This window comes from Macrosteles quadrilineatus, unplaced genomic scaffold (genome assembly GCF_028750875.1).
Source record: "Macrosteles quadrilineatus isolate MER2022 unplaced genomic scaffold, UCM_ALF_1.0 Scaffold_1__1_contigs__length_201487025, whole genome shotgun sequence".
Taxonomy (NCBI): Eukaryota; Metazoa; Arthropoda; class Insecta; order Hemiptera; family Cicadellidae; genus Macrosteles; species Macrosteles quadrilineatus.
Window position 1 is genome coordinate 38,619,184 of NW_026542594.1, and position 60,948 is coordinate 38,680,131.

Here is a 60,948-nt window from a genome sequence, read left to right on the forward strand (position 1 = left end):
CCCATCATCATGCCTGGAACATTTTAGCCTTACAATATATTTTTAAGTCCATTATTTTATCTGTCTGTTTTTGACAGGAGCAGTTTTTTTTACATTTTAAAACCCCAACTAGTCATGTTTCTATCTAAGAAGCAAACATTGACATGCTGTAAGAAATCACCATTAATTTATTGGCCATAGACAAAGGGCTTCTGAGTCTAGAAGGAATAATTTTTCCTCTAGGATCAAACCAGTGATCTTAATTTTTAAGCTATTATTACGACCATTCTGCTGCCCATGCTTATAGGTTGCTATTATGTACAAGGGTCGTCCGTCTTTATTGAGCTAACATCGCAGCCAAAGCAATCTGTTTCAAATCTAAGGCCAATATCATGATCCTTTCATATTCTACTACTTTTCTAGCCGATTCCCACCCCTATGGGACAATTGTATTAGAAAATATTCTGAAATTAATTAAAGTTCTTGGGCATCATCAGTAATAAGATTGTTCAACTAATACGGGACGTCTTTATAAAACTATCAAGGAATATGAAAAACTCTGTAAGTGTAAAACACGCTGATCAGCAACCAAACATTCCTCGATTTTAATCACTCTCTCAATGGAAACTAATGAACATTAAAGCTGAAAGCTCGGTTGTGCAATCGTGTATGGTCTTCTGTAAACTTCATAAGCCACTAATGTACATTTTTCTATGTCAAAACACATTTCTGCATACACATAACCCAACTGGCAACAGTTTTTCCAACATTCATTGGCCCCTGCCCCCCCATTCAGAAAATATAGTATAGAATGCGGTTCTATTTGGCAGAAGTATTAATTTTATTTCACAATGTTTTTGAATAAAATTAAAGGAATAATCGTTCAATAGGATTTGGAACCGGTTAGAATAGTAGAGTTATATAAGTGTTCTAACAAAATTGATCACGTATACAGTAAGAAACACAAATTTAGTTTTAGGTTTGAACTATCTAGCTTGATTGCCACGTAAGCTCAACGGAGACCTTTAATTTACAGACTGTCCTTGTTTCACATACGGTTAGGTGAAATAAGCAGATAACAAAGACATTTTATCTTGATACAAACTTGAAAGTCGTGTAGATGAAGAGTATTATCAGCACAGTTTTGGTTAGGCAGCAAACTAAGATTGCTGGGTGGAGAAGATTGTTAGCAATCCGGGTTAGACGTGCAATATTGTTGTATCTTTCCCTCAGCCTCTGCCAATATTTCTTTGGCATAGTCTGTAACAGTTTGTATTTCCTTGAGGTATTGTAAAATTATAAAACAATTTCAAAGGGTTTTAAACATTTTTTGATTTCTATTAAATGGAAAGTAACAATTAGCAAGATATTGCAGTATGTGATTGTTTAAGTAGAGCTGTTAAGAGCAGAAGTTTGTAATAGTAAAATTATTGAGGGATAAAGAAAGCAATACAATTTGAAATGGCCAGCCCAAAAAATCTGATAGTCGAAGCTGTTGCAGGGTCATTAATTCTCCGAGTGGCCCTAAACTAGCTAGTGTCGCCAACACTAAATACAGCGAAAGACCGCGTACAGTCGGTTGAACGCCCGGCGAGCAGCTATACAGTATGCACATCTCTGGAGTGAAGTGAATAGCTAGGAGTTTGGCGTTTAGGGTGAAATAGCTTCTGGACTCGTACTAGGGCGAATCAATTGAACTCGGGGTGAAAACCCCTGGGTTAACAAATAGATAGATTAAATAAACATTAGGTAGGTGTTAGTAGTGTTATATCTACAATCAACTGCCTGCCTCTGCCAATTGTACATTTGAACTCATGTTGCAGTTATTGTTGTGATCTGTTTAAATATTTCTTTCATTACTTTAAGCGAATTTCCCTACAGGGAAGTAGCTATTCAAATTTGTATATACATATACCGGATTGAGCGAATGGTGTTTTGGGCTCTGGGGACATCAAAATGAAAAAGTCAATCGGTCCCGGGCCTAGGTCTTACCTAAACAAATAAATATATATTGTAATATATTATAATAATATATTACAATATATATATTTATTTTTATTATAATATGATTATATTTATAATAACGATATTTATTATATTATATTTATTATTATATTTATTATAATTATAATATATTAATAAATATTTATACATTACATATATTTATTTATTTATTTATAGTATCCGTGAACGCGATAACTTGTGTTACTTGTGTTATAATGTGTGTACGCGAGTCCTTGAGTAATTATTGTCCGATTTCGATGAAATTTGGTTTGAAGGTGTAAGGTGGGATAAACTGGAATGAGTTCGCGAACCAGCCTGATCGGGCCATTTGATAGGGGTATAAATTATCTGGTAAAAATTGGGTTTTCTAATTTTTGATCCTCAAAACACAAAATTTCTCAATTTCTCTATAGACCTTTTTAAAAAGCTTAAAAAACAAATAATTTAGTTTATCAAAGTGTTTTTGTACGGTTATTGGTAACAGAGAAAATTTAAAAAATTGTAAATTTTAAATGCCATGTTATTCTTATGGGGAATATTTTAAAAATGTTGTAGTTTGCTTGTTTATGGATATATTTTGATCAAACTTGGCAAATTTATTTATTTTATACTACGCTATTAATATTTTACCAAACCCACTTTATTAGTTTCATTGTAGCAGCAAACCTAAGTACTCGTTAAACCTAATATTATTTTAATAGATTTAATTGAAGTCGGCAGGTTTGCTGCAGCGGGGGTATTTTCTGTTCCTTCTCAACCATGTTCAAATAAACTATCAAATGTATCTTATCTTTTTATTGAGTTAAATATATTATCATTATTACCAATCATCATTATTAGTAGGGTATTAGAATCACCATGTAGTAGTTAAAAATGAAAAGAAAATCTCAAAAGTTATGTAATTTACCTGATCTCTGTAATGTTCAAGGGTGGAATTTAAAGCGTCTAGCCTATACTCAAGAGTTCTGGAGACTGTGATAATCAGGAGAGGTCCACAAACCCACTGGAGGTCTATGATCATCTGGTAAGCCAAGGCAACCATGATCCTGACAGCAGATGGGAAGCAGGCGTTGTAGAACAGCAGGCAGTACTTGGTGTAGTAATGAAGGTGGATGGCAGACATCAACGAAGATCTTATACAGCTGCGTTTTGCCACTATACTTGATATGTCTAATAGCAAGTGGTGCGCTGGAAACGTATTACAGGTTATTAATGTACTTGGATAGTTATAGGAATTTATCAAGCATGTATTGAATTAAATTTATGTAGGCCTACACTGCTTTCTAATTCTTCATAGGTTCTTCTGACGGACTACATATTTAAGAGGTTTTTTTTATTATTATATGAGTTTGGGCAGCTTTCAAAATGTGTTTGTATACCTTCTCCTCTGTACCTTTTTGAAAAATCCCTTAGAAGGCCTAGACAATAACCAACTAAATTATATAGTTAGCAAACATATATTGAAAATAGATGCTTTGCTCACAAGTTGAATGCAATAAAAGAAATATACTATGCTCAAAGAGTGTTTATTCCCGATAAGCTTAAACGATTAATTTCATTATCCAATTAAATATAAAAATATATATATTTAATTTGAGACTTTTTTCTCCACTAATTTTAGAGAACGGCTGGTGGTAGAAACGTGGTAAAGGTATCTAAGAAAGATCTTGGTCTGTGGATGTGCTATCAAAAGAGAAATCAGGTCATTTCCATTGGAGCTCTGTCCCAGTGTAAAAATGTGTAAGAGGGGATAAACTTGAATGAGTTCGCGAACCAGCATAATCGGACCATGGGAACGGGGGTTTATGGGTTAAAAATAGGGTTTTCTCTTTTTTGACCCTCAAAACATACAATTTCCCTATACTGTGCCTCTAAACCTACCCAATTCCCTTTTCCTATTTCCCTAAACCTTTTTAAAGAACTAAAAAAAACAAATAATTTAGTATATCAAATAGTTTTTGTACGGTTATTAGTAACGGAGAAAATTCAAAAAAATTTAAATTTAAAATTCCCGTGTTATTCATATGGAGAATACATGTTGTAGTTTGCTTGTTTATGGATATATTTTTATCATACTTGGCAAATTTATTTATTTTATTCTAAGCTGTTAATATTTTATTAAAAAAAAACACTTTATTAGTTTATTCAAACACAGCAGGTACTAGTTAAACCTAATGTTATACAGGGTGTCACAAAAAAGTGTGATGGGCTATACAGGACCTAATTCTACATGCAAAAATAAGTCAAAAATTAAGAAAAAATTTTTTTGGATTTCGGCTTAGTTTAGCCGTAATCCGCTATTTTGTTTTTTGGGGAAAATATTTATTATTTCAAAATCCCTTTAATATATTTTTACGAAATTTGGCAAAATTGTTTACACTATAGTAAGTAACATTTATAAAAAAAATTATTATTTTAACTTTCCAAATTTCAAAATGGCGGCCGTTTGAATTTTTTAATGCCAAATTTCATGAAAACCGGTACCTAAATCAACATTTTGTAAAGGACAAAAGTTTTAGTATTTATTATGACAAATCCAACAAAATAAAAATGAATAAAATCGGTTCATAAATAAAGAAGCTGTGTTTATTTTAGTAATTTAGACTGAAATTACATAATACATTACATTACATTTAATACATTTTAATATTAATAATTTCAGTCTAAATTACTAAAATAAACACAGCTTCTTTATTTATGAACCGATTTCATTCATTTTTGTTTTGTTGGATTTGTCATAATAAATACAAAAACTTTTGTCTCTTGCTAAACTAAGCCGAAATCCAAAAAATTTTATTCTTCATTTTTGACTTATTTTTGCATGTAGAATTAGGTCCTGTATAGCCCATCACACTTTTTTGTGACACCCTTATAAATAGATTTATTAGAAAATCAATTCAGACAAATGGAAATTCGCTTATTCTGCAGGTTTGCTGTGACTGTGGTATTTAAGCTTTACATAATGGTTGCAATACAAATTGGGAATTTCCATGTATTTTGGGTAAAACTTTGAAAAACCCCATCTTTCGAAAAAGTTGTAAACTTTATAACCCGGTTTCCATGACCCAATGCTGGTTCACGAACTTAATCACGTTTATTCCTCTTTTAAAATTCATTCAAAATTGGGGTACATCAAAATCTGACCAAAATTAATTTAATGTTGTAGGCTATGTAATTTTGCTACGTTTAATATAATTCTTCCCTTAAAATGAATTGGCCCTCGAATAATAACAGTATGGTCCTCTTCACTAGAACTACTAGATTCTTCCATTGTATGTTATCTTGCTATGAAATTTCACTTTTAAACAGAAGTCTGTTTCATAAATAATTTGTTCTGTAAAATAATTAACAGACAATTCTCCTGTATTACAATTAAATAATACAGGACATGTTCAGTGTAGTGTCTCATAAAGAGCAACTCCTGTAATACAGGACCTGTAAATTGGTGAATATTTTATCATTCTCTAAGCCACCATAAAGGTTTTACAAGTAGCAAGTAGTGATAGGTACCGTACATTTAGAAGTGAAGTTTCGTAGTAAGATAACACACAATGGATAAATCTAGTAGTTCTAGTGAAGAGAACGATATTCTTATGATTTGGAGGACAAGAAATTTTTAGGAAAGAATTATATAGAAGACATTAAAAAATTACATAGCCTACAACATTAAATTAATTTTTGGATGGAGACATATTTTTATGTACTCCGATTTGGAATGAATTTTAAAAGAGGAATAAATGTGATTTAGTTCTCGACCAGCATTATTGGGTGATGGAAACGGGGTTATAAGTTAAAGTTTAAAACTTTTTTCGAAAATTGAGGATTTTCAAAGTTTTACTCAAATACATGGAAATTGCCAATTTTTATTGGAACTATAATGTAGAGCTTAAAAATACAAACAATTCCGTATAGTAAACATTGTTTTACAATTACTGAAAAAATGTATATTACAAATTCAAGTGCTTGGTCTTGCTATATTTTGATCAAATTGTTATTTCATATATATACTATATTGTTATTTTATTCTATATATAATTCCGTTTTAAAAATCTTTGTACAACTAAATCTAGAGTTCTACTGGATCAATTGTATTAATTAATGGGTCGTTGGAAAGCTTAAATCATGTAGATCTGCAAATAATTATGAAAGTTTGTTTTTGTTATGATTTATGGTAAAAAATTAAAAAAAACATGTTTTCTATAAGAAATACATTGAAAACGGTGTTTTTCACACTTTTTATTTGGGTGCGACTTTTGGCTGCGTGTATTTTGAGTATTAGAAGTGCATGGTATCAATTTGTAGGAAATTGTATTCTCTTTCAGAACTTCACCTTCCACTTTGGTCGATTTTCTCACCATTTAAAAGTTAATTGCAAATAAGCTAAGCAACCTCCGAATTTATAGTAATGAGAAAATATTGAGTATGGGATATTTTTGTCAAACTTTGTACAACTAAATCTAGACTTCTACAGGACCGATTTTGTTAATTAATGGGTCATTAGAAAGCCTTACTCATGTAGATTTGCAAATAATTATGAAAGTGTGATTTTATTGAATTTTTGTGGTGAAAAGTAAAAATAAAAACTACTTTTTTAAGTTTCTGTTTTCAAGATTATATTTGTAGCCAGTTTTAACTGTCTTTGTTAAGTATTTTCAAGAAATGCATAGTTGTTACTTGTAGTACATTTTATTCCCTTTCAGAATATCACATCTACTTTGGTCGATTTTCCCTCCATTTAAAAGTTATTGGCAATAAGATAAGTGATCTCCAAATTTTAGTGGTGAGAAAATTCTGAGTTCGATATATATTTGTTAGACTTTGTACAACTAAATCTAGACTTCTACCGGACCGATTTTGTTACTTAATGGGTCGTCGGAAAGCCTAATTTGTGTAGATTTGCAAATAATTATGAAAGTTAGATATTATTACATATTTGAGGTGAACAAATAAAAATAAACAATAATGCATTTAAAACTCCTTTTTTCCAAGTTTATGAAATGAAATGAAATGAGGAAAAAGTCTACATAGGCAGGGCCTGTGCGTAGACTCGAGTTGCGAAAAGATTAATTTAAATGGGAAGTAAAAAATATATAGGATAAAAAAATCGTATAATTTAAACTTTTTTTATTTGTCTTGCTTGAAGCTGAATTTTTAGTGTTCTGGAATAAATTGACGGTAAAAAAAACTCTTTGTGCAAACGGAGGTAATTTATAAAACTCTGGTGAAGATTGAAGAGGAGAGGTGGAGTGTGGTGTATTATAGGTCTCGCCACCGAGGCAGCCCAAACTGACCGGGAGGGTCGTTACCGGCTGTTCCCGCACGACCTTTTATAATTAGCGACACTTCCGTGAACGCTCTAGTTCAATAATTATCATTAACAAATTTTAAATCTGATGTATAAATTTAGTAATTTGCATTAATGACTTTGATTTAATACACATTTCCGTTTTCGTCCCATCAAAAACGGACAATGTTTACGGTTTGTGAGCTATAAACAAAAACACTACTTGGTTTTTTGTTTATAGCTCACAAACCGTAAACATTATCCGTTTTTGATGGAACAAAAACGGAAAAGTTTGTTAAATCAAAGTTATTAATGTAAATGACTAAATTTATACATCAGATTTAAATTTTGTTAATGATAATTATTAAACTAGAGCGTTCACGGAAGTGTCGCTAATCGGATTATAAAGGGTCGTGCGGGACCAGCCGGTAATGACCCTCCCGGTCAGTTTGGCCACATACAGATTGGCCAATGGTTTAAGGGTCGTTTCTAACATACAGATTGACCAAAGGGCCTAATGAACAGGGACAAAAAATGGGGGAGGAGCTTACAGCAGCGATGTCCCGTGTGGGGGAGGAGCTTGTCCATTCAAGCACAGTATGTTTTCTGTGATTCAAGTCAAGTATTGGTTAACTTTTTATAATCTTACCAGTCACAGAGGTGGCCAAACTCAAGAGACGAATTTTACTTTTTAAAACACTAAGTTTTATGTAAGCTGTTAAGTAAACAAATAAGGTTTTTACATTAAACTGTAGCTTAAACTAAACAGTGCGGTATTCAAATGCAAATAATAGGCTATAAAATCTAACTAATTGCTTATAAACTCAATATCAATTTCTTGTCAAGTACACAAAGTACTTTTTTTTAGATAATTTTACACTCACCTGCAGCTCGAGCGTAAACATTGCTCTCGTGTGCAGCAAAGTGCCACTATGCTCACTTGTTACACAAATAACAATTTCGTAGGCATATTGGATCTAATTTAAAGCTCTTATCCTCTAGATGTGCCTTTTGCGAGTTTGTATAATATCGCGTGAAAGCATATAAGCTCGTCATATTAGCTTTTAAAATTGCATAGTTTGTGCTGAATTCTGTTGTCAATCATCTGAACTTTTACAAGTTTACAATAAAATTTTGTTTACATAAAAAAAAAAGTCCATAGTACAATTTTGTTTACATCCATACGAAAGTGGTGTTATCTGTAAGTCGGTGATGTTTAAGTTAAATCAAGAAAATGTTGTATTATTTTGTATGAAATGTAAAGAAGAAAATGGTTTACGTTAGATTTTGTGTTATCATAGTATGTGTCATTAGTATTATTAATCTTTCTAAGTTACCTTGAAGAGATCGCGCACGCAATGAAAACAATTGAGGGGAGCGAGCGAAGCTCTTATACGTCGACTCTTATGCATTTCGTAATACGCAAACTCCTCCTAGACGGCTGAATCAATCGTTTTCAAATTTTGCATGGTGATAAAGACCATATCGGTGAGTGCCAACATCTATATGGCGTTGAAAAAGTCTTTCAGGAATCCGCCCCACTGGGTCTCAAAGTTTCAATGTAATCCTTATGGAATCAGTATTTGACACATAAACAAAGACATATGATCAGCTGTTGACGTTTGAATGCAGTACATAAAGAAATAGCTGATAGCATTATTCCACAGATATTAGAACAGAAACGGTATGGATCATAAATATAATCAAATGACGACACTAGCTTGAGGTCCGTGACGTAGGAAGTAATGAAGGAAGTAGTAAAGGTGAGCAGTCTGGAGTGTGGAAACTGTTTATGACGATTAGATTTAGGTATCTGCATTCCCAAAATTCTATAGGAAGGGAAGAAAACGGGTCCGTGACGTAGGAAGTGGTGAAGGAAGTAGTCAAGGCGAGCTGTCCAGCGTTTGGGAACTGTTTATGACGATTAGATTAAGGTATCTGCAATCCTAATATGCTATGGGAAGGGAGGGAAACAGGTCCGCGACGTAGGAAGTGGTGAAGGAAGTAGTAAATGTGAGCAGTCCGGAGTGTGGAAACTGTTTATGACGATCAGATTAAGGTATCTGCAATCCTAATATACTATGGGAAGAGAGGGAAACAGGTCCGTGACGTAGGAAGTGGTGAAGGAAGTAGAAAAGGTGAGCAGTCTGGAGTGTAGGAACTATTTATGACTATCAGATTTAGGTATCTGAATTCCTAAAATTCTATGGGAAGAGAGGGAAACGGGTCCGCGACATAGGAAGTGGTGAAGGAAGTAGTCAAGGCGAGCTTCCCGGAGTGTGGGAACTGTTTATGACGATTAGATTAAGGTATCTGCATTCCTAAAATTCTATTGGAATGGAGGAAAACGGGTCCGCGATGTAGGAAATGGTAAAGGAATTAGTCAAGGCGAGCTGTCCGGAGTGTGGAAACGGTTTATGACTATTATATTTAGGTATATAGAATGCCATGGAAATGGAGGGAAACAGGCCCGTGACGTAGGAAGTGGTGAAGGAAGTAGTAAAGGCGAGTTATCCGGAGTGTGGGGTCTGTTTATGACCAATAGATTGAGGTATTTATAATCCAATAATGCTAATGGAAGGGATGGAAACAGGTCCGAGACGTAGGAAGTGGCGAAGGAAGTAGTAAAGGCGAGTTGTTCGGAGTATGGGATTTGTTTATGACCAATAGAAAGGTATTTGCAATCCAATAATGCTAATGGAAGGGAGGGAAACAGGTCCGAGACGTAGGAAGTGGTGAAGGAAATAGTAAAGTATGAGCATAGTGTGAGAACCGTCTGTGTCAGTTAGATTTATGTATCCTCAACCTGAAAATGCTATGAGAAGGGAAGGAAACAGGCCCCACGAAGTGGGAAGTGGTGAAGGAAGTAGTAAAGGCTGGCAGTGCAGAGTCTGGGAACCGTTTGGGCAGTTAGATAAATGTATCTAAACTACTTAAATGCTATGAGATGGGAAGGAAACAGGTCTATGACGTAGTTAAATGGTGAAGGAAGTAGTAAGGCTTGCAGTGCAGAGTGTGGGAAATGTCTTTGGCAATTACATTAATGTATCTGCAATCCTAAAATGCTATGGAAAGAGAGGGAAACAGATCCACGACGTAGGGGGTGGTGAAGGAAGTAGTAAAGGTGAGCAGTGTTGAGTGTGGGAATAGATTAATGTATCTACAATGCTGAAATGCTATAGGAAGAGACTGTAGACTGTAGGTTAAAATGATTACGAAGCACGAATCGATACATATTTCGATACATGCAATCGTTTACAATAGAAATTTACAACTGAGTTCTCAACAGCCGATTTTTACTCAATAGAGGCAAAAAACGATTTTTACTCCCTAAAGTGTAAAAAAGCTACTTTAGACCCGCAACGCACGCATTAAAACAACTGTTTTCACTGCAGTATGACAAAAACAATATAATGTGAACCCTTGATGACTCCGCTCAATTTTGTGGATGCCTCTGCGAACGCCACCTAGTATAGATATGATGAGACATCATGTTTTCACCTTTATCAACTACAATTTATCATAATACTAATATTGTGAAATTTTGTGAGTTTGTTTATTTGTTTGTTTGTTTTGTTTGATATCCAATCACGCATTAACTACTGGTCGGATCGGGTTGAAATTTGGTAAGAAGATAGCTCACATTCCCGATTAACATATCTAGACATATTCTTATCCCAAAAATCATTTCGGGCTCTGCCCCAATAGCTCCTTAGTTTCCCATGTTAACCTTATGAGTATTCATATGTAAAATGAATTAAAGAATTTTGTCAGCTGTTTCAACTACACAAGTTGTTGGTTCTATGATATTCAATAGCATTAAAGAGGCTACCTCTGTGTCTGGCAAGATTAGAACACGTTAACAAACACTGTACTTAAAGACTAGTAGTACGCTTATTCTGCGCGTAACGGGATGAGTGAACGTGAGCGCAACAGTTGAAGAGTCCACCCACACCTAGCCTACTTACCGGTGTCACTGGTGAACACAATCAACCAAATCTCAGTCAACAACAATCCTAACTTCTCGTCCAAAGTCTTAACCAAGGTCATTGGTAATATATGTAATGGATTTCCGACAGTTATCGATAGGAGGTAAATCCATCGTTCCTGTACAAAACGTCTTTTGATTAAATAAGGCCTATTTCCTTATTTGTTATGAGGCCTATCATAAACAAAAATTAAGCCAAACTGACCTAATCTAACTTAACCTAATTGCCACAGCTCGGTGTAAAGGAGTCTTCTTCAAAATAGCGTATGGCTTATAATGATGTTATATAACGCATACGAACGATAGCACTATTATTACCTAAAAATGATTAAAAATCCAATATATGTTTATCTAACCAATGAATCTAAATGCCATAAACGGTTCCCACACTCCGCAATGCTTGCCTTTACAACTTATATCGCCTCTACCTACGTCGTGGACGTGTTTACCTCCCATTCCTCAGCATTTTAGTATTGCATGTACATTACTCTAACTGCCACAAACAGTTCCCACACTCAAAACTTCTCGCCTTTACCACTTCCTTCCCCACTTCCTACGATGTGCACCTGTTTTCCTCCCTTCCCATAGCCTTTTAGTATTGCTGATTATTGTATTCATCTAACTGCCACCAATGGTTCCCACACTCCGCACTGCTCGCCTTGACTACTCCCTTCACCACTTCCTTCATCTTGGACCTGTTTCCCTCCCTTCCCATAGCCTTTTAGTATTGCTGATTATTGTATTAATCTAACTGCCACCAATGGTTCTTGTTCTTACACTCCACACTGCTCGATTTGACTACTTCCTTCACCACTTCCTACGTCGTAGACCGGTTTCCCTCCCTTCCCATAGCATTTTAGGATTTTAGAAACCTTAATCTAATCGTCATAAACAGTTCCCACACTCCGGACAGCTCGCCTTGACTACTTCCTTCACCACGTCCTACGTCACGGACCTGTTTCCCTCCCTTCCCATAGCATTTTAGGATTGCCCATACCTTTATCTATTTGTCATAAACAGTTCCCACACTCCGGACAGCTCGCCTTGACTACTTCCTCAACACCTTCCTTCGTCGCGGACCTGTTTTCCTTCCTTCCCATAGCTTTTTTAGGATTGCAAATACCTTAATCTAATCGTCATAAACAGTTCCCACACTCCAGACAGCTCGCCTTAACTACTTCCTTCACCACTTCCTACGTCGTGGACCTGTTTTCCTCCCTTCCCAAAGCATTTCAGGATTGCCCATACCCTTATCTAATCGTCATAAACAGTTCCAACACTCCGGACAGCTCGCCTTGACTACTTCCTTCATCACTTCCTACGTCACGGACCTGTTTCCCTCCATTCCCATAGCATTTTAGGATTGCCCATACCCTTATACAATCATCATGAACAGTTCCCACACTCCGGACAGCTCGCCTTGACTACTTCCTTAACACCTTCCTTCGTCACGGACCTGTTTCCCTCCCTTCCCATAGCATTTTAGGATTGCCCATACCCTTATCTAATCGTCATGAACAGTTCCCACGCTCCGGACTACTCGCCTTGACTATTTCCTTCACCACTTCCTACGTCACGGACCTGTTTCCCTCCCTTCCCATAGCATTTTAGGATTGCTCATACCCTTATCTAATCGTCATAAACAGTTCCCACACTCCGGACAGCTCGCCTTGACTACTTCCTCAACACCTTCCTACGTCGCGGACCTGTTTCCCTCCCTTCCCATAGCATTTTTGGATTGCCCATACCCTTATCTAATCGTCATAAACAGATCCCAGACTTCTCACTGCTACCCTTGACTACAATCATAGACAATGTATCGAGTAATCTTCAGTATAATCTTTGCTAAATGGTGTTTTTCCTTTTGTACTGTATTTGTAATTTGCTAGTATACTGTGGGTAGTTGGCTTATTATGAACACATGCTACAACTTCAAGTCTTTTGTTTACTTTTTCCTTGTTATTTAATTCAGCCAACAAGGTTACCTAGCAACCCATAAGACTAATGTTAAAAAAATGTGATTTTCAGTTTCATTTTTCTACGTAATTAGATTTTTGTTGGCTGTTCTAACTGCAGTAAACTCGTTTTTAGGCCAGAATTAAACTATTTACAACATTTGAAGAAAATCGTCGGAACCGTTTTCGAGATCTTTGTGCAAGCAAGCATACATACATACATACATACATACAAGCAAACATTGCTCGTATTAGAGTATAGGATAACTGCCGACTAATATTGTACAGTTCAATTTATTATTCTGAAAGTTGTGAAATTCTAATGATATATATTCATAGGCACCATAACTGTTTACTCCATGAATGAAAGAGCTAAGAGTAAAAGTAGTTCTCTCTGTCTTAAGCAGACAACAAAATTGTTTTTCGTAAAATGTAAACAAATAAAAAGAAGAAGAAGGTAGCTCCTAATGTTATTCTTATGGGACAAATTTAAACATGTTTTTAAGTATTTTATAATTACTACTGAGCGGAATCGTCTAGAATTTTAATGAGGTCTTCCCACTGGTGTCATAATTATTTGTGCAAAATTTGAACGCTATAAGTGCGACGGTTCTTGAGTTTTTGGTGCGAACACACAGACACACACGGACAAGCGGACAACTTTTCTCCGACTCCGCTATACACGATACATAGATTCGTTCACTTCGTTCACTCATCTACAAGCCCCTCCCCCACATCGCTGCTGTAAGCTCCTCCCCCATTTTTTGTCACTGCTCATTAGGACCTTTGGTCAATCTGTATGTTAGAAAAGACCCTCGAACCATTGGCCAATCTGTACGCACGCGCCTCAACGGGTGGCGAGACCTATAGTCAGTCAGTGAAAGTGGTGTATCAGTGATTGTGTAGGGTCAACGGTCAGGTCCGCCCAACGCGATAACGGCCTCGGTGTCCTCTGTACTCAGTCCAACAAGCCACCCCACAACATGCTTCTTAAATAGAGAGAGAGGGGGTGAATTTAGAATGTTGACATTTTGATATCTGTTACACATGTTACAATAAATGATTTGGGTTAAGTGAAAGCAATTCGTATTTGAAAATGATTTGAAAGTTTGTGGAACACTTACACCAACATTTCGAGAAAAGCGCGTATTGTGGGGATGAGTAATTTTTACAAAAATATTATCAAAGTTTTTGTACATGTGAACTAAAATAAATTTTAAAAATAACTGCCTGACTGTCAAAACTCCCGATTCTACAAAAAGATCGTCAGTTGAATATCTAAAGTGTTTTTTAAAAGCAAATTTCAGTAATGTTTTCTGCACTACAAAAACAGGTTGCAAGATAGTTTTGTAAGCACCACCAAAAGCAATAATTCCAAAAGACAACAATGATTGAACATATGCATAGTATGCTATTTTAATTTCTTGCTCTTCGAGAATATCACTAAGTTGCCTAAATGCATAAATATATTTACGTAATTTATTTTTTAGTTATTCAACATGTTCCGACCATTTCATCTTTGAATCAAAAACAATACCAAGATATTTGTATGAATCAACTTTTTCAATTTTGCTACAGAAACAAGAGTTATTGAAATGATTTCCACAGACATGAATAGTTAGGTTATCAAGTTTGTATTCGGTTATCTTGCGTAATGAAATTGGCATAAATTTTGTTTTAGATATATTAAGGGACAATACATTTTGGTCAAGCCATTTTTTTTAGCAAACAGAGGTCTGATTCTGCCTTGTTTTTAACCTCCTCCCAGGATGCTCCGGTTACAAATATTAGAGTATCATCAGCAAATAATGTTAATTTTCCTTCTGTTTGAATTTTAGAAATATTATTAATATAAATTAGGAATAAAACAGGACCAAGGGTCGAACCCTGGACTACACCATACTCCACTGGCAAAACATCGCTTACCACATCACCAAGTGCGACAGTTTGTAGCCTATCAGAGAGGTAGCTGCTGAACCAAGCGAGCGAGGTGTCGCGCACCCCGACAAGCTCAAGTTTACGCAACAATCTACTTCTGTCCACTGAGTCAAAAGCTTTTTTCAAGTCTAAGAAAATTAACATGCTTCGTTTGTTGCCATAAATTGCCTCGTTAATGTATTTATTAATATCAAATAAAGCATCAGATATGTTTTTGTCACTCCTGAAACCATACTGATTTTCACTTAAAATATTGCACTGGTGGAGGTAAAAAACAAGTTGGTCTTTGGCAATTTTCTCTAAAAGCTTAGCAATTACACTTAACAAAGAAATCGGACGATAGTTATTCATGTCTGTGAAATCATTAGATTTGTGCAATGGAATGATCTTGGTCAATTTCAGCTCGTTTGGGAATATACCAGATGTCAGGCTAATATTGACAATGTGCAGAAGAGGAGCACATAGAGAGTGGATGTTTTCTTTAAGAACAAAGGCCGAGATACCATCATGGCCAGGTGCAGACCCTCCGCGCAGACCCTGGACGTAACGTTCTATGTCAGCGTGTGTGACCGTGTTGAATGTAAAATTCGTGTCAAGTGAGAAGTCGGCGTCGTTTACGACTGGAGCCCCAGCTGAATTTATTGAGTTGGCCAATTTAGAACCTACTGATGTGAAAAAGTTATTGAAATCGTTTGCTATTTTAGTCTTAATGTTCGCATTATTCGAAGAACCAGGTAAAACTTTTTCAAATGGGAAATGGTCCTTAGTGCAATTCCTGCCTGATATTTCACTAACTATGCCCCAAAATAATTTTGGATCCCTGTTAGATTCTGAAATTTTACCCCTATAATAATTTTTCTTTGCAATTTTTATGTTTTGATTTAAAGATAGGCGCAGGGCCCTGAATCTATCTAGTAGTAATAAATTAAACGGTTGGGTTTTGATCTTTTTACTTAGCTTGTCTCGTTTTCGAATTAATTTTATGAGATCTACGGTATATTTGTGGCTAACTTTAGGCTGACTTTAATGAGTATTTTCAAGAAACACTTAATAGTAATTTGTAGGAAACTGTATTCTCTATCAGAATATCACCTTCCACTTTGGTCGATTTCCTCACCATTTCAAAGTTATTTGCAACCTCCCAATTTATAGTGGTGAGAAAATACTAAATTAAATACTTTGTTGTTAAACGTTGTACAATTAAATCTACAGTTCTAATGAACCAATTTTATTAATTAATAGGTCATTGGAAAGCCTAATTTGTGTAGATTTTCAAATAATTATGAAAGTTTGATTTTTTATTAAAGATTTACTATGAGAAACCCGTCAAAGTCGACAGTTACTGTTGAGGTTGCAAGCAAGATCGTTTGACTATAAATCGATGGTAAATAACTGAACAATTTTTTGATATTTTTTTGAAATTTTTTGAACAATTCGGGTTGTTTGTGATTTAGCTGTGTGCTTCACTATTTTTCAGTTACCACTAAAGCTGGTATTTCACTTAAGGTTCTTAGGTCAAAACAAATAGAATAACGTAATTAGAGTTTTAAGTAAATATATCTAAAACTAAATTCCATATCCAAGATAATCAAAGTTATATTTTCTGATTGAGCGATACAGTATCTTGAACTTAACTGATTAAAACTACCAATATCTCAAGTGAAAGCCTTTAAAGTATTTTAAGACCAAGACATATAAAATAACTTAAATAAAAATAGAGTTACGTATCATTGATTGCAGATAAGTACTAGAACGATTGTAATTATTGTTGATTCGTAATTCAGCAGTGTGCTTTAGGTAGTCCGATCTTAATAATCAATAGCTCAAATGAAAGCTGGTATTTCACTTAAGGTTTTTAGACCAAAACATATAGGGTAATGTAATTAGAACTGCTTGAATACATCTTTAATTGAAGTGAAAAATAAAAAAAAAACTAATTTACATTTTTTCGTCGAATAATACATTATTAATGATAATGCTTGATGACAAATATGTGCTTGCATAGCTTTATTTCAAGACCAAAACTATGAAAATCGGGCGGGTAGAAGAGCCAAACGTTGTCGTCGTCACTGTACGTGATTCACAATAATTAATAGTGATATCACGGACGATATTAAATTAAGAAATAACAAAATGCTAGATAAAATTTAGCAGAATAAAACTGAGCTTGTGTTCTTTACTAAACAAAGCAACAAACTAAACTTTATTTACATTTTGAAAACAAATTAACACATGACTATAAATTTTAATATTGACAAACAGTATTTTAGAAATAATTCAAAACCAGACCTTCAGCAAAGGTTATTTTAAATAGATATTGATGTTTTAAAACCAGTTAGGCATAATACGACAACGTACTCGTAAAAAACGTACTCGAAAAAATAAATTTAACTCCCATAAGAAATGTACAGGGAGGCAGTTTGTGCATAGCTCGAAATATCGTCAAAATGAATGCCGATGCTTGATGGCAAATCTGTGGTACAAGTAAGCAATAATATAATCATACGAATCATGTGTTAATAATTCAACAGCTTATTGTTATATTGTTATCTAATTGATTTTTATTTGATTAAATGTTGTTGTTAACAATTTGCATTTGTGTTTAAAGTGTGTTCCTTATGTTAAGTGTGTGATTCTAATGTTATGTGCTTAATCTGTACCATTAATGTTAGTGAGTAAAATGTTGTATGGCTTTCCTAACCATTATTTTACTAGAGACAGTTGTATTTAACCACAACGGGCACTGTTGCTAGTTAATATATAAAAACACTTTTCTCTTTTCATGCAGCAGCAAACCTAAGTCCTCGTTGTACTCTATTGTTACTTGAGTAGGGATTAAATACGACTTGTTTATATTTATATTTCAGTAAAAGTCCAATCACACAATTCGAAATTACCATAATCTATTATACTGTTATACTGTTTGCTGTACCAGTAACTTTTAGCCATTTACCCATATAACTATTTTTAGAACAACTCACACGCAATCAAAAGCAGTAATATTACAGGTGATTTTACAAGACTAAAAGTATTTTACGGAACATAATTTTACAGGATTCTAAAATTAAATTTACAATCCTGTAAAATTATGTTTCATAATATTAACTTTTATAAAAAAAAACAACCGACTTCAAATGCTCTAAAAGGAATGAAATCAGTTTTTAATAAAGTGAACTTAAGTAATATTAAAGTTAACGTATTTCAAGTCGGCGCGGCCTTATAATGATTTTTAACACAACGTAGTCTTAATTTAAAGAGGATGTTCACATTGTAGGCGATTATCTATAACTTAAGGTGTTATTCTTCATGTTTTTTTTTTTAGTTGTGCAATGGGTGTTATTTTATAATTGTAATCCATCATCGGCAGGTACTTTCATAACGGGTTTTTAAATAAGATATTAAAAACAAAACTGTTCATACGATTGTATATATTTATGTTATCCAGCTATGTTATTTGTGTTGTTTTATTGATTTTCAAATACACTCCCTAACTTTTCATTTATTTATATTTGTTGTGGAGATTCTTGTTTTTGTGTAACTTGAAATATGTGAGCTTGAATATTAGTATACAATATTAGTATTAGTATTAGTATTGAATATTAGTATTAGTATATTAGTATAGCTTGAATAAAAGTATACTCTATTTAAAAGATTTCATTCTTTTTAGAGCGTTTGAAGTCAGTTGTTTTTTTAATTAATTATTTAATTATTTTTAGTGACTGTATAATTTGTTATACGGTACTTAAGGTTTTTTGAAAAGCAAATTGTTTGGACCGATCAAAAACGCCACAGAACAGTTATTATTTTAAAACTGCTCAAGTCACCTGTTCAGGTTACAAAATCAATGGTTATAAAAATGCACATTTTAATGTTTTGGTAAAATTGTTGTTGAATTGGAATTTTCAGAAATGAAACTTTTGCTCAATGGCAAGAAATAGTTTATTAATCAATATGAAGCAACTGTTTCATGAAGAACTAACTGTCTGTAGCTTCATTTAAACGGTTTAAACTAACAGGTGTAGGAATATTATTATTATTTAATTTGAGGTTTTCAGCATTTTCACAGAAACAAATATTACACTTAATCATATTGTTATATATGGTACCAAAGGGAAACTCTTCTGGCTATTTTGGGGGTGGAACCACGCTTATCGGTGAAAGAATCACAGAGAAATTGGTGAACATCCATAGAAAAAAAACATTGCCACAAACAAATTGAGAACCTCCTCCTTTTGTTGGTAGTGGGAAGTCGGTTAAATGCAACGATCACACAAGATGGAGCATGTTGGCCGCGACGTGAAGCTAGTATCTTTCACTAATCTACAACAAGATGGAGCATGTTGGCCGCGACGTGAAGCTAGTATCTTTCACTAATCTACAACAAGATGGAGCATGTTGGCCGCGACGTGAAGCTAGTATCTTTCACTAATCTACAACAAGATGGAGCATGTTGGCCGCGACGTGAAGCTAGTATCTTTCACTAATCTACAACAAGATGGAGCATGTTGGCCGCGACGTGAAGCTAGTATCTTTCACTAATCTACAACAAGATGGAGCATGTTGGCCGCGACGTGAAGCTAGTATCTTTCACTAATCTACAACAAGATGGAGCATGTTGGCCGCGACGTGAAGCTAGTATCTTTCACTAATCTACAACAAGATGGAGCATGTTGGCCGCGACGTGAAGCTAGTATCTTTCACTAATCTACAACAAGATGGAGCATGTTGGCCGCGACGTGAAGCTAGTATCTTTCACTAATCTACAACAAGATGGAGCATGTTGGCCGCGACGTGAAGCTAGTATCTTTCACTAATCTACAACAAGGTGGTGTCTGCCGGCTGTTATGAGCCCTAATAGCACGCGCAACTAATTATATGTTAGTTTATATCAATGATATCCGTGACAATACGCCTTTGTACTATAAACATTTCTATTAATAACACAACGACCTTCAAAATACGCTTTTTATAGCGTTTACCGTTTCTTAGAAAAAGTTAGTTTACATAATTAACAACAAAGACTTTTTGGGCGAAAGAAAATTTCTGAAAAGCTACAAATTAATTGATAATATATGTATCTATATCGTATTAAATTTTGATTAAGTTCTGGCGTTTGGTTTACAATGTACGAATTTTCAAAGTCAGAAGATACTTAGTTTCTTAAACTCTTTATACAACTCTCCTTTATATTCTGACTGTCATATTAATTTTTGTGAACAAGCTAAACAATATCAATTTTTAGATAAATACAAAAAAGAAAACGTAGAACATTTATATGTACTCCGTGGTTTTCTAATTAGTTTAGTAACTTTTCTGTAAAGCTCTAAACTTGAGTATCTAAACTGTATTACAATCAATTTAGAACAAACAACCCTACAACCTGGAGCGCCTGTCAGATTTGGCTTGTCTGCCGCTTCGGCCATAGAAGGTCTGTCAAAAATATTTTTCCACCACAGCCATCTGTATCGTCCCGGAATCTTGTATGGTACTATATAAAAGTCCTTCAGACCTGATTATAATATAGATATATGTACTAGGTGGCGTTCGCAGAGGCATCCACAAAATTGAGCGGAGTCATCAAGGGTTCATATTATATTGTTTTTGTCATACTGCAGTAAAAACAGTCGTTTTTAATGCATGCGTTGCGGGGCATTTTTACTCTTAAGGGAGTAAAAATCGTTTTTAGCCTCTATGGAGTAAAAATCAGCTGTTGTCAACTCAGTTGTAAGCCTAAATTTCTACTGTAAACGATTGCATGTATCGAAAATATGTATCGATTCGTGCTTCGTAATCATGTTAACCTACAGTCTACAGTCTCTTCCCATAGCGTTTTAGCATTGTAGATACATTAATCCATTCCCACACTCAACACTGCTCACCTTTACTACTTCCTTCACCACCCACTACGTCGTGGACCTGTTTCCCGCTCTTCCCATAGCATTTTAGGATTGCAGATACATTAATGTAATTGCCAATTACAGTTCCCCCACTCTGCACTGCCAGCCTCTACTACTTCCTTCACCACTTCCTACGTCGTGGGGCCTGTTTCCTTCCCTTCTCATAGCATTTTAGGATTGAAGATACATTAATCTAACTGCCACAGACGGTTCTCACAATATGCTACCTAAGCTACTTCCTACATCGTGGACTTGTTTTCATCACTTTCCATAGCATTTTAGTATTTTTGATACGTTAATCTAATTGCCACAAACATTCCCCACACTCAGCACTGCTAGCCTTTAATACTTCTTTCACCACTTTCTATGTCATGGGCATGCTCCCATCCCTTCTCATAGCATTTCAGCATTGCAGATACATTAATCTAGCTGCTACAAACGGTTTCCAGTTCCCACACTCCACACTGCTCACCTTACTACTTCCTTCACCTCTTCTTACGTCGCGGACCTGTTTCCCTCTCTTCTCATAGAATTTTAAGATTGTAGATACCTTAATCTAATCGTCATAAACAGTCTCAACACTCCGGACAGTTCGCCTTGACTACTTCCTTCACCACTTCCTACGTCTCGGACCTGTTTCCCTCCCTTCCCATAGCATTTTAGGATTGCAGATACCTTAATCTAATCTGCATTAACAGTTCCCACACTCCGGACTGCTCGCATTTACTACTTCCTTCACCACTTCCTACGTCACGGACCTGTTTCCCTCCCTTCCCATAGCATTTTTAGATTTCAGATACCTTAATCTAATCGTCATAAAAAGTTCCCACACTCCAGACTGCTCGCCTTTATTACTTCCTTCACCACTTCCTACGTCACGGACCTGTTTACCTCCCTTCACTCAGCCGTTTAGGAGAAGTTTGCGTATTACGAAATGCATAAGAGTCGACGTATAAGAGCTTCGCTCGCTCCGCTCAATTACAAATCAATTTGAGCAATCATGACTTTCCCTTCGGACATTGCTACTTGCCCTATTTGTGGGAAGAAAGTATTAGATAGTGAGAAAGGAATTATTTTTGTGAAAAAGCTTGTGGTCGTTGGTTCCATGCTGGGTGTGTTGCGTTATCTGATGCTGAATATCAAAAGCTCTCCAATGATAGCCGCAAGAAATCTTTTTGCAATCGAACTGATTGCGTCCCCGCTGATCGCCACCCAACCCATCTTCTCTTACTAAAGCTGGATAATCTATCAAGCCAGATGTCTGACGTCCTTTCTAAGCTAAGTGAATTCTCTTCAGTTCCTTCAGATATTACTGATATAAAAACCGGCCTAAGCCATGTAACTGATAAACTAGCACTGCTTGAGCCCCTCATTGTTGAAGCTGAAACCCGTTTGTCAGTGGTTGAAGATAAGCTGAGCTCACTGTCCTCTAGACCCTTGAACGTTGAGAACATTGTTGAGGAAGTACAAGATCAGGAGCGTCACTCTTTCAATGTTATCCTGCACGGAATACCCGAAAGCAAGAGTAGGGTTACAGCCGAAAAGATAAAACATGATCATGACGTTATCAGTGCAATAATGGAAGCTCTATGCGACCCTAACTGTGGTAGACGTTGCAAGCTTTTTCGTATTGGGAGCTCCTATCAAGAGAAGGCCAGACCTTTAAAAGTAATATTCAAAAACAAAACTGACGTCTCTGAACTATTCAACAACTTTGATGCAAATAATCTGCTTAATATTGACAATGATTTCTACAAGGATGCGTCTATCTCGAGGGATAGAACTGTGTTGGAGAGGGAGCAACTCCGCAAGTTGCGGGACGAACTCAAGAGGAGAACTGAAGCTGGTGAACAGGGACTTGCCATAAAATATAAAGGCGGAGTACCTAAAATTATCGCTAAACCGGCCCAAAAAAACGTTTAAGTCACCAGCAAGATAGTTTGTTGGTTTATTATCAAATGTAAGAGGAATCCGCAGTAAGATTACTAAACTCAAGGAAGCTATGTCTGTCTGCATCTATCATATTGTGGTTCTTATTGAGGCCAATCTCTACCCAAACATCCATACCTCCGAACTTGGGTTCTCCAATTACAACGTCTATAGGAAGGATTGATCACCAACTATGAGCCATAAGTTGAGTGGAGGTGGTGTCCTTATTGCTGTGAAATCCCACATAAAATCTTCTCGTATCTATACCTCTAATGAAAATGTAGAATGCGTGTTTACACAAATTGATTGTCCTAACTCGCCTTATATTGATAGGAGGTGTTTATATCCATCCCCAGCAACCTCTGATCTTTACCTGGGATTTTGCGAGGCAGTTGACGAAGTCATGCTATCTGTCTCCAACGATCTCTCTTCTCTATACCTTATGGGCGACTTCAACCTTCCGGATGCCAAATGGTCCCTGGAGAGTTAAATTATTAATCCTAGCAGATCCCAGCAAGAACTCATAGATCTTGTGACATCTTATCAGCTGAAACAAACTAATACCATCCTGAACTCCAGGTGCGTGCTGCTTGATTTGGTGTTCACCTCGTCAACCAACTCAACTGTTGAGGCTGCGCAAGACATTTTACTTCCTGTTGAAGAGGCTCACCCTCCACTTACTTTTGTAGTCAAAAAATGCATGGATAGTACTCACAATGTTTCTGGTTTCGTCCCGGACTTCAGGCGGTGTGATGTCGAGGCTGTCTACATTGAACTCAGTAGAGAGCTTTGGAACCACTTACTACAATATTATTGATATAAACAGCTTCTTTGACTCATTTGTCTCCACTATTCGTGAAATCATCCTAAGGCATACACCTATGAAGAGACTTGGTCCATCAAAATTTCCTTACTGGTTCGATAGCCAATTGAAACAACTCACAATCATGAAGAAGGCCATGCATTCCAAATTTAAAGCCTCTCAATCACTGCATGACTACGAAGAGTTTTCCCGTGTTCGTCGCCTTTGTAAAACCTTAAGCAGAGATTGCTATGCACAATACAATGATCGAGTTAATAACTCTATTCCACTTAACTTAAGGTCTTTTTTGGCTTTGTAAACAGCCTTAAATCAAATAGTAGCAGCTTTGATTGTTTCAACTACCACGGTGAGTAGGCCGAACGTCCTGAAGATATTTCAAACCTTTTTGGAGTTTACTTTTCATCAGTTTACCAGCAGACTCCTCCAGTTTACGATTTCAAAACTCAACTGAATTTGAACTCCTGCAGCCTAAGTTGTAATGATGTTCAAAAGAAGGTGGCATCTCTCGATCCTTACAAGGGAACGGGGCCTGACCTAATACCTCCATCTGTACTAAAGTACTGTAATATGCTACTGGCTCTTCAATTGACGCACATCTTCAATCTTTTACTTCAAGAAGGAATCTTTCCGGATACATTAAAAACCAGCTTTGTCGTCCCCATTCCCAAAGTCCAAAACTCTTCCGATGTAAGTGACTTCAGGCCGATTGTCATTCAACCCACCCTGGGGAAGGTATTTAAAAGTCTCGTTTTAGACCAAATAAAGCCCCTTTTTGACAACCTCCTCTCAACTCACCAGCATGGGTTCTCGACTGGCAGGTCAACCTCGTCCAACCAAGTAATCTACCTGAATTTCCTAGTTTCCAATGTGTCGATGGGACAACCACCAGATACTACTTTCCAAAATGGCTGGTTATGGAGTCACTGGACAACTCTTGAAATGGTTCCGCTCATACTTGGATAACCGGGAACTTATTGTAAAGTTTCAACAATCATGTCTAAACCCTTCACTGCAACATCTGGCGTCCCTCAAGGCTTACACATGGGTCCATTTCTGTTCTCATTATATCGTAATGACATCATAGAACTCATTGATGTGGATAAACTGTTATTTGCTGATGATATTAAGATTTTTACGGCCATTTCTTCCATTGAAGATTGTACAACACTCCAGAACTGCCTCAGGAGGATATGCGACTGGTGTGTCTCAAACGATATGAGTCTCAACATCGAACATCAAGAAATGTATTACAATCACCTTTAGCCATAGCAAGAGACCTATTATCTTCAACTATACCATCAATGGCAGTGATATTCCTAGGAGGACCTCAGTTCGTGACCTCGGGGCATATAACTACCTCGGGGTGGTGTTCTCATCAAACCTCACATTTCTTGACCATATGGAGTTGGTTTGTGGCAAGGCATCAAGGGCACTGGGCTTTATTATTCGAACCTTTAGACATGGTCTCAGCATCACAGCTCTGAGGTATCTCTTCATCTGCCTAGTTTGCTCAGTACTTGAATATTGCAGCATTGTGTGGGCTCCCTATGCACTTGGACAAATCGACCACCTACAGAAAATCCAAAGAAGGTTTCTTCGAGTTGTTGGACTCAAGATGGGTTATAACTACGCAACAATTCCCATCAGCGACATCGAAATTCAATTGGGACTACAATCTCTACATTTGAGAAGAGAATTAGCTGATGTTTCTTTTCTCGTAAATCTTTTAAATGATGATGTTGTATGCCCTGAGCTACTTGGTCAGATCAACTTTCGAGTTCCGGGAGGAACTCGCTCAAGGAACCTCTTCGCTATTCAAGCCTATGCCAACAACTATGAGCACAACAGTGTGATCCCCCATCTCCATAGGATTGGGAACCTCCTGTCTCCTCACATCGACCTTTGGAACACCTCAGTTGTGACCGCCAAAAAAATCTACATAAATCTGAAAGGACACCATCGTTAACTGCATTCACTGCCTGTATTATTGTCCGTATTTGTTTATTGTATGTTATTGTCTGAATTCTATTGAGCGTTTTTTATTGCCTGTTACTCTATTGCCTCTGTATTTTATTGCCTGTTGTTCTATAGCTTCTGTATTTTTATTGTCTGTTATTTTTTGCATGTATTTTATTGCCTGTTATTGCTTGCCGTATTGTATTATAACCTGTTGTTTATAACCTGTCATTATAGCTTTTCATTGCCTGTTATTGCTTGCCGTATTTATAGCTTGTATTTATAGCCTGTTATTTTTAGTCTTTCGTTGTCTGTATTGATTGTTGTTTTTTGTCTGCATTGCCTGTTATTATTGTTTGTTGTTTTTCCTTGAATATCATACTTAGTTTTTTCAAGTTCAGTTTTGTTTGATATTAATTGCATTAGAAATGTAGTTTCGTTGTAAACTATGCCATCTTGTAATTGATTATGCTAATTACTATTGTATAGATGGTGTTACCATGAATAAATAAATAAATAAATTACAAGTGAGGTTGTAGGCAGAATCTGTCCACATGACGCCACGTGGTGCGGCGGGTATCCCCTATATTACAATTTAAATTACAACCAAACTACACCAGCTAAAATAAAAATTTTTAAAAATATGATCCAAAAATTTCAACTCTTTAGCTACACATTACCAGTTATAAATTAACATTACTATTTTATTTCAGAAACAAAGGGATAAACATGTAAATATAACACAACAAACTAAATAATTATAACATATTTATTTATTGAATGTTTGTTTACTAGTTTACAATAGCTTCTCTGACCGCTCGAGCTCCAGCCGACAGCAGCTGATGGATCAACGACGATCAAGTGGGCAGGGATGACGTCAGGTTGCCGGAAAAGGAAGTGAATGTTGGTGGAAACATCTGGGTTTAAAGTTCTAGATCATTCCATGGTCTCCATAGCAACCAAATCGGGTATAAATACAGCAGTCCACGGACCAGTCTTCACTAGTGAGTGAGTTGACAGTCAGTCACTCAGACAGGCACTGCGGGTGTAAACCATTTGTCAGGCGTAAACAAAAACAATAATTAATTGTAATTTAATTTGTATTTGTGAAAGGAAAATAAAAGAAAAAGGTCAGTCCCAATTGTGTTCTCATTTGAAATAGTAATAAGGTAATTAGATAGGTAAGTAGGATAGAAATTATAATACACACAAAGCATTTGTCAGGCCCCGGCAGACTGCTGGTGCTGCGGCTTAACAAACACTCACGCACATTCGGTTGTAGTCTGACACCTTTTTAAGAGTGTTGCGACCGAATTAACACTTACAAGTAGTGACACTAAACAATTTAACCATATACAAAGCATTTGTCAGGCACCGGCTGACCGCTGGTGCTGCGGCTTAACACTAAACAAGCACGCACATTTGGTAGTTGTCTGGCACCTTATTTTAAGAGTTCTACGACCAAATAACACTTACACATAGTGGCTCTGTATAACTTAACATTATATCTCACGTTTCACACATTCTGCAGTTAGGATAAAATCAGTCACGTGGCAAAGAACCCATCCCTGAGAAACTTTGATAAAAATACAAAATAAAATAGATTCAGTTAAATGAAATTCAGATTTAAGCCTTTGAGACGTTAGAGTGACGACTTTATTTGAAGATTTAAAATAGAAAATATCAACTTTTAAGCTATTAATTAGAACAAATAGTGTCCTAGACTTATTGACATCATTCATACGAAGTTTCAACGATTTACCTTTAGTCTAAGTAGGCTAAATGTCAAGTTATTTTGAAGCGGGACATAGAGTTTTGGTGTCGTTTTCATTGGCATCTAGCGCTTCTAACCTACAGTAAGATGGCGGACCTGGCTTCAGCTGCTTGAATGTTAGTTAGATAGGCGTGCTCCATCTATTGGTCTTATTTGATCGTTGGTTAAATGGTAGTTTTCGTTACTAGTCCCTAAAGTAGGCTTTTTAAGCAGAGTCCGGAAATTCGATTGAGTCACAAAAAAACTTTTTAGGACGAGTTACGATCAATATTTTTTATTACATTGTCATATATTATAGCAGAAAATACAAAATATAGCTAAAACCATTTGTTGAAGCATTTTAAAGGATCAGAACAGCTGATTTGTTTTTGAGATAAGCTACATGATTTCAGTCAGTAAAATTTTACGGACTAGTCCGCAAAAAGCTATCTTTAGGGACTCAAAACGATCCGTAAGACAGCTGTTTTTGAGACAGTGTAATGAAATAGGATATTTCGTACCTAGGGCCGAAAATGAGGTTTTGCCGGCTCGAGATAGTTTTTAAGTTCGCGACGTATTATTCACCACACTATACTCTATTACCACTATTCACCATGATAATAATGCACACTGATAGTCAACACAACTACAACTTTAAGGTTATGTGAAGAAATAATTTTGAGGAATCAGCAAAAATAATAATAAATAGTTGCTAGGCAACGGTGACAATAACACAATTCTATTGCAATGCTATGTATTGTTATTGTTATTTATTTAAAATGCATTCATGTTTTAAGTAAGTAAGCGGACAGCTGATTTTGCGGCCCCGGGATGTAAAAACCTGCTCGGTCCCCAAATTACGATGACAGCTGGCATGGCCAGCAAAACGTAACTTTCAGCCACCAATTAACGTATGTAATACAGCCAAAAAACATCTTAGTGTGGTGAAAAGTTGTAAAATCACTTGTAATATTTACCCGTATTATAAGTTCCTGTCACAGCTGTTACTGGTATTTTTCAATATAGATTTGGTGCTAGAAATTTTTATGTTACTGCCTTTGGTTGTGTGTTTGACTGAGTTTTTGTAAAATTCAGTTATTGCTAAATGTACAAAAAAATACCACCGACACAGCAAACCAGTAGATTATACGAATTTCAATTAGTGTGATTAGACTTTTACTGAAATATTTTCATTCACAATTTATATTTAATCCCTATTCAAGTAATATTTGATTACAACGAGGACTTGATTGATGGTCACTACTTTTGATACTTTGTAAAACTTTTATGGTGGTTTAGAAAATGCTAAAATATTCACCAATTTACTGGTCATGTATTATGGGAGTTGCTCTTTATGAGACTTAACACTGAAGATGTACTGTATAATCTATCTATCTATCTTACTATTATAAAGAAGAGGTGGTGTCTGTGTGTGTGTGTGTGTGTGTGTGTGTGTGTGTGTTTGTATGAGGTAATCTCAAAAACTACTGAACCGACTGGGCTCAAATTGCACACAAATGAAGCTACAGCTCCGAGGATACATACAGAACTATTCCCACTTCGATATTGTCCTAGGGCTCTGCCCCGTGGGCTTTCAAATATTTGAGGTGAAAGATTTAAAAGTAAATATTGATTGATGGCATCCATGGTAACAAAGAACAAACCTACAAAGTTTAAAAATGTAAACAAGCAGAACTAACTGTCAAATGAATTTTGATTTCATAATTCCACACAGCTGGTTCAAACATATTAAATACTGCACGAATATTAGAACAGAGAGGGTAAGGATTATAAATTTAAAATAATGATGTCACTAGCCCGAATGTAAACATTATTTAACATTACTTAAATGGAGCTGTCAAACCATATGTTAATGTAATTTGAATTTCATTAGTATATTATTCTTTCAGTTACTTCATTTGTTTTGTTTATGATCTATTATACTGAGTCTGTTCTAATATTTGTGAAATGCTGTAATAATATTTTACAGGAAATAATTCGTTGTAAAAAAAATCGTTCATGGATATAGGGAATAATTAAGATTCTATAATCATTGCCGTATCAACCTAGGCTCTTATAGTGAGTTTTATGAGGTTTTTTTTATTTTTTTTTGTGTAAACAGTAATAACCCCCGCCGCAGCAAATCTATAGACTAAGCGAATTTCCATTTGCCTGATTAAAATTTCACTAAGGGAATAATTAAGATTCTATAATCATTGCCGTATCAACCTAGGCTCTTATCGTGAGTTTTATGAGGTTTTTTTTATTTTTTTTTTTGTGTAAACAGTAATAACCCCCGCCGCAGCAAATCTATAGACTAAGCGAATTTCCATTTGCCTGATTAAAATTTCACTAAAATATGTTATAAAATTACTCTTATTTTCCATATTTATTTCTATTTTCCTATTCTTAAAATCTATCATTGGTTTTGTATCGTAGGTAGCATAAATAAGTATTCACAGTATGAGTTAACAAAAACGTACTATTATCAAGTTAAGTAGGACAGTTAAATTTTGTTTCTAAATTTGGCATTTGGAAAACCATTTGGCATGTTTCTAAGAACCAACATTGTCTCTTTTTTGACCCCGTTGCAAGGCACGGGTATAGCTGCTAGCAAATACGAATAGTAGCACTGATTTGCAGTAGCTGTTCAATGGCGCTACTAATTGCACCAACGAGATTGATTTGTTTAGTATCTAATATGAATTAGAGTTAATCATGTACTACCACAAAGTATTCTTTCTACATAAATTACAACTCCATAATACCCCCACCACAGCAAACCTGCAGCCAAAGTAAATTTCCATTTGTGTGCCTTTATTTTCATTTAAATCTAATTCAATAACATTAGGTTTAACGAGTACCTAGGTTTTTGCTGCCTACAGGGAGGGTAAGGAAGTGCGATTTTAAGGAAAATATCATTAGCTTACTGTGAAATAAATAAATTTGCCAAGTTTGATAAAAATCGATCCATAAACAAGCAATATTACAACTGTTTACTTATCCTACTAATATTATAAGTAAGAAAGTTTGGATGTACGGATGTATGGATGGATGGATGGATGTTTGTGAAGTAAACGCGAAAAATACTAAACCGACAAGGTTGAAATTTAGTATGATTATAGCTGACATTCCCGATTAAATATAGCCATATTCTTACCTCAAAAATCCTTTCAGGCTCCGCCCCAGTGGCTCTGGCTCTGGAGTTTCACATGTAAACCTTATCAGTATTCATATTTAAAGAAATTAAAGAATTTTGTCAGCCGTTTCAACTTTACAAGTTGGTTCTATGATATTAAATAGCATTAAAAAGGTATAAGGCTTACCAACAGAGTGCAGCACTTTTATGTTTTTTGCATTTATGATCACAGCTAATTTTAACCAACTAGCAACAAAAAGTTGTGGAACACAATGAGAACTTAAAATTTTTTCATGGTTTAGGTGCAGTGGTAGAAAATTAGGGCTATGGTAGATACTGTAGGACATTATAGGATACCGTATAAATTAAAAGACCAAATTTTCTTAAACCGTGTTCTCTCCCATAACTACAATAAGCATTTATACTTATATGCCAACCCCGTACGAAGGACAGGTACTCTGCTAGTTTAATTATAATACAAAAGAATCGCCTGTAAATTATTTTACTTATAGAGAAAACTCTTTATGAAACACAAACTTGTAACTTTTACTTGTACTGTAATACAGGGATTTTACCTGTATTACAGGTCCTGTATTTTTTATTAAACAGGTGATAATAATGGATACCAATGAAAACAAACCCTTTAGGAAGAGAAATGTTTATGGAGAATAGCCAGACTGAGGATTTGGAATCAGGCGAGGAAATTGAGGAGGATGACGAGGACCCATTAGTAGGCTTAAGCTTGGTATTGGAGAAGATGAAGGGATGGTTCAAGCAGCCAACTATCATTAAAATGGTTACAAAGCCTCAGACGGAGAAGTTTGGAAGGTACATGAATCGCTTCCAGGAAGAGCTGTTTGGGCTAGAGAGGAGAGAGTCAGGATGGAGACAAGGTTGGAGGAACGAAGAGATTTTTTGAAGATCGTGAGCTCATCTGTGCGGCATGAGATGGAAAATCTGAAGGATAAGAACGGATCAGGCACAGGTGGAGTGAGCTACTCTGCAGCTCTGCAGAAAGTTTCACCAACCGTTCCCAGAGTAACGGTGCCAAAGGTTACAGGCGTGAAAGGCCCCGTGCTTCCACCGCCTAAGATTGTAACAGTGAAGAGTGACAACCAGGAGTTCTAAGCACTCTCAAGAGGTTAGTGAAACCGCAGGAAATAGGATTAAAGGTTAGAAGGATAGTTAACATCCGGAATGGAGTCATCGTAGAAGCAGATGACGAAGAAGGAATAGACAATCTGATGAAAGAGAAATCTCTGGCTGATGCAGGATTAAAAGTTGAGAAGCCGACAAAGAAGAGACCCGTCATAATGATTTAAGACGTGAACGCTGAGCTGACAGAAAACGAGGTAAAGGAGGAAGTCTTCAACAGAAATATGCAAGGAAGGGAAATTGAGCAGGAGCAATTCATACAGGAGTTTGGGGTGCGACATAAGTACAAAGACGTTAAATCAGCTGGGAAGAAGAATCACATCGTAGTGGAGTGCTCTGTGAGAGTACGAAACTGGTTACGAAGGCAGGACAAGATTTTTGTAGAAAGGCAATGCTGTAGGGTTAAGGACTACGTAGATATAGCCAGATGTTTCAAGTGCCAATGGTTTGGCCGCATAGCGAAGCATTGTACTGCGACAGCGGCTAGCTGCTCATATTGCGCTGGTGAGCATGACTATAAGGAATGCCCAAATAAGAAAAAGAAAGAAGCAGTCTGTTGTGCCAACTGCAAAAGATAAAATCGAGGTGATCTGAGGCACGATGCAGGGTCAAGAAAGTGTCCTGCTTATGAAAAGGCAGTGAAGAGGAACAACAAGAAGATTGATTATGGATTGTAGGATAGCCCAGTGGAATGTAGGTAGGGGAAAGGCAGCTACAGATGAGGCAATTAGGAGGTGTTTGCAGGAAAAGATTGGCGTTCTTCTGGTCCAGGAGCCATACACAGTCGGCAGAAAGGTAAAGATATCAATATGTAGGATTTTTCATGATCGAAGCGGAAGGGAGGATGTTTGGAGCACGATTCTTGTGTTCAATGAGAAGATCGGAGCAATCATGGAAGCCAGAGAAACTAATGGAACGTGCGTCAGTGTTAGGCTGGAATATGATGGAAAGGCGATGCAAGTGATCAGTTTGTACTGTAGGCCATCAGAACCCATCGATGGGCATATGACATGGTTAGCTGACATTATTAGAAAGAAAGGAAACAAAGGCGTGTTGTGTGGTGGGGATTTGAATGCAAGGTCAGGGTTGAGGCTCAGTGGATCAACGGATGAGAGAGGATCCAAGGTAGAAGATGTTATACTGGCTTGGGATCTGCAGGTTCTTAACAAATTCAGTAGGTGGACGACATTTGAAAACACACAGGGAGGAAAATCAAACATTGATGTGACATTGGCGACGAGGGATCTTTCAGGGAAAATGGAGGACTGGTTAGTTCATGAAGAGACGTTAAGTGAACATAGGCTAATTACAATGCAATTGCGAGGAGATCAAATTAATCGGATAATCCAGAATGAACATAGGCTAGGATCATACTGCCTAAGGAAGGTAAACTGGGCGAGATTTGACGAGGCTTTACAGAAAAGCATTCAGGAAATGGAATTTGAAACCGCTACAGCAGAAGTTCATGCAGAAATGATTACAGAAATGACGTGCAAACTGATGAAGGAACAGTTCCCAAAAGCAAAAGTAGGTACGAAACAGGTATACTGGTGGACAGAAGAGCTGGATGAATTGCGAGTAAAAATGAGAAGGAAAGGTAGGATCTGGAGAAGGACAGGAAGTGAAGTTGATAGGAGAGCGTTTGTTAGGTCAAGGACAGATTATGTATGGGGAATTAGGAAACAAAAGAAGAAGATTTGGGAAAAGTTGATTGCGTAGGGAGAGGGTGACCCATGGGGAAAGGTTAATAAGATTGCTGCAGAGAAACTGAAAAAGGATACTGTGCTGGTCAGCCTGGAAAAAGAAGACGGTACAATGACGGAGACAGTGCAAGAGACCCTAGAGAGAATGATACAAGGATTGCTGCCAGACGATAGGGAAGAGGAGGATACAGAGGAACAATCAAGAATCAGAAGTAGGATGGCTGATGAAAGCACTGGAACAGATGAGGAAGATTTCACGGAAGGAGAGCTAACTGCATGCATTGCACTGCTGAAATATAGGAAAGCCCCGGGAGTGGATGGAATAAAGAACGAAGTAGTTAAGAGAATGTTTGGAAGGATCAAAGGGACGCTGTTGAACCTGTACAACAAGATGCTGAGAGAAGGCAGGTATCCTGATGTGTGGAAAAAAGGAATCGTCAACGTTTTTCTGAAGAGCGAGGAAAAGGACCCAGGTAAGGTTAAATTGTGCAGGCCAGTAACCCTCTTTACCTGTCTTAGGAAAGTTAGGCGAAATGATAGTGAAAAGGATGAAAGAATGGATGGATAGGGAAAATAGGGCAAATCCACTTCAATATGGATTCACGGGAAGTGTTGGAACGGTAGACGCACTTCTGGACATGAGAAGAGAAGTAGAAGAGACAGAAGAAAAGTACGTAGTAGGCTTGTTCCTGGATATTTCTGGAGCTTTCGACTCCGCCTGGTGGCCAGAGATTCTGAGAGTTTTGAGAAGATGGCGATGTCCGAACAACATCTACCAATTGGTGAGGGACTACTTCCGAGGCAGAACCGTGACATTAAGAGCTGGCAACGGAGAGGTGAATAAGGACATCACTAAAGGATGCCCCCAAGGATCTGTGGTGGGCCCTCTGTTGTGGAACATCCTGTTTGATGGGTTTTCAGGAAAGCGGCCTGGTGAATAAGTCTCTGACTTAAACCAGGGGTGGTGGTGGGACCGCTGGCCTTCGGCCAAACACCTCCCTGCGAGATGCGAGAACTTGAGAAGATTGTACATCGGTGCGCTTGAACCAATGATGCTGTACGGCTGTGAGATGTGGGGTCAAAGAATGAGGGGACGAGGTGAGAGGTCTAATTTGATGAGTCTGCAGAGAAAACTGTTGTTGGGTGTGATCAAGGGCTACAGCACGATATCCCACGAAGCTGTCCGAGTGATTGCCGGGGTATCCCGCTTGACTTGATGGTTGAAGAAAGGATTAAGAGAAGAAGGGACAAAGAAGAAGGTATCGACATCAAGGAAAGCATAAGGATCCGAAGAGAAGAAACACTCGTTGACTGGCAGAGAGGGGTAGCGGATTTCTACCCCCGGATATTTACCCCCATGAAAAAACGCCTACGTCATTTTGACGTCACAAGGGGCGGGGCCTATACACGGTCGAGAAACAGCCCGCGACTGGAAATTTACCCCCAATATATTATTAAATAATCAACATGTAATTGTTTGATTATAAAGTGATTTGCCATAGCACGGAAATCTACCCCCGGACATCTACCCCCGGATATCTACCCCCAGACATTTACCCCCGGATATCAACCCCCGGACATCTACCCCCGGATATCTACCCCCGGAAATCTACCCCCGGACATCTACCCCCAGACATCTACCCCCGGACATCTACCCCCAGACATCTACCCCCGGACATCCACCCCCGGACATCTACCCCCAGACATCTACCCCCGGAAATCAACGGCTCTTCGGTTAAGCATTGTCTTGTAATATCCAGTATACAGCATGCGATATGTCATTGTCTTGTTTAACATTATCTATCTTCCTAATTCAATAAGCTGTAACAGTCCTTTTTCACCCGACCTACTTCGCCGATTGTTACGATTGAGGTGTCATTTTAAAGCTTAAGATCTTGCCCAGAGCAAAATGGTAATTAAAAAGGATATTTTGATTAGGGCTTCAAAAGGTTGCCCCCTAAGCCTTTTATTTATTCCTAGAAGGTGCTTCCAATGGTTGACCAACTTTCACACTATACAGTAACAGTTTTAATGGTGAAATGTGAGCAGATTACTAATCAGTTCAATTTTTAAGTCAGGTTGAAAACCAGAATAGATCGTCTGCAACTGTAAACAAGAGATGGAACACTACCCCTAAACTGCTTTTCGTTCTCAATTGGCCCTCTATCAATGACCTGTGTTGTTATATACATAGACTATATATAATATTTTACCATTGTAGGCCTATGTAAGACTACTCTGTAGGCCTATGTAAAACTACTCTAAGCTAAGCTCATGTGACTTCTTCTTGTTCACTACTACTTCCGTGTCATCTCCATAATGTAGCTTTGTGCTCTGTAGTCTGTTGATTTTATTATCAAAATAAATCTTTTAAATCTACTTTGTGTAGTTATTATTTAGAAGCCCAAGAAGAATTAAGATGGTGTCAGAAGTTAACTATTTAGTTTGAACAGTGAAGTGTTTAGTAACAAGTGAATTTTCTTAGTGAATATTAGGTTAACCTCAAACCACGATGGCAACGTTTCAAGCTCCACAAGCATTGGACCTTAGTGGCAACGTAGCTGAAAATTGGAAAAGATTTAAGCAACGTTTTATGCTCTACTTGGAAGCCCTGGGATCCGACAAGATGCCCGAGAGACGAAAAATAGCTATATTGCTGACCACTATAGGTGATGCGGCTCTAGAAGTGTATAATACCTTCTCGTTTAGTGAGTCAACTCCCAAACTCGAAGAAGTTATAGGAGAATTTGATAAGTACTGTCAGCCACTAAAAAACATAATTTTTGAACGGTTTAAGTTTCACTCATTGGGACAGAAGGAAGGTCAGTCGGTTGATTCTTACGTGACAGAACTGAAGAAAGCAGCATCCAACTGTGAATTTAAAGACGAAGAAGATATGATTCGAGACAGACTGGTGCTAGGGATTCGCGATAAAGTGATGCAGGAACGTCTGCTGCGAGATACAAGCCTCACTCTCAAGAAAGCCGTTGAGTTCTGCCGAACTTGTGAAACAAGTCAAAACCAGGTTAGAGAACTTCAAAATACAGTGGAGTCTATCAAAGTTACAGGTAGGCCTATGTCTAGTAACAATACTTCTAGGTTACCTTCTAAGGTAGGCTCAAAGCAACACAATGAATTCTTTTTATGTAAGAAGTGTGCAAACACCCATAGAGCTCGGAACTGTCCAGCCTATAACAAGAACTGTGCTTTGTGCAAGGACAAACATCATTTTGCTAAGTGCTGCCCTAATAAAGATAGACTTAAATTTAGTAACAAGGCTAACGGTAAACCGAAGAAGAAAGTTTATGAAGTTGAAACAGACACTGCGACTGCGGATCAACTTGTTGAGGATGAATATGCAATAGGCGTAGACTTTTTCAGTGAATCTGATGATCTCTTTGTTAACTCTCTAGAAAATAAGTCACCTGATAATAGTGAGAATAACAGTTTGAATGTTAATTGTGTAAAAGGTCTAACAAAGCCTAACAAGTTAAATAATAGGGCTTGGTATGAAACTATTGTTTTAAGTGAAAATGATGAGGTTACTTTTAAATTAGATTCAGGCTCGGAAGCTAATGTGCTACCTTTGAAAACTTTTAATAGTTTGCTCTTTAAGCCTAAATTGCTGAGTACACCAACTGTATTGGTAGGGTTTGGTCAAAACTCTCAAGTTAAACCTATTGGTAAAGTACTACTTAACTGTTCCTCTCGTAATGCGAACAATGTCAGTAATGTTGAATTTGTAGTAGTTGATGTCAATTCTGTTCCTTTACTAGGACTTGAAACCTGTGTAAAACTGAAGTTAATTGAAAGAGTGCCTATTAGTTGTAAGCCTGTTGTAAATGTAAATAGTATTTTTGTAAATCCTAAAGATAAAATTGTAAATCAGTACCATGATGTATTTGAAGGTCTAGGAAAATTTCCAGGCAAAGTTGAAATCAAACTCAAGCCAAATGCTGAACCGAGAATCTTTCCACCTAGGCGCATACCTTTAAGTTTAAATGAAAAGTTAAAAAGCACTTTGGATAGGCTAGATAAGCAGGGTATAGTCTCTAAAGTTTCAGAACCAACTGAATGGGTTCAAAATCTTGTGATTGTTGAAAAGCCTAATGGTAATTTGCGTCTATGTCTTGACCCTAGGGAAATGAACAAAAATATCAAAAGAGAGCACTATCTGATTCCCAAATCTGATGAAATTTTAAGTAAGCTACATGGTAAAAAAGTTTTTTCAGTGTTAGACATGAAAGAAGGATTTTGGCATCTTAGGCTAAGTGAAAGTAGTGCATTGTTAACTACCTTCCATACTCCTTTTGGTAGGTATTATTTTAATGTTTTGCCTTATGGCCTGTGCTCAGCACCAGAGATCTTTCAAAAGCATTGTAAAGAAATATTTGGGGATATTTCAGGATGTGAAATATATTTTGACGATCTTATTATTTTTGCTAAAGATGAAAATGAACATGACATGATCTTGAAAAAAGTACTTGACCGAGCTAGGGAAAAAAATGTTAAGTTTAATCTGTCTAAGTTCCAGTACAAAGTCCCTGAGGTTAAGTTCTTAGGTCAATTAGTCTCAAGTGATGGCATTAGGCCTAATCCAGAACATGTGAGAGCTATTGTCGAAATGGAAAGACCCCAAAACAAGAAAGAATTGTTAAGATTTTTAGGTATGACTAAGTATTTGTCACAGTATATTCCTAACCTATCGACTTTGTCAGCACCTTTGCGCAACTTAACTAAAAATGATACTGATTGGCAATGGTACCCAGAACATGAGAAATCATTTTGTGAGTTAAAGAGTAAGTTAGTCTCTGCCCCAGCATTAGCTATTTTTAATAGTTCTAAACCAGTAACCCTTCAGGTTGACGCATCAAAAGATGGCCTCGGAGCATGCTTGCTTCAAAATGGTCACCCTATAGGCTTTGCATCAAGATCATTGACCGATACAGAGACCCGTTATGCTCAAATCGAGAAAGAGTTACTTGCTATTGTCTTTGGCTTTGAACGTTTTCATCAGTTAACGTATGGTAGGCTAGTTACCGTACAGACTGATCACAAACCATTAGTTTCTATAGTTGAAAAAGATCTTTGTAAAGTGTCAGCTAGGTTACAACGTTTATTGTTAAGACTTTTGAAGTATCAGTTTAAACTCGTGTATGTACCTGGTAAATTGATGTTTATGGCCGATACATTGTCTCGGTCTTATTTGAAAGACCCTGTTACTGATGATCCAGAATTTTCTTTTGTTGTACATACTATTAGTAAATATGTGGCTATGTCTGAACAAAGGAAACAAGAATTTATTAAAGCCATTGATGAAGATGAAACTATGACTATGTTAAAAAAATATCACTTATTGGGTTGGCCCAAGTTCAAAAATGTGTGTCCTAAAAATGTACAGTTTTATTTCAATCTTAAACATGATATTAACTATGAAGGTGGTTTATTGTTTCTTAATGACAAAGTAATAGTGCCAACTAAACTTAGATTGAGTATGTTGAAGAAAATCCATGAAAGCCACCTAGGTGTAGAAAAGTGTAAAATTCTTGCCAGACAAGTGTTGTACTGGCCTAATATGTCTACAGATATAGAGGATTTTGTTCTAAAGTGTCAAACTTGTGAAAAGTTTAGGAGAAGTAATGTTAAGGAACCTATGTTAAGTCATCCTGTTCCATCAAGGCCATGGGAAAGAATAAGTGCTGATATCTTACAATTTGGTAATAATGATTATTTGGTTGTTGCAGACTCATACAGTAGATGGTTTGAATTGTGCTTGTTAAATGGTAAAACAGCAAAAAATGTAATAGATGTACTTAAACCAATTTTTGCTAGATTTGGCTCACCAGATGTTTTAGTATCTGATAACATGCCTTTTGGAAGTGTCGTGTTTAGAGAATTTGCGGATGAATGGAATTTTAAACTGGTTACTATAAGTCCTTTGTACTCTCAGTCAAATGGCCTTGCTGAAAAATTTGTCTCAGTAGCTAAGAATATGTTGAGGAAATGTAATGACTCTAAGAAAGACATTAACGTAGCTCTAATGTTGTACAGGAATACTCCCTTAAAAGATACAAAACTGTCACCTGCACAAATAATGTTAGGTCGGGTAGTCAAAACAACATTACCAACTGCTAGTTCTGTGTTAAAACCTATTCGTGTAAACAGTAAAGAGATTAAATCAAAGTTAGAAAGTCACAAAAAAGTTGTAAAAGCTTATTATGACAGAGGATCACATAAGCTACCTCCCTTTCAAAAAGGTGATAATGTTATGGTAAAATCAGGAAAGGTTTGGGAACCAGGATTAGTTATAAGAAAACACCAGACACCAAGATCCTATATAGTTAAGTCTAGTAATGGTAATGAACTAAGAAGAAATAGGGTATTTTTGAGAAAATCCTTTAACAAATTCCCTTTAGTTTCAAGTGAAGATCCAATGACTCAGTTGTATGATGAAACTGATAGGCCTATTGTTCCACCTAGGTTAACTCCTGCCTCAACACCTAACCAAACTAGCTTGACTCCTGTTGCAACCCCTAACCCATCTCAATCCCGAACAAGGTTTGGAAGAGTAATTAAAAAACCAATAAGGTTTGAAGACTAATTTTGTTTTGTAAATATTGTGTGTTCAATTTTGTTTTCATGAACTCTCAATCCTTATTTTTAGGGGGGAGATGTTATATACATAGACTATATATAATATTTTACCATTGTAGGCCTATGTAAGACTACTCTGTAGGCCTATGTAAAACTACTCTAAGCTAAGCTCATGTGACTTCTTCTTGTTCACTACTACTTCCGTGTCATCTCCATAATGTAGCTTTGTGCTCTGTAGTCTGTTGATTTTATTATCAAAATAAATCTTTTAAATCTACTTTGTGTAGTTATTATTTAGAAGCCCAAGAAGAATTAAGATGTGTTGCCTGTACAGCGAGGCATTTTGAGAAGGAGAAAACCGGCCGGATGAATGCTTTAAGTTTATCAATAACGAAGATAAACATGGTTTTAGTTACACACCGGTAATCTTTGAGTTGACTCTTTTAAACTCATTGTAAATATTCATTGTTATTCGTTTTGAAATAACTCCTTTAATACTTTGCAATTGCTCGAATTCGAGCAACATGTACACTAGTTACATATTATTGCACTTACGATTTATTTGATTTGTTTATTTACGTGAGTCACAACATTTTTAATCTTACTTGGTTTTGGATTTTATTACAAAACGTGATCGGAAATGGTTGCAGTATTTGTAAACAAAATGTAATAACAAATTTCCAGTGACAGCAAGAAAAAATCATCTTTATCCAGCTTTTCATCTTTCACAGCTGTTCGTTATTTCACAGATGTCGTATTCTCCAAACAAATTATTAGTATTTCATAAATTACTGGTAAACATTAGGAGTAGCTTAAACTTGACAAAAATGCAAAAAATTGGGGGTTTGAACAAAATTTATTTTAATTCAAAAGTAGTGAGGCCATATTTTAATGGCTTAAGTTACTCGTGTCAATCCACCAAATCCAAAAAGACTATTTAAATCGAATCACGATCGATGCTCTAGTTTTTGAGGAGAAGGTCACGTAAAATGCCTTCTGGGCCTTGACAGACAAGACAGAAATTGAGATAAAGACTTGTTTTGGCTTCTTTGTATAAAACGTAAAAATGACATAAAAATATATAATTTTGAGCAATGTTCATACTAAACTCTAATTTCATTAAAATAAATTCGTAAAACCAAAAGAACCATGAGGTAAAAATACCTTCTATTACAACTACACGTATCGTATATTACGTCCACTAACCTGTTACTCATTTGCTAGACTGCTTGTCTCCGACGTCGGGCTGTGACGTCAGCTGTTGTCGTCATCGGTGGTCAGTGTAGCCAATTCATAAACTTAAATTCCTCTTGCTACTTTACTTTAATAATATACTACACCTTCCCTATCCCGAAATATCCAATTTTATTCTCTTACATTATTCTCCGCTATTTCACAACCAGCATTGACGTTGGCATTGACAACCAGAAGCAATCATAAAATATGTTTATGTTTTATTTTTTACGATTAATTAATTGTGTAAACAACTAGACTTTTTAGCCAATGTAAAACTCCGGATAGTGTCTACGACATAGGGATTATGCTATTGCGTATTACTAGGAGGTAATTGATAGTGAACAAATTATTAATTCATTAATCAACCTGTGGCAGGCTTTTTATCAACATTTAATTGCATTTTTACCACTAGTAATCAGAAAATAACCTCCTTCAGTGATATGTTTTAAATTTCACGGTCTGCGCTCGTACATGTGCCGTTAGCTATGAGTGTATGTGAAAATTGGTCAACCATTTAAATCACTGTCTAAAAATAAATCAAATGCTTAAGGGTTAAACTTTTGGAGCCCTTTATCAAAAAATCCTTTTTAATTACCATTTTCGTTGCACTGAATCTTAAGCTTTAAAATGACACCTAAATCAGTTACAGCTTAATGAATTGGGAAGATAGACGACATTAAACAAGACAACGACATATCACATGCTTAATACTAGATATTAGAGGGTAATTATTAAACAAAGAGCCATTGATTATTTTCATAAACCAATTACTAAAATCAACTACAACAATAAATATTGGCCGATACTTAGTGTAGCACGGGGGGTAGATTTCCGGGGGTAGAATTCCGGGGTCGGACATTTATGATTTGACCACTGGGGGTACATTTCTGGGGGTAGATTTCCGGGGGTAGATGTCCGGGGGTAGATGTCTGGGGGTAGATGTCTGGGGGTAGATGTCCGGGGTCATATGTCCGGGGGTAGATGTCCGGGGGTAGATGTCCGGGGGTGGATGTCTGGGGGTAGATTTCCGGGGGTAAAGTTCCGGTGTCAGTTTTATTAGCATTTTGATTAATTACAACTGTTAAGTAAACCGTGAAATGCGAGTTGATTGAATATATAATAATTTATCCATCCTAAAAGTTCGCGGCCGGAAATCTACCCCCATACATGTGACGTCAAAGTGACGTAAGCGTTTTTTCATGGGGGTAAATATCCGGGGGTAGAATCCGGCGACCCGGCAGAGACAGTGGGAGTCAAGCACAAAAGGAAGGGAAACCTTTGCGTTCGTTCCGGATGAGAGGTTGAGAAAGAAAGTCCATTGGGAAACCGATCACTACACGACACAGTTCGTCAGAGGACACAGCAAATTCAAGGCAAAGATGAAAAGTTTCAACCTTGTCGATGATGATCATTGCACTCATTGCGGAGAGCTGGAGACATCGCAGCACGTACTGATGGAGTGCCCATTCTATGAAGAAGAAAGAAGCGACATGAGGGAATTCCTCCGACAAAAGACATGGGCTTGGGAGAAGATCAACTTCTTGAGAACCAAAGAATCTACGCTGGAGTTTGCCAGAATGTGCCGAAGGATAGGAAAGAAAAAGCATGAATTTGAAAATGCAGGAAGACAGGCTGGAATTTGAAAGTGAAATAAAAAATGTTAGGAAAGATTAAATAAATTAAAGAAGATTGAAAAACAAAATCCGATGAACCTAGTACAGAGGGTACTAGGTGAGGGGAGAGGTGTTGGTTAGGCACAGAATGTGCCTGGAAGGACAAAGAATGAAGCCGACAGCTGGAAGAGGATCCGATGATTTTTCAGGAAAGCGGTCTGGTGAATAAGTCTCTGACTTAAACCAGGGGTGGTGGTGGGACCGCTGGGCTTCGGCCAAACACCTCTCTCCTCTCTCTCTCCCTCCCCAAGCTGATTCTTTGTCTCACTCTCTCTCACTCAGTCAGCCCAGACTGAATTTTAAAAAAATCGCGCTTCTTTCAGGTTTTGTATTTGTTGTACACAATAAAACATTTGGTACGTGTTTTTGGTCATAAAACTTAACACTGATATTTGGTCCTTAGCAAATTTCTCTTCAATTACTCCCTACAGAAGTCCTATATTTAAACGAAATATCAGTGTTATGTTGTGTGAGTCTATCCATTTGCCCCTAGACTCTAATTTTCTCAGGTAAGCTAGTTGAACTCTATCTCTTTTAAACAAATGCATAACTATAGCTTTCCTATAAAATAAAATACTAAACGATGGTTTAGTACTTCTCCACTCCATCTGCACGAACCTCCATGGGTTTTGGCTACTTATGGAACTACTAAAAATGGTATTAGAGTTGTTTACCCAACTGTCCCACAATGATGAGTTTGGCAGTGAGGTAGACCCTGTGGTGGATGTTGTTGGATATAGGAGGTAGAATTCTCTCCACTTCCGTGATTGTTTGGAAGCTCCGAGCACAGTTGATGGAGATGTAGAGAAATGTAGGAATGATGAGAAACGGAGGTCCCAACTGAATCAACAACTTAACTGGGAAATTACACACAAATATTACATAATATATATATATATATATGTAAAAAATATATAAATGTAGCCCATATATGTGAGAGTTGGGGATTATCTTATATTAAGGTTTGGTGAGTTTCTAGAGTGGGTGAACCATTGGTAATTCAATTCCCATCTTCTCAGTTCTGAGGAGTTGCAGTTTGGAGGCAGTTTTTTAAAATTATTTTTTAAGAGAAGCAGCTATTGCAATCAGATTTGGAGTGTGATGAGGCATGGTTGACTACTGGTTTGTCTTTATAATTATTTTTTACATCTTGAAGATGACCGTTCATCGGGCTCGGCAGTCTTTACATTGGAGCTGATAAAACAAATCTGCTGGTGCTGCACGTGTTATGTCCTTGAATTTTGAAAAAAATCATTTGTGGTGTTACTGGAAAAACTTATGGTGTAGGGGGGGGGGGTTGATGGGACACGTTTTGCATCTGGAACTAGTACATGGGAAAGAGCCGTTTGGGGGTTGGTCTCTGGTTGCTGTCATTGGATCCGGCATCTTAGGATGACCAAGAATCTTTTTGATTTTGTGTGGTTGGAGAAATGTGGTGGTTGGGGGGGGGTTTCAGGAAATCCTTTGTGTGTGGAGAAACTTGTAATTTTTTAGATTATAGTTGAGGGATTGTAGGCAATGATGATATTCAGTTATTAGGTTTAGGTTTTGTGTAGGTTTCAGTTTCTTTGTTGGAGGGTTTTTTGATTGGGCTAATCGGGTCTGGTTTTATACCAGGCTTTTGGGATAGCCTCTTTCAATGAATGCGTTGGAAATTTTCAAATTGAATTTGGAGAGTTCCTCTTCTGTTAAACAAATAAGCTGCACACGAGACCTGACCGAGGTCTATGGTGCTGTCACCAGGCTCAACTGTAGAGAGATGAGCTCCTCATGAGCTACACACGAGACTTGACCGAGATTTATGGTGCTTTCACCAGGCTCAGCTGTAGACAGGTGAGTTCCTCATGAGCTGCACACGAGACATGACCGAGGTCTATGGTGCTGTCACCAGGCTCAGCTGTAGACAGATGAGCTCCTCATGAGCTACACACGAGACTTGACCGAGATTTATGGTGCTTTCACCAGGCTCAGCTGTAGACAGGTGAGTTCCTCATGAGCTGCACACGAGACATGACCGAGGTCTATGGTGCTGTCACCAGGCTCAGCTGTAGACAGATGAGCTCCTCATGAGCTACACACGAGACTTGACCGAGATTTATGGTGCTTTCACCAGGCTCAGCTGTAGACAGGTGAGTTCCTCATGAGCTGCACACGAGACATGACCGAGGTCTATGGTGCTGTCACCAGGCTCAGCTGTAGACAGATGAGCTCCTCATGAGCTACACACGAGACTTGACCGAGATTTATGGTGCTTTCACCAGGCTCAGCTGTAGACAGGTGAGTTCCTCATGAGCTGCACACGAGACATGACCGAGGTCTATGGTGCTGTCACCAGGCTCAGCTGTAGACAGATGAGCTCCTCATGAGCTACACACAAGACTTGACCGAGATTTATAGTGCTTTCAACAGGCTCAGTTGTAGACAGATGAGCTCCAAGAGCTACACACGAGACTTGATCAAGATTTATAGTGCTTTCACCAGGATCAGCTGTAGACAGGTGAGTTCCTCATGAGCTGCACACGAGACTTGACCGAGATTTATGGTGCTTTCACCAGGCTCAGCTGTAGACAGGTGAGTTCCTCATGAGCTGCACACGAGACTTGACCGAGATTTATGGTGCTTTCACCAGGCTCAGCTGTAGACAGGTGAGTTCCTCATGAGCTGCACACGAGACTTGACCGAGATTTATGGTGCTTTCACCAGGCTCAGCTGTAGACAGGTGAGTTCCTCATGAGCTGCACACGAGACTTGACCGAGATTTATGGTGCTTTCACCAGGCTCAGCTGTAGACAGATGAGCTCCTCATGAGCTACACACGAGACTTGACCGAGATTTATGGTGCTTTCACCAGGCTCAGCTGTAGACAGGTGAGTTCCTCATGAGCTGCACACGAGACATGACCGAGGTCTATGGTGCTGTCACCATTCTCAGCTGTTGACAGATGAGCTCCTCATGAGCTACACACAAGACTTGACCGAGATTTATAGTGCTTTCAACAGGCTCAGTTGTAGACAGATGAGCTCCAAGAGCTACACACGAGACTTGATCAAGATTTATAGTGCTTTCACCAGGATCAGCTGTAGACAGGTGAGTTCCTCATGAGCTGCACACGAGACTTGACCGAGATTTATGGTGCTTTCACCAGGCTCAGCTGTAGACAGGTGAGTTCCTCATGAGCTGCACACGAGGCCTGACCGAGGTCTATGGTGCTGTCACCAGGCTCAACTGTAGAGAGATGAGCTCCTCATGAGCTACACACGAGACTTGACCGAGATTTATGGTGCTTTCACCAGGCTCAGCTTTAGACAGGTGGGTTCCTCATGAGCTGCACACGAGACATGACCGAGGTCTATGGTGCTGTCACCAGGCTCAGCTGTAGACAGATGACCTCCTCATGAGCTACACACGAGACGTGACCGAGATTTATGGTGCTTTCACCAGGCTCAGCTGTAGACAGGTGAGTCCTCATGAGCTGCACACGAGACATGACCGAGGTCTATGGTGCTGTCACCAGGCTCAGCTGTAGACAGATGAGCTCCTCATGAGCTACACACGAGACTTGACCGAGATTTATGGTGCTTTCACCAGGCTCAGCTGTAGACAGGTGAGTTCCTCATGAGCTGCACACGAGACATGACCGAGGTCTATGGTGCTGTCACCAGGCTCAGCTGTAGACAGATGAGCTCCTCATGAGCTACACACGAGACTTGACCGAGATTTATGGTGCTTTCACCAGGCTCAGCTGTAGACAGGTGAGTTCCTCATGAGCTGCACACGAGACATGACCGAGGTCTATGGTGCTGTCACCAGGCTCAGCTGTAGACAGATGAGCTCCTCATGAGCTACACACAAGACTTGACCGAGATTTATAGTGCTTTCAACAGGCTCAGTTGTAGACAGATGAGCTCCAAGAGCTACACACGAGACTTGATCAAGATTTATTGTGCTTTCACCAGGATCAGCTGTAGACAGGTGAGTTCCTCATGAGCTGCACACGAGACTTGACCGAGATTTATGGTGCTTTCACCAGGCTCAGCTGTAGACAGGTGAGTTCCTCATGAGCTGCACACGAGTATTGACCGAGATTTATGGTGCTTTCACCAGGCTCAGCTGTAGACAGGTGAGTTCCTCATGAGCTGCACACGAGACTTGACCGAGATTTATGGTGCTTTCACCAGGCTCAGCTGTAGACAGGTGAGTTCCTCAAGAGCTGCACACGAGACTTGACCGAGATTTATGGTGCTTTCACCAGGCTCAGCTGTAGACAGATGAGCTCCTCATGAGCTACACACGAGACTTGACCGAGATTTATGGTGCTTTCACCAGGCTCAGCTGTAGACAGGTGAGTTCCTCATGAGCTGCACACGAGACATGACCGAGGTCTATGGTGCTGTCACCAGGCTCAGCTGTAGACAGATGAGCTCCTCATGAGCTACACACAAGACTTGACCGATATTTATAGTGCTTTCAACAGGCTCAGTTGTAGACAGATGAGCTCCAAGAAATACACACGAGACTTGATCAAGATTTATAGTGCTTTCACCAGGATCAGCTGTAGACAGGTGAGTTCCTCATGAGCTGCACACGAGACTTGACCGAGATTTATGGTGCTTTCACCAGGCTCAGCTGTAGACAGGTGAGTTCCTCATGAGCTGCACACGAGACCTGACCGAGGTCTATGGTGCTGTCACCAGGCTCAACTGTAGAGAGATGAGCTCCTCATGAGCTACACACGAGACTTGACCGAGATTTATGGTGCTTTCACCAGGCTCAGCTGTAGACAGGTGAGTTCCTCATGAGCTGCACACGAGACATGACCGAGGTCTATGGTGCTGTCACCAGGCTCAGCTGTAGACAGATGAGCTCCTCATGAGCTACACACGAGACTTGACCGAGATTTATGGTGCTTTTACCAGGCTCAGCTGTAGACAGGTGAGTTCCTCATGAGCTGCACACGAGACATGACCGAGGTCTATGGTGCTGTCACCAGGCTCAGCTGTAGACAGATGAGCTCCTCATGAGCTACACACGAGACTTGACCGAGATTTATGGTGCTTTCACCAGGCTCAGCTGTAGACAGGTGAGTTCCTCATGAGCTGCACACGAGACATGACCGAGGTCTATGGTGCTGTCACCAGGCTCAGCTAAAGACAGATGAGCTCCTCATGAGCTACACAAAAGACATGACCGAGATTTATAGTGCTTTCAACAGGCTCAGTTGTAGACAGATGAGCTCCAAGAGCTACACACGAGACTTGATCAAGATTTATAGTGCTTTCACCAGGATCAGCTGTAGACAGGTGAGTTCCTCATGAGCTGCACACGAGACTTGACCGAGATTTATGGTGCTTTCACCAGGCTCAGCTGTAGACAGGTGAGTTCCTCATGAGCTGCACACGAGACTTGACCGAGATTTATGGTGCTTTCACCAGGCTCAGCTGTAGATAGGTGAGTTCCTCATGAGCTGCACACGAGACTTGACCGAGATTTATGGTGCTTTCACCAGGCTCAGTTGTAAACAGATGAGCTCCAAGAGCTACACACGAGACTTGATCAAGATTTATAGTGCTTTCACCAGGATCAGCTGTAGACAGGTGAGTTCCTCATGAGCTGCACACGAGACTTGACCGAGATTTATGGTGCTTTCACCAGGCTCAGCTGTAGACAGGTGAGTTCCTCATGAGCTGCACACGAGACCTGACCGAGGTCTATGGTGCTGTCACCAGGCTCAACTGTAGAGAGATGAGCTCCTCATGAGCTACACACGAGACTTGACCGAGATTTATGGTGCTTTCACCAGGCTCAGCTGTAGTCAGGTGAGTTCCTCATGAGCTGCACACGAGACATGACCGAGGTCTATGGTGCTGTCACCAGGCTCAGCTGTAGACAGATGAGCTCCTCATTAACTACACACGAGACTTGACCGAGATTTATGGTGCTTTTACCAGGCTCAGCTGTAGACAGGTGAGTTCCTCATGAGCTGCACACGAGACATGACCGAGGTCTATGGTGCTGTCACCAGGCTCAGCTGTAGACAGATGAGCTCCTCATGAGCTACACACGAGACTTGACCGAAATTTATGGTGCTTTCACCAGGCTCAGCTGTAGACAGGTGAGTTCCTCATGAGCTGCACACGAGACATGACCGAGGTCTATGGTGCTGTCACCAGGCTCAGCTGTAGACAGATGAGCTCCTCATGAGCTACACACAAGACTTGACCGAGATTTATAGTGCTTTCAACAGGCTCAGTTGTAGACAGATGAGCTCCAAGAGCTACACACGAGACTTGATCAAGATTTATAGTGCTTTCACCAGGATCAGCTGTAGACAGGTGAGTTCCTCATGAGCTGCACACGAGACTTGACCGAGATTTATGGTGCTTTCACCAGGCTCAGCTGTAGACAGGTGAGTTCCTCATGAGCTGCACACGAGACTTGACCGAGATTTATGGTGCTTTCACCAGGCTCAGCTGTAGACAGGTGAGTTCCTCATGAGCTGCACACGAGACTTGACCGAGATTTATGGTGCTTTCACCAGGCTCAGCTGTAGACAGGTGAGTTCCTCATGAGCTGCACACGAGACTTGACCGAGATTTATGGTGCTTTCACCAGGCTCAGCTGTAGACAGATGAGCTCCTCATGAGCTACACACGAGACTTGACCGAGATTTATGGTGCTTTCACCAGGCTCAGCTGTAGACAGGTGAGTTCCTAATGAGCTGCACACGAGACATGACCGAGGTCTATGGTGCTGTCACCAGGCTCAGCTGTAGACAGATGAGCTCCTCATGAGCTACACACAAGACTTGACCGAGATTTATAGTGCTTTCAACAGGCTCAGTTGTAGACAGATGAGCTCCAAGAGCTACACACGAGACTTGATCAAGATTTATAGTGCTTTCACCAGGATCAGCTGTAGACAGGTGAGTTCCTCATGAGCTGCACACGAGACTTGACCGAGATTTATGGTGCTTTCACCAGGCTCAGCTGTAGACAGGTGAGTTCCTCATGAGCTGCACACGAGGCCTGACCGAGGTCTATGGTGCTGTCACCAGGCTCAACTGTAGAGAGATGAGCTCCTCATGAGCTACACACGAGACTTGACCGAGATTTATGGTGCTTTCACCAGGCTCAGCTTTAGACAGGTGAGTTCCTCATGAGCTGCACACGAGACATGACCGAGGTCTATGGTGCTGTCACCAGGCTCAGCTGTAGACAGATGACCTCCTCATGAGCTACACACGAGACGTGACCGAGATTTATGGTGCTTTCACCAGGCTCAGCTGTAGACAGGTGAGTTCCTCATGAGCTGCACACGAGACATGACCGAGGTCTATGGTGCTGTTACCAGGCTCAGATGTAGACAGATGAGCTCCTCATGAGCTACACACGAGACTTGACCGAGATTTATGGTGCTGTCACCAGGCTCAGCTGTAGACAGATGAGCTCCTCATGAGCTACACACGAGACTTGACCGAGATTTATGGTGCTTTCACCAGGCTCAGCTGTAGACAGGTGAGTTCCTCATGAGCTGCACACGAGACATGACCGAGATTTATAGTGCTTTCAACAGGCTCAGTTGTAGACAGATGAGCTCCAAGAGCTACACACGAGACTTGATCAAGATTTATAGTGCTTTCACCAGGATCAGCTGTAGACAGGTGAGTTCCTCATGAGCTGCACACGAGACTTGACCGAGATTTATGGTGCTTTCACCAGGCTCAGCTGTAGACAGGTGAGTTCCTCATGAGCTGCACACGAGTATTGATCGAGATTTATGGTGCTTTCACCAGGCTCAGCTGTAGACAGGTGAGTTCCTCATGAGCTGCACACGAGACATGACCGAGATTTATGGTGCTTTCACCAGGCTCAGCTGTAGACAGGTGAGTTCCTCAAGAGCTGCACACGAGACTTGACCGAGATTTATGGTGCTTTCACCAGGCTCAGCTGTAGACAGATGAGCTCCTCATGAGCTACACACGAGACTTGACCGAGATTTATGGTGCTTTCACCAGGCTCAGCTGTAGACAGGTGAGTTCCTCATGAGCTGCACACGAGACATGACCGAGGTCTATGGTGCTGTCACCAGGCTCAGCTGTAGACAGATGAGCTCCTCATGAGCTACACACAAGACTTGACCGATATTTATAGTGCTTTCAACAGGCTCAGTTGTAGACAGATTAGCTCCAAGAGCTACACACGAGACTTGATCAAGATTTATAGTGCTTTCACCAGGATCAGCTGTAGACAGGTGAGTTCCTCATGAGCTGCACACGAGACTTGACCGAGATTTATGGTGCTTTCACCAGGCTCAGCTGTAGACAGGTGAGTTCCTCATGAGCTGCACACGAGACCTGACCGAGGTCTATGGTGCTGTCACCAGGCTCAACTGTAGAGAGATGAGCTCCTCATGAGCTACACACGAGACTTGACCGAGATTTATGGATTTATGGTGCTTTCACCAGGCTCAGCTGTAGACAGGTGAGTTCCTCATGAGCTGCACACGAGACATGACCGAGGTCTATGGTGCTGTCACCAGGCTCAGCTGTAGACAGATGAGCTCCTCATGAGCTACACACGAGACTTGACCGAGATTTATGGTGCTTTTACCAGGCTCAGCTGTAGACAGGTGAGTTCCTCATGAGCTGCACACGAGACATGACCGAGGTCTATGGTGCTGTCACCAGGCTCAGCTGTAGACAGATGAGCTCCTCATGAGCTACACACGATACTTGACCGAGATTTATGGTGCTTTCACCAGGCTCAGCTGTAGACAGGTGAGTTCCTCATGAGCTGCACACGAGACATGACCGAGGTCTATGGTGCTGTCACCAGGCTCAGCTAAAGACAGATGAGCTCCTCATGAGCTACACACAAGACATGACCGAGATTTATAGTGCTTTCAACAGGCTCAGTTGTAGACAGATGAGCTCCAAGAGCTACACACGAGACTTGATCAAGATTTATAGTGCTTTCACCAGGATCAGCTGTAGACAGGTGAGTTCCTCATGAGCTGCACACGAGACTTGACCGAGATTTATGGTGCTTTCACCAGGCTCAGCTGTAGACAGGTGAGTTCCTCATGAGCTGCACACGAGACTTGACCGAGATTTATGGTGCTTTCACCAGGCTCAGCTGTAGATAGGTGAGTTCCTCATGAGCTGCACACGAGACTTGACCGAGATTTATGGTGCTTTCACCAGGCTCAGTTGTAAACAGATGAGCTCCAAGAGCTACACACGAGACTTGATCAAGATTTATAGTGCTTTCACCAGGATCAGCTGTAGACAGGTGAGTTCCTCATGAGCTGCACACGAGACTTGACCGAGATTTATGGTGCTTTCACCAGGCTCAGCTGTAGACAGGTGAGTTCCTCATGAGCTGCACACGAGACCTGACCGAGGTCTATGGTGCTGTCACCAGGCTCAACTGTAGAGAGATGAGCTCCTCATGAGCTACACACGAGACTTGACCGAGATTTATGGTGCTTTCACCAGGCTCAGCTGTAGACAGGTGAGTTCCTCATGAGCTGCACACGAGACATGACCGAGGTCTATGGTGCTGTCACCAGGCTCAGCTGTAGACAGATGAGCTCCTCATGAGCTACACACGAGACTTGACCGAGATTTATGGTGCTTTTACCAGGCTCAGCTGTAGACAGGTGAGTTCCTCATGAGCTGCACACGAGACATGACCGAGGTCTATGGTGCTGTCACCAGGCTCAGCTGTAGACAGATGAGCTCCTCATGAGCTACACACGAGACTTGACCGAAATTTATGGTGCTTTCACCAGGCTCAGCTGTAGACAGGTGAGTTCCTCATGAGCTGCACACGAGACATGACCGAGGTCTATGGTGCTGTCACCAGGCTCAGCTGTAGACAGATGAGCTCCTCATGAGCTACACACAAGACTTGACCGAGATTTATAGTGCTTTCAACAGGCTCAGTTGTAGACAGATGAGCTCCAAGAGCTACACACGAGACTTGATCAAGATTTATAGTGCTTTCACCAGGATCAGCTGTAGACAGGTGAGCTCCTCATGAGCTGCACACGAGACTTGACCGAGATTTATGGTGCTTTCACCAGGCTCAGCTGTAGACAGGTGAGTTCCTCATGAGCTGCACACGAGACTTGACCGAGATTTATGGTGCTTTCACCAGGCTCAGCTGTAGACAGGTGAGCTCCTCATGAGCTGCACACGAGACTTGACCGAGATTTATGGTGCTTTCACCAGGCTCAGCTGTAGACAGATGAGCTCCTCATGAGCTACACACGAGACTTGACCGAGATTTATGGTGCTTTTACCAGGTTCAGCTGTAGACAGGTGAGTTCCTCATGAGCTGCACACGAGACATGACCGAGGTCTATGGTGCTGTCACCAGGCTCAGCTGTAGACAGATGAGCTCCTCATGAGCTACACAATAGACTTGACCGAGATTTATGGTGCTTTCACCAGGCTCAGCTGTAGACAGGTGAGTTCCTCATGAGCTGCACACGAGACATGACCGAGGTCTATGGTGCTGTCACCAGGCTCAGCTGTAGACAGATGAGCTCCTCATGAGCTACACACAAGACTTTACCGAGATTTATAGTGCTTTCAACAGGCTCAGTTGTAGACAGATGAGCTCCAAGAGCTACACACGAGACTTGATCAAGATTTATAGTGCTTTCACCAGGATCAGCTGTAGACAGGTGAGTTCCTCATGAGCTGCACACGAGACTTGACCGAGATTTATGGTGCTTTCACCAGGCTCAGCTGTAGACAGGTGAGTTCCTCATGAGCTGCACACGAGACTTGACCGAGATTTATGGTGCTTTCACCAGGCTCAGCTGTAGACAGGTGAGTTTCTCATGAGCTGCACACGAGACTTGACCGAGATTTATGGTGCTTTCACCAGGCTCAGCTGTAGACAGATGAGCTCCTCATGAGCTGCACACGAGACTTGACCGAGATTTATGGTGCTTTCACCAGGCTCTGCTGTAGACAGTTGAGTGCGGCAACGTGACCATATATTTTGGAGTTCAAAGCGGGACAAACCTTGCCGGGGGGTCTGGGGTTTGAAAAATAATAGGTGTAAACTAGCGTTTTTATGCAATCTAGACGTGATATTTTTTAAATCATAATTTGATTTTTATTTGAGTTTTTACTATATTTAACCTATTTGTTTAAGGTGTTTAAACATGAATTTAAATTAAGTTCATTGGACGGAACATATCTTTACTTCGAAATATCCTCAAAAGTCAAAGTGGATAGCTTCACCATGCTCACCCTAACAGCGGGAAATGAGCAAAGGAACTGAATTTACAAATGGCGGATGGATGTCATCGGGATTCGGGAATAACTAATAAAAAGTAACATGGACAGTTTTTAATGTAATTTTTTATCATACAGTAAAAAAATGCATTGTTATCCCTATATAACATTTTATTCAAAAGTAAATATCCTAATACACCAATAAATGCTCACCTTAATTGGTAGGCCTGCAAAAATCATCAAGTTTAATCTCGGTGTTCAGTTATAATCGTCAAATAAACATTTGTAAATTATTATTCCACTATGTAAATGTTAACCAACTTTATCCTTAACATCCAACAAATGGATTGACAATAAGAATCTCAATAAAAAGTTTGCCATTTATTAATTTACAGTGCAAGAAATTCACAAAATCGTCCTTAATAATAAAATAACCATTGACATTACATTACAAAAACATAACAAATAATACTGTAAATGAATACTAGCTCAAATTGAATAATTATTTGCATCTTAGTTTTTCTTAGCAAACGTAAACACATAGTCCAGGAATTTTAGGGATTCAAATATCATTCGACCTAACAAATTCGAACTACCTAGAAATTTTGCACAGCTGTTAAGTAAGCCATGTTCTTGAAAATGTCAAAAGTCCCCGGAAATCCCTGCTGTGCTTCAGCCGCCATCTTGGAAAATGGCGGCCAATTTTCACTTTTTTGACATTATTTCCCAAACTATTGGTATTAGAGAGTTTTTGTAAATACAAAAGTTAAAGAACGTTTAAAAATACACAATTTTTATATTACAAGGTTTGCTCTATCTCTAACGGCTATTGAGATAAATAATAAAAATAGTTTTAAATTTAAAATTCCCATGTTATTCTTATGAAGGAAAAGAAAATTGTTGCAGTTTGCTTATTTATGGATATATTTTTATCAAACTTTACACACTAAGCTAATGATATTTAACATAATTACACACTTTAACCCCTCCAACAACCCCAACCCAAATAACCCTTCCAATAGCAGTAAACGTAGTACTTGTTAAATTTAAAGTTATTTAAATAGGGATTCTATCTTTCATTTTTAGGAAATATTTTAGTAAAAATCCAGGCAGGCAAATGGAAATTCATTTTTAGAACGATTGTTAATTTTAACACTGGCATGGTTATATATATCACACAACGTTAACAATGTACACAGAAAAATAATAAAACAACTTCAAATAAACACAAACACACTTAAAAACAGCCTTTCATTCTTATTAAATAACTTCAGAATCTGTAAAACAAACAAACATTCTCAGCTATCATACTTTATTATACTGTCAGCTGACTAACAATGAACAAGTCAAATATTCCTGTTAAAAAAGTGCTGCCAATATCAATAAACAAAATACAAACATTTTTTCAGTTTTTAGTAGCGAATATTATTTAGCTTTTGGTAATTTTTGATAATGTTGACAATTAAGGAGTCATTAAAAAAAATCGGCCACCATTTTCCATTTCTCTTTCATACTAATAAGGAAAAATTAACAATCGTGTCTAAAAATGAATTTCCATTTGCCTGCCTGGATTTTTATTAAAATAATACCTAAAAATGAAAGATAGAATCCCTATTTAAATAACTTTAAATTTAACAAGTACTACGTTTACTGCTATTGGAAGGGTTATAAAGTGTGTAATTATGTTAAATATCATTAGCTTAGTATAAAATAAATAAGTTTGCCAAAGTTTGATAAAAATATATCTATAAATAAGCAAACTGCAACAATGTTCTTTTCCTTCATAAGAATAACATGGGAATTTTAAATTTAAAACTATTTTTATTATTTATCTCAATAGCCGTTAGAGATAGAGCAAACCTTGTAATATAAAAATTGTGTATTTTTAAACGTTCTTTAACTTTTGTATTTACAAAAATTCTCTAATACCAATAGTTTGGGAAATATTGTCAAAAAAAAGAAAATTGGCCGCCATTTTCCAAGATGGCGGCTGAAGCACAGCAGGGATTTCCAGGGACTTTTGACATTTTCAAGAACATGGCTTACTTAACAGCTGTGCAAAATTTCTAGGTAGTTCGAATTTGTTAGGTCGATTTTCCTAATATTCTTCCACTAACACTACGGTAAACGACACAAGGGAACCACTTAACTTAATTAAATATTTGCTCAAACCGTAGCTTTTGCACAGTTGTTTGAAATGGTTGATGTAAATAGTTGTAAGAACTGTGTAAACAAAGTTTATACAAGAAGCTTTTCGGATACTAATACAAACGTATTCCTTACACTATTGGCAAAAGTTAACTGGCATGAAGTTTACCAAGCAACAGTAGAAACAAAGTATGACACTTTCCATTCAATTTTTTTACACACCTTTGAAAATAGCTTTCCTAAAACGTTAAAAACTCAAAAGATTAACAACAGAAATCCATGGATATCTCTTGACATTAAAAGAAAAAAACTGAACATTGTGGAGCTTGAAAAACAATACAGATTATTTAAAAATGATGACACTAAACACAAAATTAAACAGTTAAAAAAAGAGTTAAAGTTTGATTTAATAAATGAGAAAAAAAAATATTTTGATAAAAAGATTTCAGAAGCTACAAACATAGTTAAATCAACTTGGAAAATAATCAATTCTGAGATTAACAACAAAACAAAACCAAAAAGTAACATGCAAATCAGATCAAATGGTAAGCCTGAGTCGGATCCTGTTTTGGTTGGAAATGTAATAAATGATTATTTTATAAATGTAATTGATAACTTAGTTCTTCCAAACATCAACAACAATAAACTTCAACAATGTAACTTTGATGATCCACCTAAACCCACAAGCTACTTCAAATTCAAGCAGGTTGATGAAAGAGATGTTGAAAAAATAATAAGGTCCTTAACCAATAAACTTTCAACAGGTATAGATGAAATTCCAGTTGCTGTAGTTAAACAGGCTTTCCCACTTATCTCAAAACCATTAACCCATATTATTAATTCTTCTTTAATTTCCGGCCATTTTCCTTGTAAATTAAAAATTGCTAAAATTGTGCCAGTCTATAAAAAGGGGGATGCATTCGAACCTTCGAGCTATAGACCAGTATCATTATTACCGGTTTTTTCAAAGATTTTAGAAAAAGTGGTGTATAACCAACTGCTAAACTTTTTAGAAAGTAATCTGTTGTTTGACAATGAACAACATGGTTTTCGCCCTGGTAAATCTACGATTACTGCTGGAATAAACTTTATTGAATCGATTATAAACTCAATCAACAAAAATGAAAAAGTAATTGGGATCTTCCTTGATTTTTCAAAGGCATTCGACAGTGTGACTCATGATAAGCTGCTTGATGTTCTTTATAGTTTCAATATTGATAATAAGGAGCACAAGTGGTTTTCTTCTTATTTAAAAAATCGGCAACAATGTGTCCAAGTTCAACATAAACTCAATTATCCCAATAGTAAATACACTTATACTCAAAACTATTATTCTGATTTTAAAACAATAAAACACGGGGTTCCTCAGGGATCCATCCTAGGCCCTCTATTATTCCTTTGTTACATGAGAGGATTGCCAAAAGCTATAAATGCAGGAGGTTCTGTATGCCTGTATGCTGACGATACCAGTATCATAGTTACAGGGGAATCCCAGGAAGAAATAGAGCTTAAAACATTTTTAAATCTTGTATCAGTCAGTGAATTTTCAAACAGTAAAAATCTTTTAATTAATTCAAATAAATCAAATTTTTTATCATTCAATACAAAACAGGCTAGATTAAAATTACAACCAAACGTTCAGCTAGATGGATCAAAAATTATTCAAGTAAACCATACAAAATTCCTTGGATTGATTCTAGACGAGAATTTGAGTTGGGATAAGCATGTTGATCATGTAGTTAATAAAATGTCAACTGGCATACATGCTTTGAGACAAATGTCTCATGTATGCAATATTAACAGTCTCAAATCAATCTATTTTGCTCTGATCAACTCGCATATGGCTTATGGTATTGCTATATATGGCGGGACTAGCAATAAAAACCTTAAAAAAATTCTGAAACAGCAAAAGAAAGCATTACGAATTATCTTTAATATAAAAAATAGAAAATCCACAAAAACATATTTTTCCAAATTAGGAATCATGACGGTTTATGACCTATATATATTTGAAACCATTTTACATGTAAAAAAATTAAACACACAAAAATACAGTAAAAAATCACATACATACAACTTGAGAAATAACAGATATGTAGAACCGCATAAATTACAGATTTTTGAAAATAAAACAACTTTTATTGGTACTAAATTTCTTTATAATCTACCTAAGAATATTCTTTGTGAAGAAAAATATACCAGTTTCAAAACCCGCCTTAAAGAATACCTATTGTCTCATCCTATCTTTTCAAGTAAAGATTTTTTTAATTCAAGGAATGTAAAATAAAAATAAATTATTAGTGTGTCATTGTCATACAACAACATAAAACAGTTTTATTTGTAACCATCATATTTTAATTAAGGACATTAGTTATAAGAAATGTGACTCTATTCAATGTATTCATGTAAATACAAAAAAATGAATAAAGATTATTTGATTTGATTTGATTTAGCTCAGTCTATTTGATCTCAGAGTTTAGTGGTATATTTGTCACTGGAGGCTATTTGTTGCAACGCTTTTGGAGATGATCGTAACATTGCATAAAAGTCCTGGCAACTCAAATTGAAATTAAATTTTGTTTGAAGAATCGATTTTAAAACATTGACAGAAAGTTGAGTTTTTTCAGATGTCCACACTTTTGTCATTGATGAAAATACTCTTTCAACAGATGCATTGCTCCCTGGGAGAGTCAACACATATTCCACAATTTTACTTGCGTATTCGCAGTTTATTGAGTTATCTTTAAAGTGCGTGAAGATCTTAGACCATCTTGAATCTGTTTCAACTTGTTCTTCGTTCCAATTAGCAACATTGCTTTCAACATATTTCAACACATACCCAATTTCATCGAATACTTTAGTATCACAATCTGGTGGAAAATACTTATTCTTAATTAAATAGTCAACTGACGGTTGGATGTCCTCCCACTTTGGAGTGTTCTTCAACATCACCCATTGAAATATCTCCAAGTTTTGAAAATGGACAGTCCATTGATCTAAATACTGCAGTGATGTCTCGTAAAACGAAACAAAGGTGTTAGTGATACTTTGTTTTTCTTCTTCTGAGCAACATTTCGTCATCAAATTGCGAACTATGTGTGGAACAAATTTGTTCACGGCCTTCTGTTTGAGATTTTCCTTCAAGATTTTTACTTGAACAGTTACCTCGATTGCTGAGACCTTGTCACCTTCTACATTTGAAACAGTTTGTTGAAACGTAGCTGCTTGGCTATGTATGAAATAAAGCCATACTTCTGAATGTGGGTTTCCAAAAAACTTCCTCAGGATCTCAGGACATTTCGGCTGGTTAAGAAAGTACTCTTTAAGTGGCACAAAAAGCTTCAAAATTCTTTCAACTGCTGGCATTAAAGCAAGCCAGCGAGTCTTGCTGTATCCCAACATTTTGTGGTACTCAATGTCGACCGAATCACATATTTCTTTGAAAGCTTCCACCCTTACTGTGTACAGATAGAAAAATAAATACACTTTAACGACAATAACCTCTACATCTACTGGCAAACAATCTGATGCACTTAGTATGGCGTTATGCACTATATGTGCTGCACATCCAATGCCTACAATATCTCTGCCTAAAAAACCTTTTAGTTTGAAATAAACATTTTCTTTCCCCTTTCTAGCTGCACCACCAAAATTTGTATTGGTGTTATCCCCGCTGAATGAAATTACTTTTTGTGTTAATTGATGTTCTTGCAGCACGTCCTTCAAATAATTGACAATAACATCTGATGTTTCTCCGGGGAGGGATTGCAAATCTAAAACCTTTACTTTAATGCTTCTAAATTTATCAAAATAGCGTACTACAACAGGAAACATTTTTTGTGAACCATGATTGGATGAGTCTGTCATTATACAAACATAGTTGCAACTAGTCAGATCCTTTTTAAGCTCAGCATGAGCTAATGGGGCAATAACTTGTGTAACTATAGCCTGCGTCTTGGTCTTAGCACAGTGGAACTTTGGTTCAAAACAAGTATTTATTACCTTGGATGCGCAGTCGTTGAAGCGGAAGCTGTGGTTCTCACGTACGGTGTGGTAGGCCCAGGCACCCTCAGCCGCTGAGACGTCCAGGTATTTTTTGTTCGGGACGTTGCTTTTGAAAAATGAAGATATAGTTTTGCTCGAGCACGCAGCATGGTCAGAAGCAACATGTTTGTTTGACTTTAAGTGTTTATCAATATCATTAGCTCCTCCATGAGCAACGCTAAACTCAGTACGACACTTCTCACAGACTACATCACTTTTGTTCGTCTCAAACTTAAGTTTAATAAACGGATATTTCGATTGTAATTCACTATTAAATGTGCACTTCCGTTTGGGCATTATCTAATGCAACAGTAATTAAACCGTAGACCTACAATAGTCAAATCACAAACAAACTTGCACCGAATGTAAAGTTAGAGGTTAAGGTACACAAACAACTTGACAGTTTAGTTTACTGACAACATGCGTCTTTTGAGGCCGTAGTAGCCTACAGCGCTTCAACACTCGCGCGGAAATAAATTGTACTAGTGCCGATCGT

The 60,948-nt window shown here is 38.3% G+C and overlaps 2 protein-coding genes across 2 annotated transcripts; both read left to right on the forward strand.

Moving 5' to 3' along the window:
- Positions 1-24,701: 24,701 nt before the first annotated feature.
- LOC128996239 (uncharacterized) lies at positions 24,702-25,763 on the forward strand. The gene is made up of 2 exons (XM_054421405.1): positions 24,702-24,866; positions 25,038-25,763. Exons 1-2 carry the CDS (start codon positions 24,702-24,704, stop codon positions 25,761-25,763), a joined length of 891 nt encoding a protein of 296 aa, XP_054277380.1.
- Positions 25,764-36,015: 10,252 nt separating this feature from the next.
- Positions 36,016-41,383, forward strand: LOC128996249 (uncharacterized). Its single transcript, XM_054421431.1, has 2 exons — positions 36,016-36,571; positions 41,322-41,383. Exons 1-2 carry the CDS (start codon positions 36,016-36,018, stop codon positions 41,381-41,383), a joined length of 618 nt encoding a protein of 205 aa, XP_054277406.1.
- Positions 41,384-60,948: the final 19,565 nt, after the last annotated feature.

Coding starts and splice junctions, on each gene's coding strand:
- LOC128996239 (XM_054421405.1), top strand. CDS start 24,702: ATGGCTGGTTATGGAGTCACTGGACAACTCTTGAAATGGTTCCGCTCA. Junction 24,867..25,037: donor ATTTCTGTTCTCATTATATC/GTAATGACATCA, acceptor TCGAACATCAAG/AAATGTATTACAATCACCTT.
- LOC128996249 (XM_054421431.1), top strand. CDS start 36,016: ATGGCAACGTTTCAAGCTCCACAAGCATTGGACCTTAGTGGCAACGTA. Junction 36,572..41,321: donor GGAGTCTATCAAAGTTACAG/GTAGGCCTATGT, acceptor CTCATTTGCTAG/ACTGCTTGTCTCCGACGTCG.